Genomic DNA, 72,089 nt, shown 5'->3' with positions numbered 1-72,089 from the left:
GAAGCTGAATTTCAAAGATGCCTAGAAATTATGAAATCTACTCCCAGCAAGCAAACTAAACATGTTGGATGATCTCTGGCATTTGGAAGAAGAGCTCTGTGGAAGGAGAGACTATGAAGGAATAAACAGGGGGTGATTCACCCCCTTTTATGTGATATATCTTGTTTTGGGAATTCGTATCCCCTAATTCAGCCTCTGGCACTATTGGATAGACTTGTGATCCTGTAGGTATGGAACATTCCTCCGTCTTTACAGATGTGTTGCTACCCCCTTCTCTCTGCCTGACCAGAGGAAAACAATTCAGATATCACCTTCCCTGGGGGAAGATTTCACTGTCTGCCCCAGCTGGCCTGATACCCTCTGTTCTGCTTCCTTTGTGCCTCATTATCTCCTCTGTCACACTGAAACTCTACTCAGCTTCCCTCCCAAGGGAGAGTGAATTTTAGCCATCAGGAAACATGTCTTTGATTTTTGTAACCATACAGCCTTCCACACATAGATGCTCTTCAAATATTTCCTGATAAACAGAATTCCCAGACAGGGGAACTCTTTTGTTATTCATCACATTACATATACCACCATTTTGTATGTGCATTACTATTCTGGTATGATGGAGAAAAACCTGTCAGAAAATGTGCAAGTCATTTTAAAGACGATTACTAATGGGTGGATGAATGGTGACTTGAAATACTCTATCTTCTCAGAAGCTAAAATAAGAGAAAATTGTGTGTGACTAAGAAAGACCCATCCCTACTCCCTTGTTTGTTAATATAACATGAAGTGGATAATAGTGTAATAATAATATGGTTAAAAAAGTTGCTGCCAAGAGAGGACTGTCACTGAGCAGGGCTTTGAAAGAGGAGTAGAAACTCATTTAGCAGAACGGACTTGCCGTGCTACAAACCTCCTCAGCAGATTAAATGTATGAGTCACATCACCCTTAGCGAGCTCAGTGTCCATTATCCCACTGAGTTCTCTGATCCCTGTAGCACACTGTGTCAATTACATGCTCCAGGATTTATGTCAAACTTGCAGGAGCCAGAAATTGTTCTGTGAGATTGTGAAATAGGAGAGTAAACTCCTGAGTATAAATAGCAGGGGATGATACTTGCTTTCTATAGTATATGTATGTAGGAGTCGGACAAAATAAGTTTTCTATAGTTTTGATATTATATTTTTATGAGTCTACTTTGTGCTAGAAAGACTCAAGAGCAATAATTTAAATCACTTAAGTTTATGTGTATAGTCCACCGGAAAGCAATGCAGTGAAGAAACTGCACAGGTGCAACCAAATTAGGTCCCTGACATGGTACCTTCACTAGTAGTTGACCTTGGAAGAGACTTATCACCACTCTGAACTTAGTTCACTCTTCTGTAGCAGAAGTTTAAATGATGTCTTCCTAGCTCTAAATCCAGCAATATGATACATTTTCTTAATAGTGTTTATAACATGATTATAGAGCTTTTGCATTTTATCCTCTGAGAATTATCTTATTAGGTGTTATCAAAGTATAGGTGATTAATAAACAGTACTGACTTTTAACTCCAAGTTTTAGGAGTAACATCTCTACCCCAGATGTATTTACATGTAATCTGCTATTAAATAATAAGAAACAAAGGAAAGAGACTGGACATCTGATAAGGTATAGGAATACTCAGTTGTGCTACATTCTTTGTGACCTTAAAGACAAGGGTAGGGCCTGCCAGATGGCACATGCGGTTGAGCGCAGCACTATGGAGCTGTCCACAGCCTCTGCAGTGCAGGTTCGATCCCAGCTGGCGGGGGAGATACCCACATGGCATGGTGGACCTCTGCTGTCTCACCCGCTGCTGCCCTCAGCAGTGTGTTTCAGTCAGTCAGTCTGTTCTGTGCCCCACTCTGTCTCTGGTGAATCCTCTCACCCTCCCGTGAATCTGGCCTGTACCCCGGTTCTTGTATAAATAAATATATTTTTAATAAATAAGACAAGGGTAGTTTAATTCACTGAATAAACTCTTACCCTGAGCAAAATCTTAGGTAGGGAATTTTCAGGAAGTGCCATCTTCAGGGGAGGAGAACCACTTTATTTTTCCTAATTATTTTCATAAGTACTATAAACAAAATACTATTGATATACAATTGGTTTTCATTTTCATAGGTCTCTGTATTCCTGGCAATCAGTTAAAGTGAGTCGTATAAAATAAAGGACATTGCATTTTTGTTATGTCTTTTGACATATATGCTTGAATGTATTTGTGATCCTACATTGGAGACTGTTGAATGACCTCCCTTTTTAAGAAGCCTAGAGTTTTATTTGTCAATAGCAAAAGAAATGAGCAGTGAAAAGCAGGAGTAGCATATGCCAGGGTTTTATAGATAAGGAAAGGTACACAGAAAAGGACTTGTTTTTTATTATCAAACCAATTAATGGGGTGGAGGAAGGATTAAGATTTCTGCCTATCTAATCTGATCTTCAGCCCTAAAACATAAAAGCCCACTCAGACCTCACCTCATTGCTCTGTGTTCCCAGGCCGACTGAGAAGCTCTCAGCACTGCACGTCCTGGGCTGTAGTGGAAGGAATTTTAATTTAGTGCAAAGAGTGAATGGCTGGAAATAGGTTTTTACAAATTTTTATTGTTCTATGAGTAAACAGAGATAGGCAGTCTTCAAAACTCCTTTTTGCAAGCTCCTTTTTCAATTACAGTGTGGCTATAATTCCAGAACTCTCTGAACTGCACCTACATATTATTCTCTGCAGATCTTTAACTTTAACAGCTATTCATTAGTTCAAGAGACTTTTGCTTTTATATGAATCACAGTTTAGTGGGTATAGAAAAAGGTATTCATTCTACACAGCTGCTACTTTATTGGAACACTTCTATTCTTTTAAATTACACCCTGACCTTTTGAAAATGGGACAGAAATTTCAAAAGTTTTATTGGATATTCTCTGAAAAGTTGTTACCTTGTTTTTCCTTCTTGATTTATAATGTGTCTCTTATACTATGTAGATACTCACACTTTAAAAGTAGATTAGCTATAAATAAACATTGTACAAATGATGCCTTCAAGGAAAAGGACAATAAAACCCTCTATGACGGCATCATGCTGGGTAAGGGGAGCCTCCTAAAGGGACCCAGAGGCCTTCACTCCAGAGGAGAGTGGGAGGGGGGTTGTAGGCTACAGTGAGACCCCCCTACATAGAATGTCCCTTGGTGATGATTCAAATATAGGAGGAATTCATGCTCATCAGATTCTAAGAAGCCTCAAGGTGTAACGGGAAGAATATCATCAGCAAATGTCAAAGTGTAAGGTATGAAGTGATGCCCAGAGAAAAGGTGTTGCCTGGAGTTCTTGGGGAGGGGCTTTCAGTGTCATGGGAAGCTCGATGGTTTCACTTATAGGAGGAATATTGGGGAACCAAATAAGACACTGAGTGTAAAAATAATAATAATACAAAACACAACAAAACAAAAACAGACAATTATAAATCAGAGACATCCTGCAGGGGAGGAGGAGGGAGAGGGATCAGAAGGAGGGAGGGAGGAGCACAGGGGACTGTAGTGATGGTGCATGGGTGCCTTGGTAAAGGACATTCTATGGGGATTATACCTGGGGTAGGGGTGAAAAGCAAACATTGTTTAAAAATGAACAATAATTTATAGTTGCTTGTTGATTTTGATTTTTACTTTATTATAATTAGTCTTTGTGCTGGTCTCTTATTTAGTTTTCTAAATTCCTGCTATGAGTGAGACCATCCGGTATTTTTCTTTTTCTTTCTGGCTGATTTCGCTGAGGATGATCCCTTCCAGCTCCATCCATGTTGCTGCAAATTGCATGAGTTATGAGTTTATAGGAGGGGGCGGGTAGGAGGAGGGGAGGAGGGATTAGGGTCAAAATAAGGGGGGGGAGGTGGGAATTGTATGGGAATATAACCAAGATGAAAATGCATACATTGTGCAAAAATGAAAAAATGATGTAAAAATATATAAAATTAAAAAAAATGGAAACAACAACAAAAATGAATAATGAGGGCCTCCCTGGTAGCACAAGGGGTTAAGATGGCAACCTATGAGGTTATCTGCAACACTGTAGCATGAGTTTGATCCTCGGCCATGGAGCTACCCACATGGTGCAGCAGACCTCTCCTGACTCGCCCTCTGCTCCCCTCAGCAGTGTAGTTCAGTCAATTTGCCTGTTCTGTTTCCCACTCTGTCTCTGGTGAATCCTCTTATCCCCCACACCTCTGGCCTGTACCCCAGTTCTTGAATACATAAATAATTTTTTTTAAAAAAAGAACTAAGATATATATATATAAAATGAATCAGGATGGAGTGAGTAACCAGCAGTGTGGTCTACCCTCCACAGCATGCTGTTATAACCAGGGACCAGTGGTGAGCAGTGATGCTCATCTAAAAGACATCCTTACATACCCTTTCATTAGACTGTCGAACTTAGACTTGCACCTAAAATTTTTTAGATGAGCCAGAAGCTGCCTGCAGTGCTCAGCTACAAGATTAGAAAAGTAGGCGTGAAGAGTAGAAAGGGCAAATACGGAGGGAGTGCATGAGAAAGTCATTGGTATGTACACAGAACAAAATATTTTTAAGTGCTGTTTGTATCAAAAAGAGAAGAAAAAGTTAATCTTGGAGACTATTTAATGTATAAGTTTACATTTGCTTTGCAAGTCAGATGGCCATGGGACCTGATAGTTTCTGAGTGATCTTTTCTGAGTTCAGAGCAGTTCTAACAGGTTTAATGCTTCCCTCACTGCGCTCTGCATGTTTATTTCAGTTTCATTTGTGCTTAGGTAAGTGATTTTATGCATTTCAGTATTTTAAATAGTAGGATATTTAACCAACTTTGTGTAAAGATAAAGAGTGACCATGAATATCTTTTCTACCACCCAGAGGTTTGCAGCTTATTTTGTGAAAGAGTGTTAAGACAGTTGTGAATCAAAAGATGAATTGCACTTTATTTTTTGCAAAAAGACAAGCACTCCTAATTGTTGACCTTTTCTGTGATGAAAAGAGGTTGTCAGAGTGTAGGACCTGGTAGTAATAAATGCACTTAATTTGTCCTTTTGTGGTAAATGTAACTTAACAATGGGAAAAATAACTGCTTTTTGAAAGAAACTCATGCCATGGACAGAGATTTTTTTTTAGAAAATGGATCTTGGGAAATGTTTATATGATTACGTGACTTTTTTGAGGAAAACAGTTTAAATGAATCACTAACAGAGACTTTCCTATTTTCATACTTTAAAAAGCTTTGGCGTCCATTTTCTAGTCACTTCAAACATTTTAGATAAGAGTTTCAGGGCATTTTGAATGATTTTGTTAAAAATTTAAAAAGGCAGCACCTTCTGATTAGTAAATAAAAACATTTGAGAGGAGAGAAATTTCTGAGCTGAATTTCAACAAGCATTTTTGTATGCTTGATGGAAGGGACTGAGCAGCAAAGGTACCAGGCACTGCCAGTGTCTCCCTCCACCTGAGCTGCAATACCCTTTACAACCCTGTTGGGAAATTGGCAGAATTTGAATGCAGACTGGGAAGTTGCTAAATCATGAATTGTTTAACCAAAGTTTTCAAAAATAACGAGATGTATTTAATCACCTTATCCTCCCTAAGTTAGAAGTAATTGCTTCTAGTAGGAGCGCAATTTTGTACCGTCAACAAATAACCCTTTATGAGATTTTCAGTTCATGTTTTCCAAATTTCTATTGGAATACATTTTGTAATATACATGAGATATTTACATGTAAGTACATATATTTACATGGGAAAACATATACATATAATATATATAAGACTAGTACCACATGTATATGAGCATATATTTTACAGGTAAATTGTATGTGCATACATGATTTATAAGTCCGTCATATATATACTTTGAGAGTATATGTTTAAAACCTTTTTCTTTCTAAGTTTGGAGACCACAAAGTACAGAGAAAATATAATATATGCTGGAGTCAGGAAACTGAAGTCAGTCCAGGTTCTCAATTAGGACATAGTACCTAATAATACAAATCAGATTAATAGGACTGCAGAGCTGGAGGGTGAAGAGCGATGCTATGTCACAGAGTTTCTGTGAGGACCTGTGTGTACGTATGTAGGTTAATTGACTGACATATAGCAGAGTAGACCCTCAATAACTCCTGGTTATTGAAAAAGAACATTAGAAACCACCAGTACAAGACTCTCAAAATTGCTCTGTCAGGGGCCACCAAGTCGAGTGAAAACATGATTGTTTGAGTAGGAAAAATTTACAAACTTATTTCAAACTTGTTAGTGTTAATCACTTTATTATTTACTTAAAAGAAATCTTTGGGGGCCCTCATTCTACATTAACAAGGTACTTTACGTCTTCAAATATCTTCCCAACCACCTCAAAATATGATGGTCTATACTTGAGGGAAAAAACCACTTAGGTTTGGGTGCTGGGTTTTACTCCCTGGACCCACAGGTCTCTTGTTCTCTGTATTTTTCTTTTCTCCATCTGTAAAATGGATCATTGTTAGATTGTATTACTTCAACAATACTATGTAACAAACAACATCCACAACATCTCCCTTGAAGATCTGTGGAATGACTAGGGTTAAGTGGATTTCAGCTGGGCTTAGCTGGGAGGTATGTGCTGGGTCCAGATCTTTTCCATGTATCTCATATGGGGGCCATGTCTGAGGGCGAGGTATTTGGGCACGATTTCCTCTTGATGGACCACAGGGCTATAAGAGAGCAGGGAAGTAACACCCCTCAGCTTAGAAATAGCTCAGTGTCATCTGTGCTCATATTCCATGGATCAAAGCAGTCCCAGAGCCAAGGCCAGCAAAGAGGAAGGAAGTTCACATCTCCCAAAATGGGAGTTGTTACAGAATCACGTGGAAAAGATCACAGATATGTACATGTTACAGGGAGGAATTGAAGAGCTGAAAATCAACTCTACCACTGAATTCTACACATATGAGGGAAGATAAAATAATCTGCCTGTGAATGGGGTAGATAGATCATAAGCACTATTAAAACACTTTAATAGCTGTTGTGTACAAAATGTAATAATATTCTAATGAAGAACTGTTCCTTGAAATTCTCTTTAATCCTTTTATTATTGATTTGTATCATTCATTGTATATTCTTGAAGCTGACCCTTATTAGTTATTTATATCTCAAGTGTTTTCTCACAGCATGTACTGTCTTTTTTAACTTTATGTTGTTTTTTGTCATTCACAAGTTTTTAATTTTAATGTATTCAGATTTACCATATGTTCCTTTATAGTTGATGTTTTTAGTTTTATTTTTTAAAAGATGCATTTATGCGTATAAGAACTAGGGTACAAGCCAGAGGTGGGGGGAGTGAGAGGATTCGCCGGAGACAGAGTGGGGAGCAGAACAGGCAGACTGACTGAAATACACTGCTGAGGGGAGCAGCGGGCGAGACAGGAGAGGTCTGCTGCACCATGTGGGTAGCTCCCTGGCCAGCTGGGGATTAAACTCATGCTGCAGAGGCTGCGGAGAGCTTCACAGTGCTATGCTTATCCCCTTGCACCACCAGGGAGGCCCTAGTTGATGTTTCAAATTTATAAAGGTATTATAAAGTATTATAAAGGTTTAAAGATTTTATTCCTTTTTTTTCTAGAAGTGTAATTTTTCTTCTTGTGTTTAGATCTTTAATCTACTAGGTGTTAACTTATATCAATTTTCCATGTAGATAATCACTTATACATGCATCATTTATTAAATAATCATCACTTTTTCTGTGCAGTTTGTATTTCTCTTTACACATAGGTCTGTTTCTGGAATCTCTTTTCTTCCTGATTATCTCATTTTCTCTGACATTACAGCCTTAGTTACCATGACTTTATCCTGCTAACTTCTAGATTGGTTACAATTCTGTTTTTTTATAAATTGTCTCATCCATTTCTCTTAAATATTAATTTTAAAGTAAACTTGTAAAGTTATTGAAACACACTGTTGGAATCTTTTTTGGCCCTGAATCTATTTAATGGATTAATATGTGACAAATTGACATTTTTATGATTTGGATTTTTGTCATAATAATATATGATTTTCTACTGATTCATGTTTTCTTTTATGTTTTATAATGAGTTTTTATAGTTTTTTCTTCAGACAAGTCTTGTTATGCTTATTCTGAGCTACCTTTCCTTGTCTATTATGAATGAATCCTTAAAATTTTTCTTCCTACTTGATTATTGTTGAATTGCAATAATGCTTCTATTAGTCTCTATGTTAGCAAATGTCAGCTATCTTACTGAACCCTTCTATAAATTCCAAAAGCTTGTTTGTAGTCTGTATTGCTTTCTAGGAAAGAAATTAAATATCTACACATTTGATCCTTCCTTTCCAAATTTTGATTTTCTTATGTCATTATTTTTGTCTTATTGCATTTTTATAGGCTTCTTGTTGGTCTGAATAAAAGCAACAATAGAGAGCATGACAGTCTTATCTGTAACTGTAAATAAAATTTCTCTAAATCTAGTATTAAGTATGTTTTATCTTTCTGAAAGATATCCCTGGTAAAGGATGTGTTAAAATATGTTTTTTCCTTTTTAAGTCATGAACTAGAGTTGAATAAGATCAGAAGCTTTAACTGCATGATCAGAAATGTTCACACAGTTCCTTTCAATGTGTATATAATAAGAAATGTCAATATGTTCATTAGTATAAGTTCATTTTTTTATTGCAGTAAAAAAAACAGCATAAAATTTGACATCTTAGCCATTTTTAAGTGTACACTGCAGTAGTGTTCAATATATTCACACTCATTTTAAGAGGTGATTTTAGCTTTATTTCCAGTTGTTTCTAACTTTCTCAGTTTCTGCCTGGCAGTTACAGTTCTCAGATTTATTGTTTCTTCCACAGGGCTAGCTACTGTCCCCACTCATAACCATATTTCATAACGCTACTTCAGGACACCGATAGTAGAGATATTTCAGATACCATCATGAAGAGAGCAAAGGGGCCAGTGTTTTGGTTTAGTGTCTCGCCTGAGGGGTATGTCTTTATCCTTCTGTTCCCTACTGCCTTATAGCACCATTGCAGCAGATAGCAGGGATAGATATTTCAAAGCCAAGTCTCCCCCTTTCATGAGAGGAGAGCTCTGCCTAAGCTCTTGCTTGCAGGTAGCTAGTCTGGTTCAGGTCCTCTCTTCAAGTCAAGTGGGGTGTTTGGTGCCCACTTTATTCTAACACAGCAGGATTTCCTGTTTAGGTCTTTAGATTTGAAACCCCTTATCTGTATGCTTCTGTTCATTTTTCTAATTTGTAGAGTAAATTTTGTTGGTCAGTCATTTATGCCATTTTTATTTGCAATGTTTTTGTCTTCTCTGTCAACCATGTTTGAAGGAAAACAATATGTCCAAGTGTGATCTTGCTATGCCATTGGTACCTGAAGTCACTTTTTGTTTTTAGTTCTTGCTTGACTTTTGCTCATTGCTTCTTGAACCAAGTACATCCTCCTTGGTTTAGCATCCAGAGCACTTCACAATATAAGTTCAGTATAACTTTTTAAACTTTATCTAGTGCCAGCATGTATTAAACCTACCATATTGAACTACTCTGTTCCTGGAAACTCTTTGTATCATCCTGAGCCGTGTACATACATTCTTCCTCCCAGGCGGTCCTTGGCGTTGGAATATATTATTGTTGAAAATATTCATTACCCTATCTCTACCAGGTCCATCTCTACAAAGCTTTCCTTGATATTTCACTCACTGATATCAGGGTTGGCCATGTGACTTGTTTTTTGTTAAAGAAATGTGAATATGATAGAGCAGAAGCTCTCAGAGCTACAGTGGGATCCCCCTTTGGTATTTTCCCTGCCATGAGAGTAATGTGACTCTGACAGTAGCTACTCTTCCACCTGATTTGGAATAAAGAAGATGCAGAGCAGAGCTGTAGAACTCTCAGCTGACATGTAATGTGAATGAGAAGTAAACCTTTGGGATTAGGAGCCACCAAGTTTGGGGGGATGTTGTTAACTGCAACACAATTTGACATTAGCTGACTAATAAACTCTCCCACTGGTGAAGTAGAACAGAAAAGGGCAGGACTTTAAAATCAGACAGATCTGCATCCAAATCTTGTTTGCTTCTATAACATCCTTAGAAAAGAAAATCACTTAGCTTCTATGAATCTTCTTCCACATTTGTAAAATTAGGATTAATTTATCAATCTTGCATGGTTATTATGGGGCTTAGTGATAGTATAGGTACAGCACCTGTTGTAGAGAAGATCTTCAATTATGGTGGCTCTAAGTATTATTACTGTTAATGCTACATTTTTGTTGAAATCTCACCTAATCCCTCAAAGATTTGATATTGTGTCATGAAGATTTGTTTCTCCACGTATCTAAAACAAAACAAATTAAAACTTCCAAAAACTTCTCAGAAAAGTACTTCCTGAAAGAGCATTCTGGATTTCCAGGTCCCATGAGGGAGCTCCACAGGGTATTGCTCATCACTGCCCTCTAGAGGTATTGAATGAGACCTGCCACAGAGGCCAGAGAACTCAGATTTCTACATGCAGCAGTTATGGCACCATGAAAACTGGAAGCTATTATAAATACAACGGTAATAAAAGCTACTATTTTTTGAGTACTTGTCATGTACAAGGTGCTATACATAACTCACTGAATCTTCATAACAACTTTATGAATTAGATTCTACTGCATACTAATTTACAATTCAGAAAAGGGAGGTGCAGAACAGTTAAGTCACTTTCATTGGAAGATGCAACTATTATAAGAGAGGGAGAATCTTCACTCAAATATAGGACTGACTGATTCTATGAAACCCCTTCTTAACCACACACCTTATTGACCCCCTATAGCCATGCTCCTATGCTTGTGAAATCTGCTAGAAAGGCCTGCCAACCAAAAATGAAAAACAAATAGTTGTTTGCTCCCACTGTGTTCTTTCCCTCTGTGAGTAAGTAATTCTCCTAAAATATAATGGGGACTTTATGTTACAGAACAAAGGAAATCATGTTCCTTTATCCTAATGGAAAAAAATAATAAAACATGATTTTTCCATGTCACAGTTTAAAAATCACGTTTATAAGACACCATCTTCTCTCATGGCCAATATGACCGCTCCTGTGATTATTCTGAAAGGCAAACAGTCATACTTAAGTAGCAGTTTCAAGAAGTCAGCATGAGCTTGGGATCAGGGTGCCCCTTGGTCATTCTGTTACCATGATTTCAGCATTTATGAAAGAAACTAATGACTGAAATTGTTGTCAACATTTGCAGTTGAAAGACAGCAGTTTGGATATAGGATTTTCCTCTTTTCTTGCTAATGAGCTCTTTTCTCAAGGTGCAGATGCCCAGAATATAAAGAGAGATTGGTAATTTTTTTCCTGCATTTTACGTCCACTAATGCTTGTACTAAAATTCCAGTAACACCTCTGTGATGGGGAAAGGTTATATGAAACCATAAAAATATTGTCAGAGGAAGTGGTTTCGCCAGGGACACCTTAACAGCTCAAGAATCTTTAATTGCACACCCTATGAACTGTTTTCAAGTGGTGTTCATATGTGAGGTTCTTCTACCTCAGCAGTTGCAGTGATCAGAGAAAAATATTCTGTTTGTTTCAGGACCTCTATGGTATTCTCAGGAGAGGCAGCTAAACAGTTAATGTCAAATGATTCTGGAAGAATTTTTTTCAATGCTACCACTGCTGCTACCGTTTTCTTTAGGTACCTGTGTAAAAAGTAGGTCCTTTTTGCACATGGAACCTGATGGACACAGTTACTCAATTATAAACACAAATCTACAGTTGGACAAGACTCTTGATACACATCAACAGGAAAAGAAGTAGGTGTAGCCAGAGCAGAATTCAGTATTCATTCAGCCCTTAGAGAAAAGGTTTCTCTGTCTAGATGGAGGCCATTGAGGTGAACAACTAGTCATCATAGCATTTCCACATGGTGGATTCCTTGCAACCAGCAGAATGTGCGAAGTGTTTAACAAGTCTCTACACTCCATTCTAGCACTGTTCAGAATCTACATTACCCTTTTAGCTTGACAATTTGCTAGAAGGTGATAAGGTCTATTGGTGACAATTTGATAAAGTTCCAACCCAGAAAATTTTCAAACTCTATCAAAATAAATATAGGCTTATTTTCAGGAATGATAGTATCTGACAATCCAGGTGTTACGAAAAATGGTGGAAAGCAGCAATTTTTACAATAGAGCTCTGTGGGGTAAACTAACGAACTTTCCAAGCTCATTTTGAAGAGACTGCCAAGCTCAGTGTCCAAGCTAAATTAATATGAATGTCTAACTAGAACTCCCCGATTGCTGTCATAATGGTTGCGTTTCCTTATCAATGCATGTGTGGTGGATGCATCCTGTAGCTGACACAGCTCTTGGGAGACATTCCTGTACCACCTTGTAATTTATGAACAAGTGCACTATTAATCCCTCAATGTAGTTTTTAACTCACTTAAATCTGCTAGTGCAGTTTATGTCAGACTGGCCTTAAAAAAATAAAAAAGGCCTTGTTATTAGAAAAATGATATTTTCTGTGAGAACTGTAATTTAATGAACAGCCACTGGTGCTAAATGCTGGACTAAACACTATATTCCTGGCAACATAGGTATTATTATTGTTCTCATTATTATCAATTTTCCACATAAGGAAACTGATACTAAGGAAAATTAAATTACCTTTTCAAGAGTGGAGAACTTGAAGTGGCACTCTCAGCATGCTTTGCAAAGCCCATAGGCTTTCCTCTATATACATAGATTGCCATGTTCATTAGAGAGATTTTTGAAGTTAAAAAAAAAAAAACAGAGAAGGAAAATTACTCCTAGTTCTAGCATGGATCAGCAACATTTTGATCTATTTCCTTACATTGTTTTTTTTAACCCATGAATATGGCCTTGCTGTGGACACAGGCACCTCAGTGCTACATGTTCCTTAATAGGTCATCTGGCCTAGCAACTGGATTGCTGTGGTCCAACAATGTTCTCCTGAACCCTATGAAGCATTATTCATTTAACAACAACAACAAAATATTCCAATAGGCAGTTAAGGGAAAAACCCCAAACCGTAGATTGTTGAAATTATGTGCAGGTTAATTCCTAACTCTTAATCTCATCCTTTCTTTCCTTCTGAATTCTTTGGGCCTACTTTCTGAATTGTACCAAATAGAAAAAATTCTAGAGTTAATCCTTTGGTAACCTAGCATATAAAATTGCTTGATAATATAAAATGCTTTTCTGGGAGAAATTTAAATAAGCAAAATTAGGTTTAATCTATGTGTGTTTTAAAATCTGTATAATTTGTGTCATTTTAGAGACTGTGCGGAATTCTATCTTCTAGAACAGTGATTCCTACATGTGGAACTGTGAGTCCCTGGCAGCTAACAGCAAATTTTCAGTTATTTGTAGCAAAATGAGAAAAGGACATAGTTTTTCATGAAACTAAATACGTTGAAATTAAGGAATTGTCCTTTATTCCCAGATTTAAGTCAGCTGTTCTATTAGATGATGGGTTTTTATTTTAATGTCTTTACTTGACCAAAATATACAGTGGCCAAAACTCATGACAGTATTCCAAACTTCAACTTTTGCTTTTCAATGAAATCCTGGCATCCAGGAACCTCTCACTAAGACTCTCAGGTGCTTTCTGCAGACATAAGGCCTGGTGGTGGGGAGAATGACAAGGACAAGAAAGCAGAACTGTGACAACCCAACAATAGCTAACAGTGCGGGAGGGCTTGCTACTGTCAGGCTCGCCTCTGAGCACTTTACACAGATCAGTTTATTTAATACCAACAAAAATCTCCCAAGGCGAGCCCTGATACACATTGGCATTTTCCAGAGGAGGAAATAGAAGCAGAGTTCTAGAACGTTGATGTTCCTGTGTTCTAGTAACAACTTTATGGTCTGCTTTAGTTTTGAACCAAATTCCACAGCTGATGGCTGGAATTCAATTTGTAAGACTCAGCGTGATGAGAATGCATTTTGCTTCCATCCACCACTTGATTCTCCTCTCAGATGCCTTCAATGACTAGTCATTGTTATTATTTACTAAGTGTGCTTTTAATTCAGATTTTAGTCCATTTGATTTAGGCCACAGGGGATGTCCACATTCTTTGGAAATAACTCCTTCTGTCATCTCTGTGCTAACCAAGCAACATGGTTCATGCACAGATTTGTCTGGCGAGTCGGGGATTTGTATGCATTGTGCTGAAGTTGAGAAGTGGGCTCTTTCATTTCCTTCTCTATTCTGGTTACTTATTGCAAGTAGATTTCCCTGTGTGGAGATTAATTCCAGTATTTGTTCAGGCAGTGACACTCTACTATTGTCTTCAGAAATCTGCAAAGTGTATTTTATCCTCTTTTCCTCTGTTTGTGAGTATGGAACTTGGCCTCCTCTGACACCAATTAAAAGAAATCCTCCTAAATGTACATTTAAAAAAACTTAAAATATCTTTAGAACATTAAGCCTCAGTGAACTTTATCTATGAATTTGTATGGCATGGATTTTTTGACAGATAGTTACATTGTACTTCAGATGAGTGAGAATTAGGGTCATCATCAGAGACATTAGTACTTCTTAGTCTCTTTCAGGTGTGGTAAAAGCCACCTCTCCAAATACTAGCTGACCATAATTCTGACAATTGTGTTGTGGTATGCCACCTTACAATAGCAAGTATTGTTATTGTTTTCTTCAAATAAATCCCTGGCTCAAGTTACACCCCTAGGATCTTTGTCCTGTGTTGAGCTTGGAACACAAATAAAATGCAAATCTGTGGTTCAAAAGAGTTTGGTTCCACTGGTTAACCTTAAGGCAGTGATGGCATTCAATGCAAAACAGTTGTTGGTCTATATATTTTCAAGTAATTGTGAATGATGATTCATTTGCTGTTAAATCCTTAGTGTTCAACAATCTTTTCAGGGAGACAACTCAATAAAGGTAAACATTATGACATGTTATGTTATGAATTTTTTGAGTTGTGTTTATTTAAAATACTCTGTTCCATTCCCCAAAGTACTCTGAGCTTCAGAAATGACTTGTTCTGATTTAGGGTTGTTAAAATTAAGAAACCACAGTCAGTAAGTGTATACAGTTTCCATACCAAAAAAAAAAAAAAAAAGGGGGGGGGAGATTTCAAGTTAAAGATTCTGTGCTTACTTGTACTCTTTGACTGATTATATAAAGTGTAATTCCCTATATTGATTGAGGATTTGTGGGTGTCAATAATTATGCTAAGCCCTTTGACCATCCTTTATCTCATGTGATCCTGATGGCATCCCTAAGAGTCTGCTATTATTTACCCTTTTTTATCAGATAAGAAAATGCAGCCTGGCAATGTTGAGTCCCTCACGAAGGCCACACAGTTAAAGTAGTGGCTGAATGTTGATATGAATTTCAGATTGCTTCACAGAAATGCATTTCACTTCACAGAAATGCATTTCTAGAAGACCTTGTCTTCAATTCCAATATTAAAGAGGTCTTTTTCTTTCCCTCCCTTATGAATCAGGTATCTCCTGTCCTAGAAACTACTATCTTACCAACATGGCCAGGGCCACGGCCTGCAACCCCACCAATGTCCCTAGAATCTCCATCCTGCTGCTTTATGTCGCCATGTTTGTCCCATTTCTTTCCATCTAGGGACACATCCCACTGCGGGTTTCCCACATGTAGATAATAAAACAGTTAAGTAGTTGATTTGTGTTGAAAGAATGGTGCAGCCCTGGAGAAGTACTTCACCATTCAAAGAAGAGAAAAGAAATCTTGAAACTGGAGACACATGCTCCACTGGTAGATAATAGGAGGAGACATTTCTGTGTGAACGTTCTCTGAAAAAGACCCTAACCACAAACCTTGGTAGACTTTATTCCAATATGCAACTCCTCCACTATGCTACAGTTCTTAGGAATGAATCATTCTGACAAGGTGGTGGGTTTCATCTTTTGAAGATATGTCTCAGGTCCTTTCAGGAAGAGCGACTGTGCATAAAATCTATACACCATGTTTGTATTGTTACCATTCTTAGTTGCAGACTTTTTTCTTTTAATCCAGATGTTAAGATCTGAGTTCCTGGATACTGGATATTCATTTGGCCTTCTGAGGCAGGTTTCCCAAAGTATCTTGCTGTAAGAATGGATTGATGCATTTATGGGTTAGCCAAATTATGTTTGAGGATGCTTGTATCCTGAAAGACACTCAAATACCCTTAGAGAAGAGAGATTGCCACTATACTGAAATTAACTGAGAATCAAAATCATTCTGCAAGGAAAGGAGAGAGAGACTGCATGATGGAGCTCAAAGGAATCTCAACCTTTCCAACCTCTATGTTTTCCAAATAAAGAGAATGAACCCAGATATTATACGTGACTTACCTTTTATTAGGAAATGCATTATGAACATCAGAGAGGAGTCTAGATTCAAATGTTCTAACGCCTAGGCAAATAACAATATTTTCCAACATTCCTACTTCCAATATAGAACTGAACCTTACAGAGAAGATTCATTCATTCATCCATTCTTTTATATTTTATTATTAATGATTGACCCAAGTCAGAAAATATGATACTATATATATATATATATATATATATATATCATGCCACATGACAACTCTGTCTCTTAAACATCTATCAAATTGATTCCAGCCTATCATCTCTGCCATTATCTTATTTTAGACCTTAAGTACCTTCCTCCAATCAGACTAGCAACAACCTACTCTAGATGTAGCATTGCTTCAGTTACACAATACAATGCTTTTGGAGGCTTCTGTTTGTTGGCAAGTGCCAAGTACGGGGGACCATAACAAGCAGGACTTGTGTTCAGCAAGGTGCTTACAGTCCAATGGGGAGAGAGGTATCTTCAATACAGTGATAAGCAACTCCTTGGAAACAAGCATAGGGTGCCAGGGGTACACACAGAAGGCAGAGTTGACCACAACTTGGATATTCAGAGGGGGCTTCCTGGAGAAGGAGATGGATAACTGGGATGTGAATGATAAGGAGTCCTTTGCAAGACAAGGGGCAGGGTAGTGCATACTGGGTGTTCGGGAAGGAAGACACAGCCTGTACAAAGTTCAGGAAGTCAGAGAGAAAATGAAACATAGGAGAAAATTAGGGTAGGGATGGGAAGAGATAAGAGAGAGACTGGGGGAAAAGGTGGAGGTTAATCAGATAAAGGTATTCCAGGTCATCTACTAAGGAGTGAAAAAGCTCCCCAAATTTCTTAGTAGGAAAGAGGTTGTGGGTAAGTCATGAAGAAGATCTGACATTAGTTCCTTTATTTGGAAAAGATAGGGGTTGGATGAGTTAAGGTTCCTTTGAGATCCATTATCTTTCAAGACAAATGCTGATGTCAAAACCAGAGTTCAAGGAGAATATGTGGGGAAAGTGGGAGCCTGGGGTCACTGAGAGCATTGCTTATTACTGCCCAGTGATTTTCTGAATCTGTGGAATGAAGAGAAAAGCAGTGATTTTGACTCTGGGGAACATAACCTCATTGTTTGTGGATTCATTCCACTGTCTGATCCTAGCATTACCTGATAAAGAATACAACTGAGCCCACTTGACTTAATGTTTTTGTTTTGTTTTTATTAAAGAAAAACCCAAAGTCAACATTTTGGTTAGCACCACTTTTTTTTTTTAGCCCCACTAAAAATGCTTCTATAATAAATAGATGCTGATATATTTATACCATTGGCCCTGTTTGCAAAGGCTGTTGTAGCAAAGACTCACACAACAAAAATGTATTGTCTCACAGTTCTGGAAGCTGGAAGTCTAAAATCAAGGGGCTGGCAGTTTCCCTCTAAGTCTGTAAGGGAGAAAATATTCATGCCTTTCACTTTTCTTCTGGTGGTTTATTGGCAATCTTTGTGATTCCTTGGCTTATAGAAGTATTACCTTGACCACTGTCTTCATATCTTTTAAATTGTATCATTTTGTTATTGAGGTTACCTTGGTTTATAACACTGTCTACGATTTAGTGGTACAGGTTCATGCCTTCTCAGATGTATATTACTGGACCATACCACATCATCACCAAAATAGACATAATTTTCAATCATAGTCTATGGGGCCCCCTCTGCCTCTGGTAGTTTCAATTCTGTAGTCAGATTGCAAGAGTTTGTTTTGGTTCTGTTTTGTCTGTTTCTTTGCTTTGTTTTTCTATATTCTGCATATAAGGGATACTATCCCATATTTATCTTTCTCCTTCTGACTTATTTTGCTTGGTATATAATACCCTTCAATTTCATCCATATAACTGTAAATAACAATATTTCATCTTTTTATATAGCTGAGTAGTATTCCACTGTGTATATATACACACCACATTTTCCTAATCTACTCCTCTGTCATAGGGTACTTAGGTTGTTTCCATAACTTGGTTATTGTAAATAGCGCTGTGATGTCTTCATCTTGACCAGGTGGTCTCCTTTTTCTTATAACTTTGTTTCAATCCCCCCCTTTTATAAGGACATTAGTCATGTTGGAATAGAGTCTACCTAATGACCTCATTTTAACTTGATTGCCTCTGTATGAGATCCCATTCTGAGAAGAATAAGCCTTCAATATTTCTTTATTTTAGGGGACACAATTCAACTCACTGTAGCCTCCCAATTTCTGCTTTGGAGTGCCCCCCTATGTTCAGTATATATCATGGCATCAGAACAAACTGGAAGTTGAATATATGAAAGTAAATTAATATGGAACTGAATCAGGAGGAAAAGCAACTGGTGGTGGCATAGGCTAGCACTTGTAAACTTTTCCCCTGGCAGTTTAGATTAAAAAAAATAAATTAAAACAAAACCTTTCTGAAATCCCAGTATGTCTCTGCGTGAAGCTGGGTGTGGGCTAGAAGGGGAGAAAAAGAGACTAGAGCTTCTTTACCTGTTCAGTGTCCCTTGGCACCAAGTTGGTCCTTAGAACACCTCTGTGGAAAGAATACTTGTTGAAGGGAAGTTTGAAGACCTTCTTAAGACAAGTTCCTCAAGCTTGAAGTCAGGAAAACCCTTATGTGGCTGACTGCCAGAGTGCCAGTTACCAATAAATATTCCAGGAGGGCTGGGTTAGCTAAACTTAGTGAAACATGAGCAACTGGTCAGAAAACAAAGAACAGCTAGAAAGAAAAGGGAGAATATGTTTAAGATGACCTAAGGTTTTTCTCTTAGCTTATCTTTTATTTCCGGGTCCACGCAGATGAACCTGCTTTAAATGGAATTTCCTTGCACCAAAAATTCATACAAGACCTAGTTCAGTTTCTATGACCTTTTCATAAAATGGGTGATGAATTCAGGCTAGAAAACTCTTGAAAATAAGCAACTGAATTAAATTTGATTTCTGAATGCACAGAATAAAGGTCTATGAGGGGGTAGTAAGATAAGAGAGGAACACGTTTTTCCAAAGCATTTCACAATTCTTTAGACAGTGAGAGCCAATTAAAATTTCCTTGGGACCTACCAGTAGCTTGAAGAATGCTGGATACTTTTACAGGCCTCCATAAATTATGACAATACTTTTTTTCTCAGGTTTCCACATGGAAATTGGAAAACCTTAGTGCAACAATTTCTTCACTCTGCTTGGTGATATCATTTTGCTGATGAAAAGGAACATGAAATAGTACAAGTCACAGTATTGTGGATATTAGCAGCATAGGAATGCTGTGATTTTGAATAGTATCATTCAATGTATAGTGTAGCCTTAACATTAAAAATGCTGTTTATTTTTTAAATGGGAAATTTGAGGAGAAATCTGAGCCTTTGAAAGCTTGAAATAGGATTTTTCTTCATGTTCATTATTTGCCCTTTCTGGAACAGTATTTGGTCCTTTTGGCTTATGCAATTTTATTATGACAGGTGGTACAAAATAAAAAAAGTAGCCCACAGGAGTTTGCTCATTTGAATTCCTATGTAAATATGATTCAGACAGAGAGACTAATATCAGGGAAACTGGTTACAAAACTCTCAGTCATGACATCCATATTAAAATCTGTACCTTTCCTCTCCTTCTTTTTACTTCTGGAATATAAGCTGGGGTGCTGGTCCAGAGATGGGAAAGAGCAATGTGGAGTTTCTATCCTTCCCAAAGAGCATGGAGGGAGGTTCCCACAATGAGGAATTTCCCTCTGTTACAATCAGTGAAAAGACACATAGGCAAATACTCTGATAGACACACTGAATTAATTCCCATAGTACTATGAATTCTTGATGTCCCTCTCTGTCTGAGTATAGGTTTTGACACTGGAAGATAGAAGAGTGGTAGGAAAGACACTGGATTGGGAGTAGCAGCCATGAAGGTAAAAGCAGGAAGGTTTGAAGAACACTTTGAGATGGAATCCCATTGACCTCATCCCTACATATGAAGGCCCAGACACCATAAAGAAATATGAAGTATGGGATTTCATCTCTAAGCAGAACTTGGCTGAAGTCTTGATGTTTTAGAATTATTAGACGAAGCCACAAGAAGAAGCTCACTGTCATGGCGCAACCAAATAATAACCAAAGGCCCTGGGGATCTCTTCTAAAGAAGATACAGATGGGCCTCCCTAGTGGTGCAAGGGGTTAAGTGTCAGCACTTTGAAGTTATCCACAGCCACTGCAGCACAAGTTCAATTCCCTGGCAAGGAAGGTGACCCACATGGTGCACCAGACCTCTCCTATCTCCTCCACTGCTCCCCTCAGCAGTGTATTTCAGTAGATCTGCCTGTTCTGCTCCCCACTCTGTCTCTGGTGAATCCTCTCACACACACATCCAACCTCTGGCCTGTACCCCAGTTCTTGTATGCATAATTTAAAAAAAATCTTAAAAAAAAAAAAGATACAGATACCTTGACATTACACTAGGTGTCACTTGCCAGTAGTGGGTTCAGTAATTGTTAGCAAAGTTGGGAAAATCGAATTTAGATTTAGAGGTGGACACTGTAAAGATTTCACCTGAAGCAAAAATTATTTCTTGTTGAATAATTATAATTTCCTGATACTAAGAAAAGGCAGAAAGACAACATTTCTGGCAGAAAATGAGTATCTTCAGAGTGTATTTGCTCCCCTATTGAAATTCAGACCAACATTTCCTTTGAGTTATGATGATAATTTTGGATATCTCAGAAAGGGAGTAGTGACCCTTCCAAAATGGGTCTAAGTGACGTGAATCCTATTAGTGGACACTCCTAGGGGCCCAGTAAGTCAGTGATGGAGCTCAGAGCTACCTGACACATAAAGGAATGGGGCCACAGCCCCTTGCAGGACTAACTAGGGGTCAGGGGGCATGCTTTAGTATATTACTCTACCTTAGTAATTTGTGAAATTTACTGTGAATGAAGATACTTTCTCCATGTGTTAGTTAGGATTCTCCGGAAAAAGAGAGCCAAATGATAGGATATACCTAAATATGTAGAATGAGATTCTCAGCTGATGATGGAGACTGACCTACTGTCTACAAGCTGGAGGCCCAGGAGAGCTTGTGGTGCAGTTTAGTCCAAGCCCAAAGACCTGAGAATCATTGAGATCAATGGTGTAAGTTCCAGTTCAAATCTGAAGGCTCAAGAACTGGGAGCTCTAATGTTTGAAGGTGAGAAAAAGTGGGCCTCAAGCTCAAGTGTTCTAAGTCTTTTTTGTTCTGTTTAGGCCTTTGGTGGATTGAATGAGGCCCATCTGCATGGGTGAGGGCAGTCTTTTTACTGAGTCCACTGATTCAAACGCTAATCTCTTCTGGAAACACACGAACAGACACACTCAGAAGTAATCTTTTACCTGCTATCTGGGCATCCCTTAGCCCAGTCAAGTTGACACATAAAATTAACCATCACTGAAGCTGAGGAAATCCTGAGATGGAGAAGCCCCAAGAAATTGAATGAGTGAGTGTAGGAGGAAAATGAGACAGAGAAGGGAGAAGAGAGGGAAAGGAGAATCTCTTTCTACATACACACCCCCTTGCCAGCATCAACCTTTCCTTGCTTCCACCAGCAATAGTGAAGCAGGGGAAGTTCTCAGTTCAGCTAAATCATTGGATTTGTTTCCATAGGACTGGAATGGAATCAAGCATCTGTTCATTTAAATATTATTCTGGGTAATTTTCAGGCACAACAAACATTGAGAACCACTAATTCAGAGGGTAAGATAAAAAAAAAAATCGAAGTAAGAAAGAAAAAACTCCCAAGGTCCTACTGATGCCAATTTTGGTCTCTCTGGATAGGGAATCCATACTCTCCTATCAGCCAAGGCCAACTTTGAATCAGGATTTTTATCATTCTCGGCCTCTGTTAATCCTCAATATCAAACATCAACTACTGTTTTTTGAATCCTGGCCCTCATCTCATATGAAATATAATTATTTCCTTGTTTTTGACTCTTCCCCCAGAAATTCACATGCAAGTTTTTTTTTTTCTCAAGTCTCATTGAAAACAATTATTTCAATATTTGAGTCCCCTAACAATTCAAATAAAGTCTTCCATAGTTGATAATAGTGTATTGCATAATTGCAATTTGCTAAGAGGATAGAACTTTAGCATTCTGACCAAAAAAAAAAAGGGGGGGGAGTGATAAATATATGAGTTAATGATATTTTAATGAATTCATTAGGGGGACTCATTTCATACAGTATAGGTATATGAAATGATTAGTTTATATAATTGAAATATATTATGATTTTATTTGTAAATTATACCTCAATAAAACTAAAAAAAAATCTAAAGTCACACATTAAAAAAAATGAGTTTTCCAATTACTTGGTCTTGTAAACCTGACTTTGGTTTTTTTTAATCACATCAAAAATGGTCGTAGAGTAGACTTTTAAATTACTTCACTAGGGGAAAACTGTTGACTCATTATTCATTTACAAAATATAAAGAATAAAGGAATGATAGTTTATAAAGTAGACTATAATATAAGTAAGCACATACATAACAGAAAATATGGAATGTGGGTGGCATATTAAGGATCTTCAGAGAAATGTCTATATAAACAGAAAGAGATTTATTTTAAGGAGCTGACTCATTGATTGTGTAGACTCATCAAGTCAAAATCTTGCTATATCTGTCCCCCATCCTGATGGGAGCAGGAAGGCAGCAAGCTGAAGAATCAGGAAAGAGTGGTAGTTCAAGTCCAAGAGCAATTTTCTGCAGATCCAGAAAAAACTGATATTGCATACAAAGTCAAAAGCCCATCTGCTAGAGAGTTACCTCTTCCTGAGTGGGGGTCCATCTTTGTTCTATTAAGGCCTTCAACTGATTGGATGAGGCCCAACACATTAAGGAGGGCAATCTGCTTCACTCATAACTGGCCAATACTAGCCTAAATCGCATCCCCAAACACATACATCTGGAATGCTTGAACATGGCTCAAGCCAAGACAACACATCAACTCAATTGTCCCAGAAGAAGTTTGGAAAGATGTTTTTATTCATTCGTTTATTTATTTTGCTTAGTCTGTGTGTTTCCAACATCCACATGAGGTTGGTCTTACCCTACATGTGGAATGTGAGTAAATGGCTCAGTACTTGATTGCAAAGAGATGTGTTGGCACACTGAGGCTGCCTGTGATAACTGGAAATGTGGTTGGTGTTAAGATCTTAGTAAAGTGAAAAAGGCCAGGCCTCCCAAGACTAGTCATGCCTTTCCTTCCTTGGGGCCAGTGTTCCAGATCACTGGAAATGTGAGCTAGCCTATCACTGCTTTGGAAAAATCTAAGCCACTCTTTCTAATGCACACTAAGAGAAACGACTCTGGGTCTACAAAGTGGAAGGTATATGGAACCTTACCTGTGTTGCTTTCAGGACATGCACTTGATAATTTATTCTGGGCATTCCATTAAGACTGCATCCACTGTCTTATCCTAAGTATTGAAGCTATTATATGTGACAAATCACTAAACGGGTTAGTGCACCCCTCCTTCTGCTTTAGAGCTTGAGGAAATCCCCCCAACATCCCCCTGGTCTTGATTGGCATTTCTAGAAGGGACGCATTTATGTCCAGCCTCTATTTCTCATGGTCAGTAGAACCAGTGACATTCTATGTACACATAGTGGGAGTAGACCTGGCTTAGAAGTACAGCTTGAAGAATCAGTGTGTCATTTCCAGAACTGGGAATGAAAGATCATTCCTCATAATTGAACATCCAAAGGGAGTTTAAGTAGGTGGAATAAATTACAATTTTGCCACATAGCATTGACCCAGAATAGATCTGACATTGGCCATATAATATTTTTGTAAATATATGATTAAATTAGATTTAATATGTCTCTTGTGACCCATTTACCTTTTCAGCAGACACATGTGGGACATGTATGTGTCTCTCTGTGTCTGTATGTGTGTGTATACGTGGGTGTGTATATATATTTTTCCTGATATGCTTTGCCTCTCCCTTTTCACTTCTTATACATGTGAGCTTTTATGGGTGGAGAGAAAAATTGGAGTCAGCATTTTCCCCTAGGTCTTGGTAATATTAATGAAAACTGGTATCTATTGGGGGGCTTACTGTGGACTGCCCTAAGAACTTCATATACATTCTCTCATGTCACCTTCATAAACAGAGCTATGCAGTGGCGTTATGGCTATCATTCTTCAGAGAATATCTCAATCTTCTTAGTTTGACCCTGAGCCCACCAGCTTCTTTTACTTAATGATGAAAAAGATTCCATTTCTTTCCCTGATACATGTATCCCTCACTCTTTATCCCTCACATCTTTTTAGCACTTTTCGTATTTCAGATAGACATGAGTTATATCAGTAAGACTGGTATTCCATATTTTTTCATAAAATTTGGGGGGACAGACTTCACTGAAACATTTAGGTCATAGAAATTTTGAAGTCCAACTCAATTTAAAAATATCCATCCACCATCATCAAATTAAAATTTGTTTGTAAATAATGTATTTTAGTTTTGCCTGATTGATTTATTGTTAATTTTTGGGTAAATCCAAAAAGTCCTGGCTTTTCGTGAAAATGATAACTTTCAATGGCATCTTCTAGGGTAGATTTTTTGAAGCTTTAAAAATATATTGCTCATCCTTCATTGTCAAGATTTAAAGCCACTGGCTATTATGGGAAAACCAAAAAGAACTAAGTATGTATCAAGAACTCAGAAATTCCCACCACTTTCTAGGGTGAATCCATTTATAAAGGACAGTGTGGAAACCTTGACCTAACAACAGGCAAATGAAATAAGAAAATATCCTAGAAACATCCTCACCCATATAACCTGTTTCAATGAACTCAGACAGGATTGAAATATTTGTCAGTAATTATCTGGGGACATGGGGATGAGCTGGCTCTGGCAAGACATGCAGCATACTTCCCAGACATGATCTCATTCTGTCATGGCTGGTGTTGGGCGTCATTTCCATTTATCAAGGGAATGAACAAGGGAGATGAAGGCTCAGTTACCTGTTCTAGCACACAGGCATCTAGTCTCTATTAACAAAACTGGCCCCAGATTTGGGATGATTCTCCCAGTAACTCAAGTATAGGAGTGGTTCTGTTTATATCATTTTGGGGAAAAGTCGATTTTTGTTTTTCCTGTTAACTTTCTGTTAGTGGTGGGCCTGTGAACATGGGCTCCCTAAATATCAAGGGGGGTTAAAAGAGCATAAGGGCCCCCAGGAGCGATTACATTGTGAGATTAAAAAATCCATAATACTATTTATTTTAAATACTTCTACATCTACAGCTACTGAGAGCTACCATTTATTGAGTGTTTTTTATGCTGCCATTGATTAAGGCATCTATTAATTTACAGTAAGAAAACAGGTTAATGTAGTCTCCTAAAGAACAAAGTAGGGGCCTCCCTGGTGGCGCAGGCGGTGGAGCGCAATGCTGTGAAGTTGTCCGCAGCCTCTGCAGTGCAGGTTCCATCCCTGCTGGCCGCAGAACAACCCACTTGGCGAGCAGACCTCTCCTGTCTCTCCCACTGCTCCCCTCAGCAGTATATTTTGGTCATTCTGCCTGTTCTGTTCCCCACTCTGTTTCTGGTGAATCCTCTCACCCTCCCGCACATCTGGCCTGAACCCCAGTAATTTTATAAATAAATCTTAAAAAAAAAGAACAAAGTGATATATATTGGAACTCTGGTATCTTCTATACCTTAAGCATAGTAGTTATTTTATACTAAAGACCTTCTCCTCATTTCCACATGTTGAATCCTACTTTTGTTCAAGATCCATCCCTGAAGTCATTAACTGAAGTGAAAACTCTCCAAGTGACCTCATCTCCCCTGAATCCTTACAGTGTTTTATAATTCTCACTATTCTACATAATCACTATTCATGATTGTTCTGCTTTCTTTTCTAGAATGTAAACTTCTAAGTGACAGTTCTTATGTATATCTTATGTATATTTTGTTTGTTTATTTTTTTAAAGATTTATTTATGCATACAAAAACTGGGGTACAGGCCAGAGGCGTGGGGAGGTGGGGGGGGCATGAGAGGATTCACCAGAGACAGAGTGGGGAACAGAACAGGCAGACTGACTGAAACACACTGCTGAGGGGAGCAGCGAGCAAGACAGGAGAGGTCTGCTGTGCCATGTGGGTAGCTACCTGGCCGGCAGGGGATCAAACTCATACTGCAAAGGCTGCGGACAACTTCATAGGTTGCGTCTTAGCCCCTAGCGCCACCAGGGAGCCCCTATTTTGTTTATTTTTTATTCCTTCATTGATATCCCTTTTCTGATATGTTACAACTGATACCGTATCAGCTATAGGATATTTCTCATTTGTTTATCTGCTGCTGTGGTGCACAGTAGGCAATGATTATAGTTTTGGTCTCAGCACTGGATCAGTAAAAGGACTCTTTTTTTTTTTTTTTTGGTGGGACCCTCCCTGGCTGCCGGGGATCAAACCGGCGCTGCGGAGGCTGCGGGCAGCCTCGCAGCCCAGCGCTTAACCCCTATGCCATCAGGGGAGACCCAGTAAATGGACTCTTTTAGGAATTCAGTAGTTATTTTATTATTTTTTTTAATTTTATTTTTTTTTTGTAGAGGCATGTTTTATTTATTTGTTTGTTTATACATACACTGGCTACAGTCACAAGTGCAGGAGGGTGAGAGAATTCACCAGAGCCAGAGCGGGGAGCAGAGCAGGCAGAAGGACCGAAGTACACTGCTGAGGGGAGCAGCGGGCGGCAGGAGAGGTCTGCGCGCCATGTGGGACCCTCCTCCGGTGGCCGGGGAGCAGCGGGGGATCGAACTGGCGCCGCAGAGGCCGCGGGCAGCTTTGCAACCCAGCGCTCAACCGCTGCGCCACCGGGGAGGCCCTCAGTAGTTATTTTAAACTGTGATCTTTGAAAATCACCATGATCTTTGGCTGAAAACAGACCTCCTGAATCAAGTCTTCTTTTTCTAAAGAGTAATAACAAAGATTCTATCTAGTTGGTTGCATCATAGGAAAAACAACAACTTAGCCACTTTCAAAGGAAAGCTAAAATAGTTGAAGGTACTTAACTCACAGATATGGTAACACAACAAACCATCATTCACTCATTCAACAATCATTACTAGAGTCTTAGGTTCATGAGGAGAGTGAATCTTGCAGCTAGAACACACTGTTCTAGAGCATCTAACATGGTGATGAAAAGGTCACTTTGAAGTTAAAATGGTTACTGTTAAACTGAAACAGTTATTGTTTACAAATTCAAGGACTTAACTATCTGTGAAGTGCTGGCCTGATTAAATGTGTCCTACAGACATTTTGCAAAGTCCAGATGCAAAGAAATTGCCTTCTCTTCTTACATACCAGTTCTTATCCTTGCAGAGGATCTGCTTCAGCTCAGGTAGTGTGGCCACCGCTGCACTGAGCAATGTGTTAGTTACCTTACTCAGCTCCTGTTGAACGGGAGTCTTTGGCCTTTGTCATATGCGTGTCTCTTCACCATTACTCTGTGTGCAGAGTGTTTTTAAAAATCATCATCAACACAGGTCACTAAAAATATCTGAAAAAGTCAAATACTATTAAATATCATCATATTAATTTTTCAAAGCAGCTGTTTTTCTCTGGGAAACTGAGAGCCCTGTGGTTGTTTTTTTTTTTTTTTTTTTTAAACAACAGAAACGGTAATCCACAGAAAGGAAGGAAGCAGGATGAAGAGTAAGAAAAAAACCTGGAGGAGACACATAGAGCAGAGAGAAATGAAAAAAAACTGCGCTTGCCTTTTGGTCCTGGACTGGGTGAAACAGATGTGGGTGAGAGACCCGTGGGGAGGTGTCAATGGCAGCTTTTATCTTGGTTTTTATTTGCTCCTTTTCTTCCAGACTTGTCTGGCTGTTTCTGATCCTTTTCTTCTCTTTTCTTCTCTTTCTCTCTTTCTCTCTCTCTCTCTCTCTCTCTCTCTCTCTCTCTCTCTCTCTCTCTCTCTCTCTTTCTTTCTCTCTCTCTCTCTCTCTCTTTTGACTTTAATATGCCTTTATGTTTTTTAAAATTTTTTTAATAAATTAATTTTTCTATGGGTCCCCTCTGGAAGGTGCTTTAGATTTGGGGCAGGCTTTCAAGCCTTGCTTTGGGCCAACCCTGTTTGGGTGACATTTACCCACGAGGGGATGGGTTGCTTTGGGTGCTTGTTTTAGAAACTATATTCTTTGTCTTTTCTGTATTCACATTAATTGTATTAAAGTTCCTTTGCATTAAAGGTCTATATATTTTGTAGACTTTTTTTTTTTTTGGAAAGAATTTGGTTTCTTTTTTTTTTTAAGATTGATTTATTTATTTATACAAGCACTGGGTACAGTCAGAAACGCAGGAGGGCGAGAGAATTCACCAGAGCCAGAGCGGGGAGCAGAGCAGGCAGAAGGACCGAAGTACACTGCTGAGGGGAGCAGCGGGCGGCAGAAGAGGTCTGTGCACCATGTGGGACCCTCCTCCGGTGGCCAGGGAGCAGCCGGGGATCGAACCGGCGCCGCAGAGGCTGTGGGCAGCCTCGCAACCCAGCTCTCAACCGCTGTGCCACCGGGGAGGCCCTGTAGACTTTTTTTTTAAAAGATTTATTTTATTTATACAGAAGTGGGTATAGGCCAGAGGGGTGGGAGGGTCAGAGAATTCACAAGAGACAGAGTGGGGAGCAGAACAGGCAGGTGGACCAAAAACACTGCTGAGGAGAGCAGCGGGCGAGACGGGAGAGGTCTGCCGCACTAGATGAGTTTCTCCCTGGCCAGCTGGGGATCAAACCCATGCTGCAGAGGCTGTGGACATCTTCACAGAGCTGCGCTCAACCCGCTGTGCCACTGGGGAAGCCCAGAGATCTGTATGTTTTGTCTTGATGAGGCAGATGGAAACCTATTTCAGAGCAGGCAGGTTTGGGGGTCCTGGTATTCCCCTCTCTCTGCTCTGTAACACAACGCCTGGTTAATATGAACTTGGCTACTCTGAAACCCATTTTGTTCTCAGTCTCTTGCATTTAAATTATGAGGATTTACTGTTTAGCTTAGAGAGCTGTGGAAATAAAAAAATAATACTAGTGAGCTACTCCTCTGGACACCTCCGAGGCCACCTTGGGTAGTGTATGAAGACAACTGATAACCTGGCATGGGCTAGAAGAAATGAATGACTACAATATGATACCACTAATTAAATGTGAGGATGCTTTAGGAATCTCCAAGAGAACGATTTTCTTTGTTTGACTATTTCTACATCTCTCAGGAGCAAAGAGAGATTTCTATCCACAAAGAATAGAAGCTTGCCATCATTTGCAATTTCCAAAGGTCTCAGTGGACTTAAAATACCTGCAGAATGTTTGATTTCGGTCATGTTTGTTTTTGTCAAGGATAATCAAAAAGCGTTAGTCGGACAAAGGATGAGATTATATTTTGTTCTAGATTTCCTTCTCAGCTGTATTCCACCTAGAGTTAGTAACAAGAGGGAAATGTGTTCTTTTGTGTACTGTGTGTGAGAGTGTAAATTGGTTTGGAGGTCTATGAACAATATGCTTCAAAATTTAAAACATGCACACCCTTGACCCAGGAATCTAGGAATGCAGAAATTTAACCTGAGAAAACAATAGATAAGTATGCAAATATGTGTATCCTAAAAGTTCACAAATTTAGAAAGCTTAAATATAATTTTAATACAAATAGATGTGAAATGCTGATTCAGGAATTTTGGTGACAGAGACCTGCACAGTCCTTTTCTTCATGCACCAGTAGAACAGATTTATGGCCATGTCATTGACTGAGTAGAATACCTGGAAAATTATTTGTCTTTTGAGCCAGTGTCCAAGTCACTTAGTAAGAAGCTAGAGAAAGACATTAGAGAATAGACAGGGCCAGTCCTGTCTACGGCAGATGCCAGGATGAGTGGGAAGAACCATGGGCAGCCCTGAAATATTGTAAAAGACCACACAGTACATCAGACAGAGAGAGGTGGAATTTCAAAAAGAGTGAAAGACTAAAAGTAAATGTGGTTTTGTTACTGGGCAGGGTGAAGGGCACCCTGGATCCCCTAAACCTGCCCACTCTAAATAGGGTCTGCTAGTGCCACATCAAGACAATGCATTCTAGTGAATAAGACCTTTAATGGAAAGGAACTTTAGTACAATTAACATGCAATAAGGAGAAGAGAGAGAACAAAGTTTTTAAATCAAGCATGCAAACTTATCCATCCCCTCATGGGTAAATGCCCAGCCAAACCAGGGTTGGCCCAAAGTAGGGTCACTGAGGCCTGAAAACCAGCCACAGGTCTAAGGCATCTTCTGGTGGAGACACATAGGCGAAGGTCAGAAGGGGCCCAACACATCTGGGAAGAACGGAGAAAAATAAAAATCAATATAAGGGCTGCCATTGTCAATTTCCCCAGGGTCTCTCACCCACATCTATTTCAAGTGTCTCCTTGCATGTCCCCCAAGTCCCTGGTACAAGTCCAAGGCTGAGAAGCAAGCACAACTTCTTCATTTGTCTCTCTGCTCCACATGCCTCCTCCAGGTCTCCTTCTTGTTCCCCATCCTCTTCTTTCTTCCCCCACTTCTCAGGCTCCTCTCCAGCTTCTCCTCCTCCTTCCTCAGCTCCACTCTCCCTTGGATGGGACAGGCGACCTGGAATCGCCTCTTTCCCTGGGACCCTGTTAGAATTTCACGTTTGCTCATGCTAAGCCTTTAACTTAGATGCCATTTTGTCCTAATTTCTTATTTTTATTTCTTTTTCTCTTAAAATCCTTGCCTTTTGAATTTAGCTTGGAATTTACAATGATAAAAAACTTTGCCTTCAATTATTTTGAAAACATTCAGTGTATTCTAGTGAAGATTTTATGATTGCCTACCGTTTCACTTGCTTGCTGAGGTTTAGCAAAGATATTTGCTGAATATCTGCAAAGCAAGATATTTGTTTGCAGCTTACTGCCTGTGTGTCCCCTGTGTGTCCCCTGCCCTCCTCAGTGCTTGCCAAGGTGAGATGAAGAAGATGGTCCTAAGGTCCAAAGCATCTGTTCTACTTCCAGTTTATATTTGAGCCTGGTGGTGCTTGGGAAAGAAGCCCTGTTAGAGTAATAGATTTTGAGTGTAAAACAATGGAAAAATTTATAAAGTATTTTCCCTTCGAAAACTATAATCATGTCTGACAATTCTACAAACAATATAGTGTGAGCGTTATGTTGTGTGTGTGTTTTATAACTTAAGAAAGCTGTGAGAGAGAGTGGATTCCTGTTCTCGGTCACCTCGATGGCATGTAGGAACATTCTGGGAACTAAACAAGGAGGACATCTAGATTAATAGGCCAGACTAGATCACCTGTATTCAGTATCTGAAAGGACAGAGAAATCCCGCTTCCAGAAGATGGGTCCATTGAGACACCTTTAGGGATTTCCATATTGCTCATCACTTTTTGGGGATAGAGGAGGTCACCTTCTTTTCAACTTCTTTCTTCCAACAGAGAACTCCATCCAGTCTCTTTGCTAACTCAATTTTTCTCCCTAGGGAATCATCTAAATCACCTTCTCTTTACTTTGTCTCTGCCCTATTGTCTTGAGGCTTATCTGCAGCCTGCACTGATATAAGTAGTTTTAAAGGACTGCACAGTGGATTGCATAGGCTAGCAAAGGACCAAATATCTATGACTTTCAATGACAAAACTAAGAGGGGTGTCAGAGACCATTTAGTTTACTCCTTTATGTTATTAAATGAAAAGAGTGAGACAGTAAAGGGAATACAGCTTTCCTAAGGCCACAGAGAAGCAGAACTTGGATTATCTGTTTCTCTCTCCACACTTGTTTTTACAAGAAAGTACTGATTGAATCTGTAAAGGAGCCCCATTTAGAACGATTAAACTGTGCCAGCTCCCATGTGACGAGCCAGTCAGGGAACCGGGCACTCTCTGTTGAGCACTCTCCACATACATTACATCCTGGAAATTGGAGCCATGATTATGAATTCTTGGGCACCGCATGGATTTTTCAGTTGAATGAGGAATTAACATCAAGTAAACATTTACCAATCTACTGAGTTCTAAGAAGAGAAAGCACACAAAATTGATGAAAATATGAAATCCCTAAAGGTGTCTCAGTGGACCCATCTTCTGGAAGTGGGATTTCTCTGTCCTTTCAGATACTAAATGCAGGTCATCTGAGTTGGCCTATTAATCTAAATATTCCACAGTTCTGTTTGTTTGTTTGCTTGCTTGCTTGTTTTAACTCAAATCTTCAAACCAAGTTTGGAAGAAGACTATGTTGATTTTCCATGAGGATGAAACCCTTTGCAGGTAGTATGATAGGTGAGTGTATATGATTTATCTGATACTTGGCCTTCTGAGATAGTATAGTTACATCTGTTTGATAGAAGGAAAAATTGAGGTTAAGAATTTTTAGATGGGCCTCCCTGGTGGCGCATGGGATTAAGCACAGCACTGTGAAGCTGTCTTGCAGCCTCTGCAGCATGAGTTTGATCCCTGGTCAGCCAGGGAGCTACCCACATGGCACAGCAGACCTGTCCTGTCTCGCCTGCTGCTCCCCTCAGCAGTGTATTTCAGTGGATCTGTGTTCTTCTCCCCACTCTGTCTCTAGTGAATCCTTGCACCTCTGACCTGTACTCCAGCTCTTGAAAAAATAAAAAGAATTTTTAGATGATTTGTTTCAGGTCATGCCAGCATGGAGGTGCAAAAAGAGTCATGTTCAAGAATGGGTAATAGAGGCAGTTCTTGGTGGGTGGAAGCAAAATTCAAAGCAAGGTGTGGCAGAATCATGTCCTTCCTGGACTTGAGGCCACCTTCTCTGCAGAGGTGATGGGTAGGGCCAATCTTGGGCAATATGGTGGAGTGCATAGTCTGTCTTCAGAGGTTCTAACCTCCTTGCGCAAAGGGTCAAGTGCTTTATGTCCATGTTCTCTTTTGGAATAGAGTCCCCATGTTCTTCCCCTGACAAGTGCACTTCTCACACCTTTCACTTTCACTCAGCTGTTACTCCCTCCTGGGAGAATGTCCCTAACCAGAGACATGATAACTAAAGTCAGAAATTGGGGTACATGGAATGAGGAGGCATCAACACGTTCCCAGAATCAGGCTTGGTTTTAGGTAACTTTGTTTTTGAGTTATTTTTTCCTCAAATGTACTAAGGTATAATTGACAATTAAAATTGTACATAATTAAGATGTACATCTTGATGATTTATAACACATATACATTATGAAATATTCACCACAAACAAGCTAATGAATAAACCCATGACTTCATATAGTTAGCTTTGTGTGTGTGTGGTGAGAACACTTAAGACTCTTAGCTTCAAGTGCACAATACTGTTCACTATAGTTAATAGTTGTACATTAGATTCTCAGATCTAATTACACATTAAAGAACTGAAGCTTTGGATGATAGCTTTTCTTCACAATTTTTGATAGTGGTAAAATATATATAACATAAAATTTGTCATCTTAACCATTAAGTGACAGGGTCAGTGGTTTAAATACGTTCATAATGTTGAACAATCATCAATACCAACCATCTCCAGAGCTCTTCACCTTGTAAAAATGAAACTCTATACCCACTAAACGTTAACTCTGAGGGCAATTTAGAACATAAAATAATGAACTCCTAATGAACATGTAATGGTTTATTTGCATCAATGTGAAGTAGGTTTGCCTCTTTAAAAGAAGCTAACACAAAATACAAAGAAACAAAACTCTTACTTTCTCTCATCTTGTCCATAATTGATTCAAGCTTTCTGCTCTTTTGTTTTACCTTCATGATTATTCTTGACGGGTGACATTTATTCCTTCTTGGTGACATTTATTGAGTACCTACCACATGCTGTCCTCAATGCTTTTAATATCAGAATTATTCCAAGAAGAAAATAGTAGAGAGGATGTTAGTGGAATTTTTGTTTCCCAACAATACATGGTGCAGTGCTGTAGAAATGATAAAATAAATAAATGAGGAGGGTCTGGACCCCCTGTTGGGTAATTCTTATTCCACAAAGATAAGAGGCTGGAACCTTGCATTATTTTAATAGCTGTCTCCATAGGGCTAAGTCCCTCTGTGGTTTAAGGTAAGATGGATATAGACAGTATTTGGTGATAATGAGGCAGGTACATCTTTCTTTTTTTTTTTTTGCTATTTACTTTACTGATCTAAAATTCACAAACAATTCACCATTTTAAACTATAGCATTTTTACACTTTTCACATTTTTCAGTGTACACTTCAATGACTTTTGTGTATTCAAAACATTGTACAATCGTCACCACTGTCTAATTCAGAAAATTTCCATCACTCCAGAAAGAAACCCTTTATCCATTAGCAGTCACTTCCAATCCCTCTTTCCTCTCATCCAAGCATCAGTGGCTGAATAGTCCTGAGAATGGTATAAAATTAAACGAGTGGTCACCCAAGAAGGTGTGGGGCTGACATGCTAATAAGAGGTGATGACGCACATGGCCACACTCAGCAGGAGAGCTGCAGGCTTATGTGCACATTCAGAGATGCCCACGCTGCCTCACAGACCTGGGGTTTCTGGCCATGCACAGAACCTTGTCCAGCTGCAGAGGAACGAGGTGTCCTTTGTCATTCACAACCTTCCTATCCTGGCTAAGGTGACTGCTGTGAGCAAGGCCTGTGCAAACATGTTTGGCTTCATGCCTGGGACCTCAGTAGGCCTTCCAATCTGTTTATAGAGTGAACAAGCAGCTGCATTCTGTGTAGAAATAATGGCCCTAAAACACAACGAAGGAAGCATGGGTTGCTGAAGTCACAGAGAATGGGACCTTACTGTCAGAGTCACTGACACACTGGGGGCAGCATCTAAGTTGCACAAGTGGCCTCTTAAAATGTGAACCCCACACTTGGTGCCGTCTCTTAATCTAGACCGAAATAGCTTTTTAGTTTTATTTTTTAATAAGTCTATTTTCTTTATCACTTCCATTAAAGTCTATAGACAACAACAAAAATCTCATGGTGTCTACACATCTGGTGACCTTAGACTGATATGTGAGTGGATGCAATTAATAAAATCCATCATCACCATGCCCGTGTGTCCCCTTCCCTCACCCTCCTCCTGTTACAGTAACTAAAATACACCTAATCTTGAGTCAGCATCTGAGTTGAGAAATATGTTGTTATCCAATACTGTTGATTCATTTTGAATCTTTAGACACTTTCCTCTTGCTGCATAGGCTCTTTCCAAGGTGCTTTCATAGAGCTCAGACATTACCAATGGTAGTTTCAAATAACAGTTTTTGTCTTTACATTTTATGTATATTTATCATTATCAGTCTGATCTTTTCTAAGTATCTTGAATGAGATGCTGGAAAGGCAGAATTGGTAAGTGATACAGTGGTATCCCAGCAATAAAAGGGTTGCATGATTTCTTTGAATCTTTGATTTGTAAAACCTGGTCTCCTCATTCAAGAGCCTCTCTTTGACCCAGATCATTTCCCTACAATGCATTCAATTAAACCAGGCAAGTGCTTAATTCTGCATGGAAAGCACTTTGAAGACATTTTATTTTTCTGTAGCCTTCCTAATATTTACAGTAATATTATTAGCTGTTTCCTTTATTGATGGCAAAAAAGGATACTTTTTGCAATGTGATTAGATGTTCTATAGTGCAACAAGGAACTGCCTTCCGAAAGAGGGTTCATGTATAACACTCATTTACAATTCAATATATAATTACACAAATAATTTAAAAATATAATCAATAATAAAGGCTGCCCTTCGGATGGTAGTGTTTAATACCTTTTATAATTTGTTTAGTAATTTCAAGCCTTTTGTTTTCTAAAAATCAACAGCTACTTAGCCTAATTCTTATTTTGTCCTTTGTGCCAGTACATTTCTGTGCACGCTTTTTGTGATCTATTAAAAATCTGCGTTGCCAACAGCTCAAATTTAACTTGTTATTCAAATAAATATTGAAATGTTTTTATTACTCTTGTATAATCAGAGGCCCCATTAGTATCATTTTAGAAGCATTGGGAGTGTTTTGGCTACAGTACAGTTTATTGAAGAAAACTAGATTTTATTTTTATGAAACATTTGAGTCTTTCATGGGACCTATATTTTCTTGATTTAAATTTTGTAGTTCTAGAACAAATAGGCAATCTAAAAAGGTGTTTATCTATGTTACTTAAATACAGAGTCTTCCTTATATCTTAATCTGCGACGGGATAAGGAGTGATTTCTTCATTAAGCACAAGCTCACTGACTGCTCACAAGTCCACATAAGAGAAAGCCTGTCACCTGAGTGCCTCCTGCTCACAGGCACAAGAGCTTGTCATCTTCTTGTCGAAGGAAACAACCATTCAGACTTTATCATTTATATAAGTCTCTCTGGATCTCAATTTTCTATCCTGTAAAGTATCCATTACCATTCACACCTTCCTTATTTATTATAAAAAATCTTTATAATAAGATATTATAATATTCAGGATAGTGAAAGAATTTTTGAAAATTGTAACATATAATAGGCTCTTTGTTCTGCCATTCATTCATTCCTGCTTTCATCTGTTAAGTAGTTGTGTCCCTAAAATCCACATGTTGGAATCTTGATCTCCAAGGTGATTAGGTCATGAGTCCTCATGATTGGGTTTAGGACTCTTGTAAAAAAGACCCAGAGTTCCCTCATCTGCTCTACCATAGGGCATAGCAAAAAGATGGCCAACTAGGAAGCAGACCCTCACTAGACACCGAATCTGTTTTTGCTTGAATTGTTAGGGGGAAAATGATGTCCTAAAGCTAATTCCATACAGGCTTTGTGGACTCCACCCCCACACCAGGCCAAAGCCAAAGACACTGGGAACTCCAAATCCCATCCCCACCAAAGGGAAGGTGGCTGGGACCTGAGGGTGGGGTTAAGCAGCCAGGTTTGGTATAAAGCCAGACACGTGGGCTTTGGAGGGGATCCCCCATTTTGGATCTCCGCCAGCTCGCAGCTGTACGGCCAGCTCTGAGTGTGCCTTTGGGTTTCCAGGTTGGCGGATCGGGTAGGACGCATTAAAGACTTTATTTCCCTATTTTCTCCCTGAGTTGTACATTTCCTTAATTCCCTTTCCCTTGTAAATAAACCTTTTATTAACCTTTTGTGTGTGCCTGTAGTGGAGTATTTTTTTTTTTGGTTTTTAAAGATTTATTTATTTATACAAGCACTGGGTACAGTCAGAAGCGCAGGAGGGTGAGAGAATTCACCAGAGCCAGAGCAGGGAGCAGAGCAGGCAGAAGGACCGAAGTACACTGCTGAGGGGAGCAGTGGGCGGCAGGAGATGTCTGCGCGCCATGGGGCCCTCCTCCGGTGGCCGGGGAGCAGCTGGGGATTGAACCGGCACCGCAGAGGCTGGGGGCAGCTTTGCAACCCAGCACTCAACCGCTGTGCCACTGGGGAGGCCCTGTAGTGGAGTGTTAATAAGTTCCTTTCTAGTGCGGGTGAGGACCCACAGCCAGGCAACCCATTTTATATCGGGGTTGCTCCGTAAAAGATTCTTGCCATCAACCTCTAAACATACCTTTCCTACCTCTTGACCACACTGTCCCCCCAGTTACTGCTCTATTTCTCTGTTCTTTGTCACAGCAAAACTCCTCAGAAGAGTGTTCTTCGATAATCTTTCTAATTCCTGCCTTCCTGCTTTTCCCTAAAAGCATTCCAATGAGACTTTTGCACCCCCTTCCAGGTCATTCCCTGGAAACTAACCCTTTAAGGTTACCAAAAATCTCCAAACTAATAAGGGCTTCAGAGGGTGAGCTGTAACTCTGAGCCTGTCATCTCCTAGAATGTATTTGGGACATATTGGAATAGTCAAGGTTGTTTAAAGTTTAAAGGCCATGTGGGGGTTGGCTGTAGTTGCCTGAGTGGGGAGTGATTTCCAGGTGGTGTTTTAAAAATAAGGCTCTGTTAAAGAAAGCAACCAATTATGTTGGTTAAATTTATATTCAAAGAAATATTACTCCCTTAGTATTGTTATGTTAAATCCAGTTTCCCAGCTTTAGTAGTCCCTATTCTTATGCTCTTTGAGGCATGAAGGTTTAGAAGTAGAAGGTTTAGAAGTAGAAGGTACAGACACAGATTCGAGATAAAGGGCCAGTGTGCTGGTATCCAAAGATCTGGCTTTTCTCACCAGAGCCAAGGATCCTCACTTCTTTGAGTTTCTTTTAACATTTATCAAATGAGGATGCTAATAGCTGCCTTGAGAGATTAATGAGAAATTAGAATAATGATAAGGATTCTCAGACACAGGAAGGACCCACTAAGTGCCTAGATTGCTGAACAGAGGGGCTTGAATATAGTAGATGCCCAATAAAATTGCTCCCCGTCTCCTTGTGCAACAAAAAAGTGGAGAGCCACATTTCAGCTCAGTCATCACCGGGCGGCGGAACATGTCCACTATCCATACTGTTACTGGCAATAAACATTTCTCTTGTGCTTGAAACTGCCCAATAAACAAAAGCAAACCAACTAATAACAGCATTCCTTTCTGAAAGAATTCATTTTATCTTCCTACATCCCAGATCTCTTCTTAGAAGCCTAATCTCTCGTGTTTTGACATTGCTAACTGTAACGCATGAAGTATTTCCATAATAACTAGCAACTTTACAGGCATCTAGTTTATGGGGTAGAACGTTAATTTGTATTGTTTATAAGGAGCACTTAGGTTAAAGAGAGACAAATTATATTGACTTGTGGCCAGTCTTATGCCCACCCTCATGGGTATTGGGGACTGAATCTAAACTTAAACATCACCTTCCAGGCTTGGAAAAGGGTTTGAGCTTCTCTTGATTGGCTTCCAGGAAAGAGACTGAAATTGCTTCCAGTTTTATTTTTTTAGTTCCAGCTAAGGAGTTTAGTCTCTAAAATAAAGCAGTAGTACTCTTGTTAGGGAGCGGCAACCATAAGCTAACGTCAAAGCTGGACTCAGAGTCAGATCACCTGGGTCCTCAGCAATTTGACCCTGTCAAGGAGCATAGGAAATCATCTCCATCCCGCTGGGTTCTTCTCGGCTAGATGAGTAATAAAAATGGCATCAGACAGGTTAGCAAAGGAAAAACAATTTAATAGCTTATGTATGGAGAATTTACATGGTTATAAATTCTACAGAATAATTGAGTGGACTGGGGCTATTTATCCTGCGTTTAGGGACCTGAGGTGTCAGAGAGAGGAGACTTCACACTTCAGACAGGGAATTAGCTCATCCTTATGTTATAGGACAGGGAGAGGGGCAGCCCAAACCCCGCCTCCCTCTTTCCTGGGGACCACCCTGTTACACTTACTCTGAGAATAACGAGAGAGACTCGTAAACAGGGAGAACATGTTCACTGATAAACCTACAACAGAATGAGACCCTCCAAACCACATTCTTCTAGGTTGTAAAGGGAACAGTGATTGTCTCTCCAGTCAGAAAAAGGCAGAAGCCTAGGATGTGGGGTCTTCTTTGATTAGCGGGGGCAGAAGGGCTTAGGCAGACATTCTCCTCAGCTCAAGTAATTTCATTGCTCATGACACAAAACATCTGCATTTTTTAAATAATAGTAAGAGACCTGGGGAGGCTCACTGGGCTTTTAGTGACCTCTAGCTCTCATACCAAGGTGACAAGAGGCCTACTCTGGTCCTATAGAGAAAAGCCTATTTTACCCTTCTGTGGCAACTGACCCCTTAATCCTTAGTTTGAGTTTTTAAGTTTTTAACAGTGTGATATACATAGAAAGGGGAGGTTCCAGGTTCCCTGCCCCACCTAAGGAAGGGTGGAGCTAAGCAGCCAGGGGAAGCTAGAAAAGACTGAGAGGAAGAGGACTGGAAGGAAGACCCGAATTAATTATAGATGTAGAAATTTCTAGAAAGTGTGTGCGTGAGCATGTGTGTGTATGTATGTGTGATTGTTCAGGGCAAAGGCAAGGAAGTAGAGTGATCACTGACTGGCAGATGTGGGATTCTGCCTGGTGACATTTCTTTAATCATGGGGATTTGCCTCACCTCTCTGGATATAGCAGTTTTAGCCGCCTAGGGCAGCCCAGCTTGTAACACTTCTCAGGGCCTGGACAAGGGCATGTAGGGTAAGGTAAAAGTATCAGGCTTTTCTGCCCTCCCGCCATTAGGATAGATGAGGGAATCCTGTGGTCCTGAATGCATGCCTGATGGCGGGCACCTGAAGTGGGTACACCTGGGCTGAGAGACTGAGTTTATAGGGGCGGCGTCACGGGAACGCCAGCAGAAGCCAAGAAGAACAGAAGCCAAGAGAAGAAGAGAAGCAGAGAGAAGGCCGGAGAGCCCAGAGTGAAGACTTGCTGGGGGCTGGGAGGCCTGCCAGCCTCCCGGCCCCCCAAGCGCCCCTGCCTGCTGTGTACCTGGTAAATCCCAACAGAAGCCTGAAAAGCCACTGAGGACTCCAGGACTCCTCCTTTACCCGGTCTGCTGGATCAGAAAACCTGCTCAGTGCCCTGTTCCTGTCCTTACAGGCGACAAGATGCAAGAATTAAAATCGGTAAGTCACTGAACCTCATATTCATAGTTTTCTTATGTATAAAATGGTAAGACTTGTTTGTTGTCATTTTTGGAGTCTGTGGGTTTGGAGTGCAGGGTCCTTGGGGTTGCTCTGGGAAAGTTTCACCAGAGCTCCCGTTTCAGCGGCACGCGGCGAGTTCCCCGGGCGAGTTTCTCCACGAGACAGAGACGTTTAGTTATATTTAAAGAACAGGTTTCTTAGGGAAAGGGACAGAAGAGGAAAAGACACTTATATTGACACAAGCGTGCAGGAAGAGCTGCCCCAAAGGGAACAAGTTTGCTGAGAGAGGCCTGCATGGTTGCAGGCGGGCGGCCTTGAGGAGAGCTGCCCCGACTGAGGGAGGTCAGTGAAGAGAAGCCCCGGCATGGTACAGGTCACGGACAGGCAGGAGGCTGCTGCCCTGCAGAGGAGAGAGTTGGTGAAAAGAGGGACCTGCATAGTCACAGTTGGGCAGAGGGAGTGCTGCCCCAAGCCAGTGCAGAGACTGCACTGATAGAGTCGTTGTCTGTTTGAGAGGGGCCCACTCCTTGTGAGCCTTTGGGTTAGTTGCCGATTTTGGGTAACTATGTAGAGTCTAAAAGGGACTTGAGATTCCACAGTGGGCTCAATCTCCATATCTTTACCTTTGGGGTCTCTTGGGCTCAATATCTGTATCTTTACCCTTGGGCCTGTGCTCTAGACTCTCCCCACAGCAGTCTGATCCTGCTTGGGTCTCATGTTTCCTGATAAGGCACTGGTGCCTAAGGGTCCAGACATCTATAGCTGGGTTAATGGTCACATTATTTCCCTCTCCCCCCACCTCCTCATGATCTTTGGGCACCTCCTTTCCAGTCTTTCTATTCTTGTCCTCCATCAAAACTGACTATTTCTTGTCTAAATTTCATTCAATGTCAGGATCCCATGATTTTCAACAGAGAAATTGTTACACAATGTGTTGTGTCTACAATCCCATGCCTTATAAATTCACACCAAGAGGTTATACATGTGTGTTAGGATGTTTTCAGAAGAAATTAAAGAAGTGTTCTAAAAATGCACTAAACAATGATGGTACTGTTTTTTTTTTTTTTTAAATAATAAAATTTTTATATTCCCTATACAATTGCAAGGCCCCCCCATTCTGACCCCAATCTCTCCCCTCCCACCCCCGCCCCCTTAAAAGTGTCTCTGGTTCGTAGTTTTTTGTTGATTTTGATTTTCACTTTCTTATAGTTATTCGTTTTCCTGTTCCCTTATTTAAGTTTTCTAGATTCCTGCTATGAGTGAGACCATCCGGTATTTTTCTTTTTCTTTTTGGCTTATTTGCTGAGCATGATCCCTTCCAGTGCCATCCATATTGCTGCAAATTGCATGTGTTTATTTTTTTGAATGCTGAGTAATATTCCATGGTGTATATGTACCACATCTTCTTGATCCAGTCATCTATTTTTGGGCATTTGGGTTGTTTCCAAAGCTTAGCTATTGTAAACAGTGCTGCTATAAACATAGGGGTGCAGATGTTCTTTGGAATTGATGTTTCTGTGTCCTTTGAGTAAATACCTAGGAGTGGAATTGCTGGATCATGTGGAAGCTCTATGTTTAGTAGGTCCAGAAATCTCCACACAGCTCTCCACAGTGGTTGGACCAGTTTGCACTCCCACCAACAGTGCAGAAGAGTTCCTTTTTCTCCACACCCTCGCCAACATTTGTTGTTGCTAGTTTTTTTAATATGTGCCATTCTCACTGGTGTGAGATGGTATCTCATGGTAGTTTTGATTTGCATTTCCCTGATGACAAGTGATGTTGAACATTTTTTCATATGCCTGTTGGCCATTTGCATTTCCTCTTCAGAGAAGTTTCTTTTTAGCTCTTCTGCCCATTTTTTGACTGGATTATTTTCTTTGTTGTTGTTGAGTCTCATCAGCTCTTTGCAGATTTTTGTGATCAGTCCTTTATCATTAGTGTTGGGAGCAAAAATGTTCTCCCAGTTGGTGGGGTTTCTCTTTGTTTTTGTTATTGTCTCTTTTGCTGTGCAGAAGCTCTTTAATTTGATGTAGTCCCAGCTGTTTATCTTTGCCTTCACTATCACTGCTTTGGGTGATGTGTCTGTAAAGATGTCTTTGATGTGCAAATCACGTAGAGTTTCGCCTATATTTCCTTCTATATATTTTATGGTTTCAGGTCTTATGTCTAGTCCTTTAATCCATTTTGAGTTGATTTTTGTGTATGGTGTGAGGTAGTGGTCAAGCTTCATTCTTTTGCATGTAGCGACCCAGTTTCCCAGCACCATTTATTGAACAAACTTTCTTTGCTCCAATGCATAGTCTTTGCTCCTTTGTCAAAGATTAGTTGACCATAAATCTATGGGTTTATTTCTGGATTTTCTATTCGATTCCATTGGTCTGTATGTCTGTTCTTGTTCCAATACTATGCAGTTTTGATGATTATGGCTTTGTAGTAGAGTTTGAAGTCTGGGAGTGTGATGCCTCCATTCCCTTCTTTTTTTTTCAGGAGAGCTTTGGCTATTCGGGGTTTTTTGTGATTCCATATGAATTTCATCAATAATTGTTCTATTTCTTTGAAGAATGACATTGAAATTTTGATTGGAATAGCATTGAATCTGTATATTGCTTTTGGGAGGATGGCCATTTTAATAATGTTTATTCTTCCAATCCATGAGCAGGGGATGTCTTTCCATTTCTTTGTGTCTTCTTCTATTTCTTTTAACAGTGTTTTATAGTTTTCTTTGTATAGGTCCTTTACCTCTTTTGTTAGATTTATTCCCAAATATTTGATTTTTTTTGTTTCAATAAAAAAAGGGATGGTTTTTTTGATTTCTTCTTCTTCAGATTTATTGTTTGTGTATAGGAAGGCTACTGACTTTTGCGTGTTGATTTTGTATCCTGCCACTTTACTGAACTGATTGATGAGTTGAATTAGTTTTTCTGTGGACTTTTTGGGGTTCTGTATGTATATTATCATATCATCTGCAAATAGTGATAGTTTGACTTCTTCTTTTCCTATTTGGATTCCTTGGATGTCTTTCTCTTGTCTTATTGCTCTGGCTAGGACTTCCAGTATTATATTGAAAAGCAGTGGTGAGAGTGGACATCCTTGTCTTGTTCCAGATCTTAATGGAATTGCTTTCAGCTTTTCACCATTGAGAATGATACTGGCTGTTGGCTTGTCATAGATGGCCTTTATGATGTTGATGTATGTTCCTTGTATCCCAAGAATTTCAAGGGCTTTTATCATGAATGGTTGTTGCACTTTGTCGAAAGCTTTCTCAGCATCTTTTGATATTATCATATGGTTTTATATTTCTTTTTGTTGATGTGTTGGATAACGTTGATTGATTTTCGGATGTTAAACCATCCTTGTGTCCCTGGAATGAATCCTACTTGGTCGTGGTGAATTATCTTATGGATGCATTGTTGGATTCTGATAGCTAAAATTTTATTGAGGATTTTTGCATCAGTGTTCATTAGGGAGATTGGCCTGTAGTTTTCCTTTTTTGTGTTGTCCTTGTTCGGTTTTGGTATTAGTGTAATGTTGGCTTCATAGAACGTGTTTGGTATTGTCCCTTCCTTCTCAATTTTTTGGAAGAGTTTGTGAAGGATAGGCTCTAATTCGTCTCTGAATGTTTGGTAGAATTCATTTGTAAATCCATCAGGTCCTGGGCTTTTGTTTTTGGGGAGGTTTTTGATTACCATTTCAATTTCGCTACTTGTAATTGGTCTGTTTAGGTGTTCTATTTCTTCTTTATCTAGCTTTGGGTGATTGTACAGTTGTAGGAATTTGTCCATCTCCTCTAGATTGTTAAACTTGTTTCCATATAACTCTTCATAGTAGTTACTGATTATTCTTTTGATTTCTGCTGTGTCCATTGTGATTTCTCCTCTTTCATTGATGATCCTGTTTATTTGTGCTTTCTCCCTTTTTTCCTTTGTGAGCCTGGCTAGGGGTTTGTCTATTTTATTGATTTTTTTCAAAGAACCAGCTCTTGGTTTCATTGATCTTTTGGATTGTTTTTTAGTTTCAATTTCATTTATTTCTGCTTTGGTTTTTATTATTTCTTTTCTTCTACTGGTTTTGGGGTTTTTTTGTTGTTCTTTTTCTAGATCTTTGAGCTTCGAGATTAGGTTGTTTCTTTGAGTTCTTTCTTGTTTCTTGATGTGAGCTTCTATTGCTATATATTTTCCTCTTATTACTGCTTTTGCTGCATCCCATACATTTAGGAAATTGGTGTCCTCCTTGTCGTTCAATTCAAAGAATTTTTTAATTTCTTCTTTGATCTCCTCATTAGTCCAGTGGTCTTCCAGTAGTGTGGTTTTTAATCTCCATGAGGTAGGAAAGTTCCTTGCCTTCTTTTAATGGTTTATTTCTAGTTTGATGCCTTCATGGTCAGAAAAGATGGTTGATATGATTTCAATCTTGGTGTATCTGTTGATGTTTGTCTTGTGCCCCAGTATGTGATTGATCCTGGAGAATGATCCATGTGCGCTTGAGAAAAATGTGTACTCCGTTTTTTTGGGGTTTAGTGTTCTATAGATGTCTGTTAAGCCCAATTGCTCTAGGTCCTTATTTAGAGCTTTGGTTTCTTTACTTAATTTTTGTCTTGTTGATCTATCCATTGTTGATAGTGGTGTGTTGAAGTCTCCCACTACGTATGTGTTTTCTCTGATGTCTGTTTTCAGAGAGGATAACAGTTGTCTGATATATTTTGGTGCTCCTTCGTTTGGTGAGTATATGTTAATGAGTGTTATTTCTTCTTGAAGTATTGTCCCCTTGATCATAATGTAGTGACCATTGGGGTCTCTTTTTATCTTTTTGAGTTTGAAATCTGTTTTATCTGATATAAGTATAGCTGTTCCTGCTTTCTTTTTTGGTCCATTTGCTTGTAGGATTGTTTTCCATCCTTTAACTTTGAGCCTATTTTTATCTTTTGTAGCTAAATGTGTTTCCTGGAGACAGCAAAAGGTTGGGTTTTGTTTCTTAATCCAGGCTGCAACTCTGTGTCTTTTTATTGAAGAGTTTAGTCCATTTACATTTAGAGTTAATATTGATATGTTAGCATCTGTATATGCCATTGTTTTTTGGCCTTCTTTCATTGTTATTCGTCCCTCTGAGGTTCTGGCTTTAGGACTCCTTGTAGTATTTTTTGGAGTGGGGGTTTAGTTGTAATGAAATTCCGGAGTTTCTGTTTGTCTGGGAAGGTCCATATTCTTTCTTCAAAGAGGAAGGAGAGCTTTGCGGGATAGAGAATTCTCGGTTGGCATCTGTTTTCTTGGAGTCTGTTGACTATGTCCCTCCACTCTCTCCTTGCCCGTAGTGTTTCTTCGGAGAAGTCTGATGTCAGCCTGATTGGCTTTCCTTTGAATGTTATCTGTTTCTTCCCTCTTGCCAGCTTCATTATTTTTTCCTTGTCCTGGATTCTTGGGAGCTTTACTATTATGTGTCTTGCTGTATTTTTCCTTTCGTCGTGGAAGTTTGGTGTTCTTCTTGCTTCTTGTATATCAATTTTCAGCTCCTTCTTCACATTTGGGAAGTTCTCTTCAATTATCTCTTTGAATATTTTCTCTGTTCCTACATCTCTCTCCTCTCCTTCTGGTATTCCTATAACTCTTATATTTCCTTTCCTCATGGAGTCAGATAGTTCCCGAAGTCTTTCTTCGTTCTTTTTCCTTTGTACTTCTCTTTCCTTTTCTGTTTTGGTTCTTTTTATTTCTGTGTCTTCAAGATTACTTTTTCGTTCTTCCATTTCATCTATTCTGCTTTTATTGCTTTTCCCAGAATTCTTTAGTTCTTCCATTAATTCTTTGATCTCCTGCATTTCTTTTACTTCCCTCTTTAGGGACTCAATTTCATTCTTCTGACCATTGTTTTCCCTCTCTAGGGACTCAATTGCATTCTTCTCATGTTGATTATTTTTCCCTTATCATTGTTTTCCTTTATGACTTCTGTCAGTTTTTTAATCACGGCAATTTTAAATTCTCTTTCTGGAAGGCTCAGAAGTTCTTCCAAGTTACTGTCGTTGCAATCTGGGGGCTGCTTTTCTTTTTGTGGTGTGCTTTTTCCCTGGGGAGTTGCTAGGTTGCGTGTGGTTCTTCTCCTCCCTACTGTCTGTTTTCTAATTTGCCGTATGCGTTGGGACACTGTGTAGTTGGGACTGGCCGGCATCTTGGGTGAGCTTCTCTGCTCTCCTCTAGTTCCTCCAGGAGTCATCTGTCAGTTTCAAGCAGTCTTTACTGGAGAAAGGTCCCTGTTCTAAAATGCTGATGTGGGGACACACTCCCCTGGTCTGCCCCAGCGGTGGGTTCCTGCTCCCCCTCTGGGGTTGGACTGCAGGCCAGATGGGGTCTGGCGTGGGCAAACTTCCCCTGCTCACCTCTGGCTCCTGAGGAAGCCTTCTGCAGGTAGTCTTTACTGAAGAAATGTCCCTGTTCTAAGATGGTGATGTGGGACACACTCCCTGCACGTCTGGTCTCAGGCACACTGTTCTGCGCACCTGGTCTGCCCCGGCTGTGGGTGCTCGCTCCCCCTGTGGGCTCAGACTACTGGTCGGAAGGGGCCCGGCGTGGGCTAACTCCCCAGCTGGCCACTGGCTCCTCTAGGCGCCTCTGCTGGCTTCAAGTCGCAAGGTGGCGCCAGAGATCTCTCCTGGAGCCCTTGGGGAGCTGATTTTCCACCCCGTGGGACAGGGAATAGAGCGGGAATGGAAGGGTAAACCTCAACGGCTTTGGGGTGCTGTGTCTGCCTTGTGCCCCACCGTCGTGGGGAACCCACGCCCCTAATTTCGTGTCCCGGGTGTCAGTTCCAAAGCCCTCAGTTCCAGGACTCAGGCTGTAGCCCAGTTCAGTGGCGCGGGAATGGCGCCTTTTGAATCCCGCTCCCGTGCCTGGGCACCTGGTTCCTGCTCACTCAGTGAGGGCCTCCGCGCGTCTCCCCGCAAGCCTAGGTCGCAGGCGCAGGGACCTGGGCAGCTGCGATCTGGATCCGCGTTTGCTTTTCAGCTGCACTGCTTTTCCGCCCGCGATCCCGATTCCGATCCGCACTTGGTTTTCCAGCGCGCCGCTTTTCCGCGCAGTCCTGATCTTGGTCCGCGCCTGCTTTTCCAGCGCGCCGCTTTCCTCGCAGGCTTACCGGGCGGCCGGGGCTGTGTGCTGGTGCTGGCCTCCTCCTGGGGGGCGGGGTCTCTCTTTAATGGCGCCCGTCCGCGGCGGATCCTGCAGGGTTCTCCACAGCTCCCGTTCACGGGGTGTGGTGGCTGAAATAGTTCCTTTCCACTCGCATTCCCGCTTGCTGCGTCGTTTGTTCTTGTGGGTCATTTTAGTTTGTTGTTTTCCTCCTCTCTGCCGATCGGAGAGTGCCGCCTCTGTGGGCGGGGGAGGGGAGCAGGGTTCTGCGCTTCCCTCCCTTCTAGTCCCCTTTTATGGCCACTTTCTTCTTCGGGCAGTTTGCTGGCGTCACCCGTTTATCTTCCGTGTCCCGGTTCTCACTGGGACCTGCCGCTTTTCCTCCCTATTCACTTTTTTTAATGGGAGATCTTACTCGCAGCGTCTCCTCGCCGCCATGTTGCTGATGATACTGTTTTTTAAGATGATCTGAAGTGCAGGCCTATTGTGCTCAGGTTGCCCTGGTGGCTCACTGGTGTCTTCAAGGATGCAGGCTCATGTCATCTATCAGGGTTGTTAAACAGATGAGGAATTGGCTACACCAGGTTATGGAGGCATAGAAATTGCATGGTCTGTCTGTAGGGGAGCTGATGATCTAAGACCCAACCTGGAAAGAGATGTTTCTGCTCAAACAGAAGTAGGGAAAAAAAAGAACAAATTCCTCTCCCTTCCTTTTTATTCTTTTCAGGCCCTCCAGGGATGGGATGAGGCCCACCCACCTGGGGGGGGGGTGATATTTACTGACTCCTTCAATTCAAATGGTAATCCCACCTGGAAACCTCTTCACAGACACACCCAGAAATAAAGTTTAATGTCCAGACTCCTGGCCAATCAACTTGACTAGCTAAAATCGAATGTCAGCAAGGTGGCTTTTCTTTTGGGGGTTCTTGAAGAGAATCCATTCCTTGCCTTTTTTTTTTTTTTTTTTTTTAAGCTTCTAAAACTGTTACAGGGCAACCCTGATATAAAACGGGTTGCCTGACTGTGGGTCCTCACCTGCGCGCTTATTAGTACTCAACTGCAGGCACACATAAAAGGTTAATAAAAAGGTTTATTTACAAAAGAAAGGGAAAATGGAGAAATGAATAACTCATGAAAAAGAGGGAGATAAACTCATGAATGCTTCTAACCCATTCCGCAGACCTGGAATCCCAATAGCACACTGAGAACTGGCAAAGAGCCAAGAGCTGTGCTGCCAAGAGAGAGCCCCAAGGCCCACGTGTCTGGTTTTATACCAAACCTGGCAGCTTAACTCCACCCACAGGTCCCAGCAAATCTCCCTTTGGTGATGATGGAATCTGTCATTCCCAATGTCCTGATGGCTTTGGTCTGGAGTGGGGGTGGAATCCACAAAGCCTGTATGGAATTATCTCAGGACATCCTTTCCCCCTAACAAAACCACTTGCATCCATCAGCGCATGGCCACATCATTCCAACCTGTGATTCAGTCTTCACAAACTATCTCTGACTCTGACCCTCCTGCTTCTCTTTTGTTGGACTTTTTTGATTGTTTTGGTCCATGTGGGATAAACCAGGATAATCTTCCCTCATTTATAGCAAAATCCTTAACTCCATCACATCCACAGTGGCCCTTTTCTTTTGTAAAAGACAAATATGTAAGTAACAATTCACAGGTTCTGGGATTGGACATGGATATATTTGGGGACCTTTTTTTCTGCTTTCTATGAGTGGGGGCCTCAAAATGGAGCCCCTCCCCTCTGTTCACTTGGCCCCACAACTGCCCCATATCACCACTCCCTCCTGAGGACACCCTAAACCATAGTTCTAGGCAACAAGGCTGCAGCTAGGTAGTCAACAAGATCATGAAACACCAATGTTCTTTTTTATATAGACCACCCATTACAATGGATTCTTTTAGGGTCCCTTGTTTTTTACTTTAGGGAGGAGGATGTCTTCTTTGGAAACAGAACTGGCCACAAAGGGTCATTTCTTGTTCCCAGTCATCCTCTTGTATTGATTGAGTTCTCAACTATATACCTTAGTGTCCAGGAAAACATAAAAGGGCACACTTTCCATTATGTGCCGGCCTGCTGGGGTTGTCATCATCATAACATCATCGTCATCTTCATCACTTGATTGAACTCAACTCCCTGTCCTTTTTGGACTTCTAGACTTGCTGGAGGGAAGCTCACCAGAGGGTACTATTTTATTTTATGAATCTGAAGGACAGAAGCACAGGAGAGAGTACAAAGTGACCTATTCATAAACTAGGGACCTATTTTCACCTTTTTTCACAACACTAATTATTTTAACATCTTCATCATTCTTTTGGAGTCCTCAGCACTTCAGTGAATGATAATGTACTTGAGTTTCCATAAGCACATTTGGACATTACACCTTTGAGGCTCAGACAATATTTTTATATGCTGATAGCTATAATCAAAGCATGGGGATTACTTAAGCTAACAAGTGATGATCCATCACAATAGAAATGCAAACAGAGCTTTAATTCATCATTTTGCTAATGGTTCTTCCCTGGTACATTCATCAGCCTCCATTCTATCTTTTGCCTTAATAAATAGGCTGTATTGTTTTATGACCTCTCTTCTGAGTGTTAATATAAGCAGGGAGTTATTATGGTCCCTATTATACAGAGACATGATGGAATGAAGGACTTGCTGGAGATTACATTTTCCTATCATTGTATAGGTCTCCTAGCTAGATTAATGCTAGTTCCCTCTCCCATTCCCAGTCCAAATCCCTCTCTTTGGCACTCTCAATTTCCTTTTATGTTCAGAATGAATCCTATGTTCATTTGTATATGCACTGAATTGGTAAGCCAGCATTCTCTTCCAAATGGGTGCCCTTGATGTTAACATAGGGGAAATTAGACAAAATGGCAAGGTAGGATTCCTAACTTACACTGCTTTGGAGCCAAGATGGAAACTAAAAACTGTTAGCTTATTATGCACAGGAATCTACACAGTCATATATACATAGATATTTAGCCACAGGTAACTTTTATCCAGAAGCCCAGTGAGATTTTGGCTACTATCCGATTTAATATTTTGAGTTTTCTTTCTCTGTGATCTAATATTGCTCTACACATGAACCACTTTGCCAGGGATGCCACAACAAAATACCTGAGAGTGGGTGACTTGAACAACAGCCATTCATTCATTGTCTTACAATTCTGGAGGTTGCAAGCCCAAGATCAAGATGTCGACAAGGTTGGTTTCTTTGGAAGCCTCTCTTGACAGCATGTAAATGACTTTTCACAGGGTTATCCCTTTACGTGTCTTTCTTCTAATCTCTTTTTATAAGGACCCTAGTCATCATGGATTAGAGTTCACCCATTTTTCCTTATTTTTAACTCACCTATTTTAAGACCCTTTCTCCAAATACAATCACCTTGTGAGGTACTGGGGGTTACGACTTTGACATATGTATTTGGTGGGGAGGGAAAGGGAGACAACACAATTTTACCTGTAACAGTGCAGTTGCTGCTTATTTATTCAGATGAACACAAAATTTGGGGAAATTTTGAAAGGAAAGGTGAATTACATAAACGTCAAAGCATAATCAGATGATTAAAAATTTCAATCTGCCTGTGAAGTGAATCCCTATGGCTTCCATGGTCTGAGAAATAGGCAGCTTTCATGAAAATAAGCAATGAAGATTTTTAGAATTCCTACTCAGCTAACACAGGATTATTAGAGTTACACAGTCAGGATTTGGGAATTAGGAGATTTGGGCTCTTACATATTTTTTTTATGAAGCAGTCCTTATTAACTTTCTTTTTTTTGTTTTTTAAAGATTTAATTATTTTCATAAGAATTGGGGTACAGGCCAGAGGCGCACAGGCCAGAGGCGCGGGAGGTTGAGAAAATTCACCAGAGACAGAGTGGGGAACAGAACAGGCAGACTGACCAAAAGCACTGCTGAGGGGAGCAGCAGGTCCAACGGGAGAGGTCTGCCATGCCATGTGGGTCTCTCTCCCTGGCTGGCCGGGAATCGAACCCACACTGCAGAGGCTGCAGACAGCTTCACAGCACTGCGCTCAACCCTCAAACCGCTGTGCCACTGGGGAGGCCCCTCTTATATTTCTTTAATGGCTCTTCAGAATGGTAGCTGCTGACCCACAGAAAATGAGAAGAGACTTGAGTTCCATGAGCTCTCATGTGTGATGGCAACTCTAGTCCTGGGAACAATCTAAGACATCTCCTAGGTCCCCCATACTGTGGATGCTATGAAAGAGAATAGAGATAAACAGCAAAAGAAAGGCAAAGAGAGAAGTTAAAACAATGAAAAGGGGCAACGGATCTCTTAAGTTATAGAGCACAATCAACATTTCATTGGATTAGCCTGTGTTTTTCTCTGAGTTATCTGGTTCCATCAACTGGGGGATTTTACTTCCCTCACCTCCATAGGAAAATAAATAAAGCATTTTTTTAGGAGTACAGGTGGAATTCTCTCTTCAGAAACTGATATTAACAATGTCTCATCCTGATTGCTGCTGAAACAGTCCTCGAGTGACTCCTCCTCACTGAGCCAGTGTCGGTGGGTCGTTTGTATCCCGGCACTATGCCGGGGACAGTAGGTGTTCTCACCTACCTATGTAGCTGACTTCACTCAATTGTGTTTCAGTTTAGCCAATAATGGTGAGTGGGAGAAGAGGCTGCTCCCCATGGCGGTGGGAGTAAATTGCAGGGAAAGTCATAGGGGGATGGGGATTCTGACCTTCCTCTCCCCATTGGTGTCGCCTTACCACCAAAAAATGTCTCTATTTGGATTAAATAGGATAATTAGGGGCAGAGCTAGTAACAAAACCCCAGTCTGACCACAATCTCTTTGTCCCTCTGAGATTAACAAATTTGACATCCTACAAAAGAAGTTGAATTATAAGTGCGCTCACAGAATCCTAGATTTCTGGTTCTGGCTACTGGAGAGAAAACAGAGCTGGACACTTTCCCAGCTCGGCATTCTCCAACTGAATCCAACTGGCTGCTGCAACTCAGCCACAGAAAAGAGAGAACAAGAAGAGGTTAGAGTTCATATTAAATTACTGGAGTTTTGCCTTGAGATTGTTGACCTTCATTTCATTTTAAATATTCAGATTTTTCCAGGCATGGGCCTATTAGGAGTGACCTTAAATGGTAGGAGGAGAGAAAAGTACTTCAGAGAGTGGGAAAAACAACGCATCTATTTATGGGTCAATTTACCCGCCCCTCCCCCAGACAGACACAGTGATGCAGTGACCAGTTTTTTCAGGGAAAGATGTTTTCTGTCTTTTTAAGGGAATGACAAATACTATTTACTAAAGAAAAAAAGAGCTGTGTCCTTACCACAAAATAACAACATTGTAGATCACCCTAACTGAAGGCTTCACGTCTTATAAACACAGCACACTGCATTACTCAGCGCTGAGTTATTATGTTTCATTGCAGAGAGCGGAGGACTCTGAATATATTAATGATTCATGCTTGCCTTGGCAGAACATAATGTATACTAATCACACGGAACCAGGGTACAAGAGCACTTTAAATGCATTTGTCCAGTTAATAGTTTGACTTAATCTGATATTTCATTGGGTCACCGACCTTTTCATTGTAGGTAATGTACAGAGGAAAATGTATGGTCGACACCCTGGTGAATCAACAGAGGGCTTTCTGGTTACCAAGCAACGTGCTACTTAGGCTTTACCTCTGCATAATTCTGCCAATACTTCTGCTTTTTTTCAGCTGATGAACTTAAGTGTGACTCTGTAAGCTCGTGAGTGAGTGTGTGTATGTGTGTGTGTACATGCGTGCACATGCATACTTGTGTGTGTGTGTATGTGTGTATGTTTTGGGGAGGGGAAACACCACAGCCACAAAGTAGCTCATTTATGCTGCTTTTTATAGGCATTAAGCAGTAAGCTCCCATAATAAACAACCATGCCAGAGTTAATACTCAATAAACAGTATGGTTTATAAGCAATTAGGGACCCAAATCTCAAAATAAGACAGTTCAGCAGAATGAGAGCATCTACCCTAACAATGCTTAGTAAGATATGTGGCTTGTTAAAAGTGTCATAATTCTCCTTTAAAAAGCAATTAACAGTTTGGTGTATTTTGGTCTGCCAAGCACAGTTTCTTAATCAAATGTGAACACAATCAAAGAGCCACTTCTCAGCTTTACGCAATGGATAGTCATTTACCCAGAAAGCACAGTTGAAAATAAAAGGATGAATTGATGTTCTCTCTTGTTTGTTTATCAACCTGAGAGTGTGTTGAAGACATCAAGATGAGTCAGATAAATGCATTTTGTCAGGTTTTCAAAGAAAGCCAGCCGGCTACTCTATTTTGCCAATGTCTTTGTATTTCTTAGTAACTTTGTAGGTTGAAAAAAATCTATTTTCTAGCTGCTTCTTAAATTACGGTAGGTGATGCGGGAAACAACAGACATTTGCTGCATCTTGTCTTTTGTGACAAACACAAGTATGCAGTTCTTATTGGCAGCTGCTGGGATTGTTTGAGGGATTGTACAATAGGATTCCAAAACTCAGTTACTGATTTCCTTTACACACTCTCTCACAGGTAATGAACCGTATTTTTAAATACACTTTTAAAAGATGCAAGCTTTCAGCATCATGCAGAGGTGCTGGAAACTGGGCAAAAGCAAAAGCAGATGTGTTTCCCTCCTTCCAGGGACTCACCATCCAAGACAGATTTATAATCAAGTACACATTTCCTTTTAAGGCACCATGAGATGAGTGCACCATAGATCAATACTATTGGACGTCTAAATCACTTACTTGGACCCTCTTTTTTAAAAAGTGAATAGTTTTTATTAAGGATGGAGGGACATGTGCAAAGAGAAGAGGGAAAATTTAGTGGGCATTCAGTCAGTGGAAAACGTCAAACACAAAATTTAAAACTTGATTGTCTTTTACCTGTTCTCACCAGTCTTAGACATTTTAGAATGTTGTTCTTGGAGGCAGTCTGCTGAAAATCTTGCATTTTATGACTTGGCCTTTTTCTATCCAGCTGAAGGTGTCAGTATAAAATGTATTCATTCTTATCGGCTTTAGAGTCTTCAATTTCATCTGGTAGAAGACCAAATTGAATGGCTAATCTCTAGTGTTTTCTCCCCAGCAATCCATGATTTAGCAAAAAACAGTGAACTCTGGAAAATTTCCATAATGTTTGGGAGGGAGCAATCAATATAACAAAACATAACAAGGTATTTTTTTTTTGACAAATGTAAATATGTAGCTTGAAAACCTAACTTGAAATGAATCTGATTTTGGAAAAACTTCCAAGCAAAACATTTAGGACATTAGATTAATGCTCATAGTCAGGATTGGAATACTATCAACTATTGGCTGGGAACATTGTGTACTATCTCCTAGTGGGGTCCTTAGAAAACCACTACACCAGCATCACACTAGGCTCCATCTGGAAAAGAGCAAATAGTCCCTAAGCCCACATATGTGTGTGTATTTTATTCATTCCATGAGCATTTTAAAAGTCTGTGGCATGTTTCATGTTCCAGCTGTTGTTCTCTAGACTGCTTGTAATTACCCTTTGCCTTACTTTGCCCAATTCTTCTGTACCCACTAACTCTGAGCATGGGAGGCAAGGACCAGCTGAAGAGAAGGCGAGATCGTAGGAGCATCCTAAGAGAAGATGCATGTAGAATCTTAGGAATTTATTCAGGAATGCAGCAATTCCCTCACTCAGAACATAGAGGATGAGCTAAAGTTTGAAGAAATAGCTGGTACTCTCTGAAACTCAACACTTTTTTTTTAAATAAATTTTATTTTTATATTCCCCATACAATTGCAATCCCCTTATTTTGACCCCACTCCCTCCCTGCCCCCCACCCCCATAGAGTGTCTCTGGTTCATAGTTTTTTGTTGATTTTGATTTTCACTTTCTTATAGTTATTCATTTTCCTGGTCCCTTATTTAAGTTTTCTAGATTCCTGCTATGAGTGAGACCATCCGGTATTTTTCTTTTTCTTTCTGGCTTATTTCGCTGAGCATGATCCCTTCCAGCGCCATCCATGTTGCTGCAAATTGCATGAGTTTATCTTTTTTGAATGCTGAGTAATATTCCATGGTGTATATCTACCACATCTTCTTGATCCAGTCATCTATTTTTGGGCATTTGGGTTGTTTTGAAACTCAACTCTTAGAATAGAGTAAATAACATGCATTCTTCTTAAAACATTGCCATGTTGATATGTCCTCATCTACAAATTCCAGAGTTAAAAACACATTCCTTTGGCAGAGTAATGTCATGAGGGGTTTCACTAAGTCATGATTGGTCATTAGAGGTCATTAGCTGTAATTAAGCAGATCAAGTCCTTCCCAGTATACTAAGCTGGCAGATTTTGAATGATTCCTGATGAGGGGCATGGAGAGAAATAGAGGGAGCAGAGATGGCTCTGTGATCAAGGAAGGAATCAGGTTAAGTGTAGAAGAATCAAGAGCTTGAAGAGGTGATGGTACAATGAATGCCTAATGCAAACCATACTTGCTGAGGTTTCTCTGGGTTTCTATGCCAGTCAGCCAGCTCCTGCTTTCCAGAAAACATTATGTGGAACTATTCAGTCCCTGTATTCTTGCCTTCCTAATTTTTTCTTTTCTTATAGCTGGTTTAGTTATAGCAGGCACTGAATTCTCATTTGGGTGGACAGCAAGATTTATTGGAGTGAGAAGCACAGTAAATATTGACTGTGGCAATGAGGAGGTCAATATTTACCTCAAGGGATAATAAATCCTGATATTCACTGAAACATGAAGTCGATATTTGGAAGGGGTGTCAGATGCATCCTAAATGTGTTCCCCAGAAGTAGCTGGAAATATTTCTCTAATGAATATGTCTCTTTAGCTTTACTGCTTTCCATTTATGTTAATAGTTTAAGGAGTAGAGGATCACAGAACTTGGGAAATAGCATTGTTATTTTATTTTTGAAAAGACAAAGATGCTCACCATTGCCTGTCAGAAACACATCTGTCTTGTTATTTTGATTTTTGATTTTTTTATTTCATTGATTCGGACTTTCTCATCTATATGACAAATAGGGAACATGTGGGAGAACAGAAGGGAACAGCTCACACAGGACTCCTCATGGCTCTTGCTGCTGAAGCCCGTTTTATTCTCACCAGTTGTGACGGACATTTATTCATTGATTTTTTTTTCCATCTACTTCCTTTAAATGCAGCTTTCCTTTCCCTGATTAATTATTAAACCATTGAATAAAAAGCAATGTCAGAGAGAGTTTGTTAAAAGAAACTTCCCCCACTAGTCCTCTGTTAGTATACATTGACTACTGTCATTCTATTGAGAGAATGGTGCTCTGACTCCTGGTGGACTCAGCAACAAGGCACCAGCAGTGACTGACTGGTGACCCAGCTCTGCCCAGGGCTGTTTAAGGACAGGGGACATGGTCACAGTACCAGTAAAAGCTGCTTTAAAAACATATCACAACAAAACAAACAAACAAAAACATTGCCCATGGTATATTTTCAGATGCTCTGGGAAGCGATGTCTCTTCCCTAACATGATTGCCTTTACCCTCTCTGGCGTCTTTTGGCAGAGGAAAAGCCCCATATTTCACAGTTACTGGTAATGCTTTAGAAAGTGAATGCCACGTGACAAGTTCACATCCAGTCCAATGACTTACCTGCTCACTTCTTTCCTGAAAACAGGTTTTGATGGAGGAGAGACGAGGAGCATACATTTGACACACCTGCAGGGAAAAAAAATACATGGACATAAAGGGGCAGGGATGACATTGTTGGAACTGCCAACACAAGTTTACTAAGAATCATGGCAAACAGGTTTTGGATAGTTATTGTACATCAGACACTGTCTCAGCACTTCACTGAATTATGACACCTATTTCAAAGATTGGGGCGTGATGGCAGAGGAGATGAGTAACTTGCTGGAGTAAGAAGGCTAAGACAGGGAATTAGGATTCAAGGTCAGATCATCAGCCTGAGGTGATAGATTTCCATACAACTGGCACTGCTAGCTTCTACCTAGAGAAAGTGGGAGTATTCCAATCCTATGGACCCACTGTGTCCTCTGCTGACCCACTGCTGATCCACTGTGTGCACCTCTGTTCTGAGGATTGTATTTAATCCTCCAAATGGGATCCATTTCAGGAAAACTGGTGGGACTCCAGGTCTGTCACACCATGGGTTCCCCACTTACATCTGTTTTCACTTACTTTTCCTCCTTTGTCCCTTCCTGGGCTCATCTTCATTCTCTCAGTTGGCCATTTGGTGAAAGGGATCTGCACTGACTGCTTTGTAGGCTTTTGTTCACTTCAGATTTAATCCAACCTGTGTACTTCCTTCTAAGCTTGGGGTACTTTGCCTGTGTCCTGGGGTAGGCAAATCTATAAGGAGAAATCTAGAACTGTTCTGGCTCCTGGTGTCCTTCAGGAAAACACTGCCCACAAAGGGGAATTCCTTTCCATGTTGGACTTGGGAGGCTCTTGGAGGAGTATGTAAATCTGGTGTTGCTCTTCAACAGGCAAGGACCAAGAACATGGAGATAGCATACCCAAACATACCCAAACCTCTTCAATTGCAGCCTGTGCGTCAGAATTTCTTCTTGTAGAAGGAGCTTCATGAGATCTCCTCTACATCCCCATTGTGATAAAGGGGTATTGAGCTCCTGAATGAGTCCACTCCCTGTACTTGAGCAAGAGTGGCCCCATCCTTTGAAGTGGTTCATAGTACCAAAGTAATTTAGGTAATTCCAGAGGCTCCTACCAGTTAAGTGTGTACCAAAGGCAAAACTATTAGCTTGTACTTTCCATAGCAGAGTAAGATGTAAGTGCCCTGGGAGTGCCACTGAGGTTCTTCCTTCCTATTTTCAGGGCTGTGAAAAAGAGAGGTCATCTCAGAGAGGAACTCCACTAGGACTCTTGTAGCACACAGCTCGAGGAAATGGCAATGATGTCCCAACCACTGTGTGAACACTGGGACATATTTAAAAGCACTTGTGGGACAGTCAGGGTTGGATCTTGGTGTTTCCTGCCCTCAGGACTCTTGGGACATTGATTTGCTGACTTGCTGGGCACAAAGATTTTTGCTCAGCATATGCCACTGCAGAACATTCCTACAGAGTTCAGGCCTGCTTTGAAAACATTAAAAATCTTAGAAATTGATTTGCAACTCAAATGTTCATTGAGGGGTGAATATTGATAGATTAAATGAAATGTGGTAAGTGTGTGCAGTGGAATATCTTTAGTCTTAAAAAATAAGGCAATTCTGACACATGCTACAGCATGGAAGAACCTTGAGGACGTTCACTAAGTGAGACAAGCCAGTCATAAAAGGACAGATATTGTGTGATTCCACTGATGGAGGAATTAATATCAAATTCACAGGACGGGAAGTAGAATGATGTTTACCAGGGGCTGGGAAGAAGATGAAGTAATGTGTTGTCTAATGGCCATAGAGTTTCAGCTCTGCAAAAGGAGAAGTTCTGGAGATCTGTTTCACAGCCGTGTGCATATAGTTAGTAGGACTGTATACTTCTAACAGTTTAGAGAGTAGATTTTATGTTGTGTTTCACCACAATAAAAAATTAAGTTTCATATTCACTTCTCATTAACAAAAGAAAACGCTACCAAAATACTGAACACAGGAAGCAAAGCATAAGTAAAATAGAGAAAGTTCATTTGTGGGGTGGTTTCTATATTACACAGGTCATGTTGGGGTTTCTATATTACTAGGTGAGGAGCATCTCTCTCACCTTTAGATTCTTCTCAGAGAAGGGGATGAGATGAATTTCCTTTATACGCATAAGGCAAGTAATGCACTCTGGGGGCACTTGATCTGTTTAAGTCCTCAAGAGGTACTACCTCACTTTGTCCAGCCCCAGGGTGCTAGCATTATATGAACATTTCCATATGGATGCGGAAACTGAGGTTCAGGATGGAGGTTAAGTAATCTGCATCAACTGTAGACTACAGGCCCACATCCCATACTCAAGTTCTTCATCACAATTATTTACTGCACTATTAACTGCCTCTTGAAAGGTTACTTTTGATTAATCACACCCCTTGTGCTTGCCCATTTGTTCAACAGCTTCAGGACCATCTATCCAGCTATCAGTGAACATTCATTTCTCAACCTCATTAACACAGATATAATAAGAAACTTCAAGAATGCCTTGAGGACATAGATACACCAGGCTCTGACATTTCCCTGGTTGACTGATTCCTAACAAATTTGTATTAATTAGTAATATTCTAAATCATCTGTTGGAATGCTCTTCTAGAAGTTCTCTAAAGCACACCAAGCTCACCAGTATAGTTTTTCTAAAATTCACCGTTGCTGCTTTTTAAAAAGCTGGGATAACATTTGCCTGCCATCTGTATTCTGTCCATCTCTCATTTTCTTCTGATTATGGCAAGACTACTGAGATGAAATCTGTAAGCTTACTTGTTAACTGCACTTCACCAGAGTGGGTACTCGGAGATCTGAATTTGGTGAATGAGTACAGCAGATAGAAGTCTTCTGTATAGTCCCTCCCTTTCTTTTTTAACAAGGCTTGCTCTTTTTCTGATGTGAAAGCCAAGAGATTAGAAATTAGGTAGTTCTCTTTCTCCTTGCCAGTTGTTGACATTACATTGGTTTTCTTCCTCTTTTTTTTTTTTGTAAAGATTTATTTATTTATGCATATAAGGGCTGGGGGACAGGCCAGAGATATGGAGGGTGTGTGTGAGAGGATTCACGAGACAGAGTGGGGAACAGAACAGGCAGATTGACTGAAGTACACTGCTGAGGGGAGCAGTGGGCAAGACAGGAGAGGTCTGCCTCACCATGTGGGTTGCTCCCTGGCCAGCCAGGGATTGAACTCATGCTGCAGAGGCTGCGGATTGCCCCATAGTGGGGTGCTTAATCCCTTGCTCCACTAGGGAGGCCCGACACATTGGTTTTCTTAAGCAATGGGCATGTTTATTTCTGGTCAGTTTTATTCTACCATATTAATTTTTTTAATGTGTCTTTCCCCCCATTGTTCTTAGCTTTTTTCACAAACCTGAGTTCTTTCTGACACACATGCTCTTGGACACTGCTCTTAGAGGGTGGTGCTACCCTGGTGTATTCTTACTGTTGTGGTTATATATGAACTTTTTTTATATTCCTAGCAAGGTAGGTTCTTTAACTCTAGGACTGGTAAATATACGATGGGAATGAATTTCCCTCTACCAGTTCTGATAATTCAGGTCTCCCTATACTGCTGATAAATGTCTTTGTGCTCACATTTGAGAATGGATTGGACAGCATTTCTGTTCTCCAGCTGCCTACTCGGTCAGTCCCAGCAAACAAACTTAATCTGATCTTGTGAGCTGTGACTGTGGCCTTGTCACAACTCTGATCGGTGGCACTCTTGCTGGGAGTTAAGAGAGATCTGATGGTAACATGATAATGCAGTAATTAGTCTCCATGTGAATTGGTGAAGAATTTGAAAATATCAGACTATAGACCCTAGAGGATTTTAGAAAGCAACTACAGTGCCATTTTGCAGAAAAATTGATGTCATAATGGGTAATAGATTCTAATCAACTGATAGTCATTTGGCCCGTGGTAAAACTCCCAGAACAGTAACACTTTTATAAGCAGTGAAGTCAATATGCTGTCAAATTTTGTTGATAAATACCCAAATCCACAGAGGAAAAACAAATAAGCAAATAAACCAACAAACAATGTTCCAGTGGAGCAACAAAAGTGGAAACAGAAATCATAGGAAAATGTGGCTTGACACAACAGGGTGCGGACTGCATAGAAACTCTTGCCCAATGTTCTGGGAATGAATCCACCTTTCCCAGACATTTATTCAGGATTTTCACTGCCAGGTAATATGTGCTATGGGATTATTTTTAATCCTGATAGTAAATTCACACAATTGACTTAAAACTGAACCTATAATGGTATAATGAAACTATCACAAATTCACTTGTGTTTTAAATTAAGACTTTATATTATAATAGATACAATGTGGCATAATTTCAGAAGATAAAACATTCTTACACTATTTCATCTTTATGCAGGTAATATATACACATCATGAAGAAATCAAGATCTGTAGTTTAGAAAGGCTCATATTGAAAAATGGCTGATGTTAGCGTGGATTCCCCTAGAAGAAAACCCTGTCACAGGCTTACAGTGTAAATGGTTCCTTTGGGAGGTGATTTTAGGAAGTACTGGTGGGTGGTAGGAAAGTGGGAAAGGAATAAAAAAGAAGTTGGTTCAGGGGGCAATAATGAACAGGCAGCGCTGGGGCTGAACCCCTCTGGGCAGCTGTGGGTATGATATAGAAACATGGCCTCAGTGTTGAACCACTCGAGGATGAAGGCATTGGGACATGCCTCTTCCAGTTGCCACCCATTGCTTGTCTGAGCGTTGTTGGGAGTGGGGCAGCACCCCCCACCCCCCGCACTCTGAACTTCCTAGTGGTAAACTGAGCCCAGTTATCAGGAACCCTCAGGTGTTGAGCTGCAGAGACTTCAGAAGAAAGTCAGCAGCAGGTGCAGTTAAGATGAGAGTCAAAGGGATGCAGGTGGGCATTGTAGGTATCTGAGGTACAGTTTTATTCTACCCTCATCTTTCTCACCATCATCTTCCCTGTAGAAGTGACTTTCAAGGTTTCAGTTTTTCTGCTATTTACCTCTATATTTCCAAAGTACAGACCAATGCTGCCATTCATTAATTTGTAATTTTCGATAACATCTGTTGATTTTTATTATATACTTGAGAATTTAGTCTCTTATATCACCACCAGCCCCTCTTGTCTGCATCTTCCCCTAGTTTCTCAAATGTTGACTATGTCAATCAATTAAATCATACTGTGTAAGGATTTTCACTGATCAAGTGGGATAAATTGATTACATTTCCTATCTAACACTACTTTTTTGTTTTTCTTGGAATTATTGCCTCATTTTTGCATATGCTTAATTTTTTTTAATATACTTATCACTAACACTTTCCAGATGCTCTAACACATCTGGCACACACCTACTAGTAATCTTGCCAAATGCTCAAACACAGCTCCAAATTATCTGTCAGTTCCGTTCTGCCATCTACCCCTCCACCTGTCCTGCCTCCCGCAAGCGTGGCATTCTCAAGTTGCCCATCCTTCTGTTCCAGTTTGCTAAACCTGGCACAGAGCTGAATCTCTGGGTCTTTCCTATGCTACCATCCTGCAGCCCTATTTCTTCCATCTCATGCTTTTCTCTTTCTTGGGTTAGTTCCTGTTTAAGGTGGAATATGTCCTTTTGAAGAAAGCATGCCGTCAGCTTCTGATTCTGCCTGGTTGCAGGTATCTGGCAGCAATATGAGTGGTCCAGGCTAGAGTTCTAAAGTTCAAGGTGGAGTTCTTATTTAATCTTTCTGTTTACAAGCTTTTGTCTAATACAGCAGTTGGTTCTGCCTAGTCGCTCCATGTCTAGAGGACCTTAAATTCAGTTGGTTGAGACAGTACTCATCATATCTCCTACTGGGAGAGGGGTGGGTTACTGCAATACTGAGGGTGTGTTCAATGTATCATGTGCAGAATTAAAACAGGACTGGTCCAACCACTATGGAGAGCTGTGTGGAGATTTCTGGACCTACTAAACATAGAGCTTCCATATGATCCAGCAATTCCACTCCTAGGTATTTACCCAAAGGACACAGAAACATCAATTCCAAAGAGCACCTGCACTCCTATGTTTATAGCAGCACTGTTTACAATAGCTAAGCTTTGGAAACAACCAAATGCCCAAAAATAGATGACTGGATCAAGAAGATGTGGTACATATATACATGGAATATTACTCAGCATTCAAAAAAGATAAACACATGCAATTTGCAGCAACATGGATGGCACTGGAAGGGATCATGCTCAGCGAAATAAGCCAAAAAGAAAAAGAAAAATACCGGATGGTCTCACTCATAGCAGGAATCTAGAAAACTTAAATAAGGGACCAGGAAAATGAATAACTATAAGAAAGTGAAAATCAAAATCAACAAAAACTATGAACCAGAGACACTTTTTGGGGGTGGGGGGCGGAAGGGAGGATTGGGGTCAGAATGGGGCGTTTGCAATTGTATGGGGGAATATAAAAATAAAATTTAATATTTAAAAAAAAAAAAAAAAAAAAAAAAAAACAGGACCTACTGTCCTCAGCTATTGCCCAATATTCCTTCTTAGAAATATCCTTCTCAACAGTTCTGTAGGAAAAATGTGTCACTCCTCAGAAGTGTCTCCCTTATGCAGGCATGTAATTCTCGTACTACTGTCATCTGCTCTGTCATCCAAAAATATATCAATATTCTCATTCCCCAGAACACCTATTTACAGTCTTCTTTTCCTATAAATTGATACCATTATCATCGCTTTCCTCCCATTTTAGTGGGGGTAGGTTGCATAAAGAGCAAAACATATAATCAATCTCATATGTTCAAATGTACTCTTCTTTCTGCTACTAGAAAATGTCTAAATAAGAGATCATAGTTCTGGTTTTGGTTAGCTGCAACCATGATGGTAGATGGTGCATTGAAATATGTTGAGTTAATGAGTTAAAAAGAAAGAAATATTTCACTTCTTTTAAGGCCCATTTAATAGGACAACAATGGAGCAGTTGGAATGTGATCAGAGCCATGCACAATATACTCCACAACTTGCCTAGAGTTGTCAAGAATCCCTGTGCACAAGCAGTGTTGTTTCTCCCTCTGGATGATGGGGAGACTGCTTAAGGACACCAGGCAGCAAGTTTAGGGCTAGTGCAGCATGCCTGTCTGATCTATGTTATGACTGCTCTTGTCGGGTAACTGTGACTTCCCCTACATCATCTCAGCCCACTGGATGGGCCTTGACTTGGTTTGTTTTAATCTTATATCTTGCAATCTTTGAGACTCACAACTGATCCAACTTTACTTTGCCTTTTTTTTTCAAACCAAGTTTTAATGGTTTATTTTAGTAGATAATACAATTGTTGCTTTATACTTTCAAAACTGCTCCTTTCTCCTGCTTTTCTAGGCTGAATTCCCATAGTTCTTTGCAGTGGCTTGAGAAGGATTTGAATGAACTGGTAGTAGCAGTGTTCTGACTTGGTACCTGATTATTGGCATTCTTTCACAGCATTCTGTCTACTGCACTCAGACTACTATTCTCCAGCCAACAGACATGACCCTGAATGAGTGTGCCATTGCCAAACTGGGATAGACCTTATGTGCAGTAAAACGTACAGATGGTAAGTACACAACTCAATGAGTTTTGACAAATGCCTATCCCCATCCGTGTGAACTTATTTCACCCATGAATATTTCTTTAGATCCTGCCACTCCTTTCCACCCTCACAAGGGAAACCACTATTCTCAATTTTCTCTACAGATTATTTTTGTCAGTTCTAGAGCTTCACATAAACAAACGGACTCAGCGTTCTTTTTTGCACCTGTCTTCTTTCTCTCAGCACAATGTATGCAAATCGGCCACGATGTTATGTATATTAGTAATAGTAATAATTATTATTTTCTTTTTACTAAGTATCTATAGTTATGTTTTGAAAACTTGTTCACCTGTTAATGGAATTCTGTTCTTAAGAAGAAAGCTGCTATAAATACCTGGGTACACAGATGTGTTATGGATATAAGTTCCTATTTATATTATGTTAAAACATAGAAATGGAAATTGTGGGTTAAAGGGTATACTTTTGACCATACCTTTTTTTCTAAAGTGGTTGTACAAATGTACATTCCCACCAGTAATATATGAAAGCCCTGGGGTTCATACCTTTACGACATTGATCATTTGTGGGTCTTTTAAACTTCAGATGTTCAAGTGGCAGAGCAGTGTTATCCCACTTCACGTTGATTTCCGTTTTCCTAATAATATTGGCCATTTATATACCTTTTTAAAGATTACGTGGTCATAATTTTGCCATTTCAAATTGGATTCATTTTTATTATTAATTTCTAAAAGTTCTTTATATATTCTGAATATAAGCCCTTGCCAGATTTATGTATTCGAAGCATTTTTTCCATTCATGACTTGCCTATTTATTTTCTTAGTGACACATTTTATTTAACAGAAGTTTTAAGTTATGATGCATAATATCTATTTTTAAATTCCTCATTTGCTAATTCTAATATTGGTATATATCTGAGTTTGTTTCTATTGACTCTTTGGTCTCCTGGTTATGGGTTGCATTTATCTGCTTTTTGCATGTCTCAGTAACTTTTGAAAGTTATTAGATGCTATCCATTGTGGGTTCTCTATTGTACAGTATGGATTTTTTGTCTTCCTTTAAAACCTGTTGAGTTTTCTTCTGACTATTGATTCTGTCAATGACTGTTTGAGGGCTGTGTTAGTTTGGGTCTAGGATAGACTTTAGGATTAAAAACAAGTCTACACTGAGATGGGATTTTATTCGCAAACTGTCCAGTGTGGGTCTCCACTACAAAAGCCTGGAGCCTCTGGAAATTCCACTCAGTCACAGGGCTCCTCTCCAATAGCTGTTTTCTCATGTGTCTTACAAGATTTCTTCTGGAATATGTGCAGCTTAGCAAAGACTCAGGCACAGGGGGTACTGTACAGACTTCAGAAACTCCTTTATACACCGCCCTCTTCTCTGACACTTCCCCACAAATTTCATTTGCTTCAGAAGACCCAAACTCCCATCCTTATTTTCTTTGCCAGTGAGAAGTTTGTTCCCCTTTGAGCACTGTGATGACTGGAGTCCAGTGCCTAGCGCACTTGTAGAGTTATTTGTGGTGGGACAGCGTGTCCTACTCTTGCTCTCATAGGTAGATCTGAAAATCTCCTGCCTTTGCATTCATCAAGGATTGTGACTGCAATGATTTTGTGGGATACTCTCCCTTCTACTGGGAGACAACACAGCTACATATCCAGCATAGAGTGGCTAGAGAATTCTGACTCTTGGTGTCTGGAAACAGGATGGGTGTTGTTAAGTGTGACACAGTCTAAACTGCAAGATGAAAAAAAGTATGGTGCTTCCATCAGTTGTTCAAAGACAGGGATTGAATTCTGTGAAACTGTCCTAACGGGAAAATTAGATTCTTGTTACTCAAAAGAAATTTAAGTGTATATATTATGTTTTATTGAGCTAATCATGAGTAAAGTTAAAAAAAAAAAACTGAAAGAGGCAGATTCCTTTATTTTACCCTGGATATGCATCAAATCAGCAATCCGTAGATCTCTCTGTTCTACTTTTATTGATAATTTTGTCTGGTACTGCATGGAGTTAACTTTCATAGTACTTGATTTTGATTCTTTAATATTCTGTATGCAGATATTGAACACCAGCACAGGGCCATAGAATTCCTTGCCTGTAATTTCATGATTTGAAGATGTTGCTAGGTGACATGAAGTCTCATCTAAGACCACTGGTTAAATTTGTTGAGTTCCAGAAGTCAATCCTAATTGGTGAACTCTGTTTGTAAGACACACTTGAGCATGAGAGGTACACAATTCCTCTCCTCTTGCTACTTGTTTTTATTTCAGAAGTTAAAAGGGAAAGAAGATGTTATCACACATGAATTTATCTTCTCAATACCCTTATTGAGAATGAATCTGCCTTAAATCCAGACAATGAAGTCTTTTGGACCATTGGAAATGCTGATTGAGAAAGGTGAACTGGGTGACTTTCATTTTTGAATCTATGTTTATTGAATGTTTGAAGGAAAATGCAAGCTTAAATTATATCTAGTCCTCCCTTCTAACAATTTACAACAAAATCTGTTTGGTGAATCTTGCTAATGTATATAAACCTCTTTAGAGTGATTGCATAGGTTTACATTTTGGAAATAAAATCCTAGATCCCATACTAATGAGGCTATACAAGATACAGCTACTCCTTATTCTATTCTGCATTTTAATAAGATGTCAATTATTCTATACATCTTCCCATTTCTAATCTAGAGTCTGACAGTTCTTTGATTCATCATTTTTGATCTGTCAACATGTGCAACACGTGCTGTCATCATACCTTAGGGAAATATCCTGGCGCTCTTTGATCATTTCATCACCTTGTTCTTCATCTCACTACAGTTCACCATCACCTCTCAAGTGGGTCAATGTAATAATCTCAATGTCTAGGCACTGGGCTAAACTGTATCATTTTTTGGAAATACCCGATATCCTACACACACAAAAAACCCCAGCTTCTCCTGAGTTTCTCCACAATAACAACACCAAATTTTTAGTGACTCAGGCTAAACACTTTAAGGTTATTTGAGATTCTCCTTTTTCTATACATACAACCCATCAGCAAATCCTATCAGCTCTTCTTTATAAACACAGCCAAAGTCCATCAGCTTCTCCCCTCCTTTGCGGATATTGTCCAAGCTACTGTTCTCCCACTGGTCAATGATTGCTTCCTCACTGGATCTTCTCAATACATGCTTGTACTTTCCTGTATGTTCCAAGCAGCAGCCAGAGAAGCCTCCTAAAATGTCCTTGTGGAACTTAAAACCCTCCACTGACTTCCCATCTCACAGAGTAAAAGCCTGAGTCTGTACAATGGTCCTACAACCTTTCACCCTTTCATAAACTGCACCCCTTCTGCTCCACCTGCCACCCTGGGCTCTGGACACCAATTCCATTTTCCTCTTCTCCCAGCATCACTGCACATTCTCACCTCATGGCTCTTGCATTCGTCATTGCTGTTGTCTGGAATCTTTTACTTTGGCTTTATATGTCCATCAGGCTTGGCTGGTCTTTAGTTTAATTCTATTTTTTTAAATATTTATTTATTTATACAAGCACCGGATACAGTCAGAAGTGCGGGGGGTTGGGGGATGAGAGAATTCACCAGAACCAGAGCAGGGAGCAGAGCAGGCAGAAGGACCAAAGTACACTGCTGAGGGGAGCAGCGGGTGGCAGGAGAGGTCTGCGCGCCATGTGGGACCCTCCTCTGGTGGCTGGGGAGGAGCCGGGGATTGAACTGGCGCTGCAGAGGCTGCGGGCAACTTCGCAATCCAGCGCTCAACCACTGCACCACCAGGGAGGCCCCCCTTAGTTTAATTCTAATCTTTGCTCAGATGTGTACTCTGTCCTATACCTATCAAAAATTGTCTCCCACTCACTCCCTTACCTTACTTGATCTTTCTCCGTAATACTCATCATCCTGATTTATTTTGCATGCACACACACACATTCACACTCAGACACACAGAGTTTCCCTCCACTACAATTTAGGCTTATGCAAAGAAGCAGCTTAGGTGATTCACTACACAATCCCCACCATCTATAGCAGTGTTGCACCATGGCCAGCCATAGATTATGTGTCTGATAAATGAATTAATGAACTAATCTTTTGAGTGTGTTGCTTCTACCTTGCCATACCCCAGCAAAAATTCTGAGGCTCATCAATGCTTGATTCCTAATGTTTTGGTGCTGTTACCTACTTTCTGGGATTTTGTTATTTTTGCTCTTTACAACTTGTCCATCATGTTTCTAATTTGTGGTGCCCTCAAATCAATCACTCAGGCCAGGTTTCTCTCTAGTTGTCACACATACCTTGACTAGCACTGACCTCCTGAATAAAGGAGTAACCCAACCAAAGTTTCTTCCACTTCAAAGTTCCTTAAAGAAATTAAAAATGGAATTACCTTATGTCCCAACCATCCCACTCTGGGTATAGCCAAAAGAATTAAGGCAGAGTTGTTTGTATACTTATATTCATAGCAGAACTATTCATAATAGCAACGAAAAAAACTAAGTATCTATCCATACGTAAATGAATAAAGGAAATGTAGGTCAATAGATACAATGGCATATTATTGAGCCTTAAAAATGTAGGAAATCTGTCATATTCTACAATAAAGATGTACTTCAAGGTCACTATGCTAATTGAATCAGACAGTCACAAAAGACAAATGACTGCACTGATACGCGGTATCTAGAATAGTCATATTCATAGACAGAGAAAGACAGAATGGTGGTTCCAGGGGTTGGGAGAGGGGCAATGGGGCTGTTCAGTGGGTGCAGAATTTCAGGGCCTCCCCTGGTGGCGCAGGCAGTTGAGCGCCACACTGTGAAGCAGTCTGCAGCCTCTGCAGTGCCGGTTGGATCCTGGCCAGCCGGGGAGTGTCCCATATGGCAAAGCAGACCTCTCCTGTTTCACCCGCTGCTCCCCTCAGTGGTGTATTTTGTCAGTCTGCCTGTTCTGTTCCCCGCTCTGTCTCCGGTGAATCCTCTCACCCTCCCGTGCATCTGGCCTGTACCCCTGTTCTTGTATAAAAATAAATCTTTAAAAAAAAATAGGTATAGAGTTCTAGTATTGCAAGATGAAAAGTTCTGTTGCACAATAAGAGGTATATATGTAATACTACTGAACTGTATTTTTAAAAGTGATTAAGATGGAAAATTTTATGTTAGATATTTTTTCTTACCAACATTCTCCACTAATTTGAAGGGATATATTACTCCTGTGTTCTCTGCAGCCCTATTTATAATAGCTAAGTTACAGAAACAACCTAAGTGTCTAAGGAAGAGGGGTGGATCAATTTAAAAATTTTAAAATAAAATGTCTTCTCCTTTTCCAAATATTACTTGTCCCTCCACTTTTAGTTCCAGGGCAGCTATGTTCCTAGATCATTCCTATCCATGATGTTTTTTCTGTTCTCTGGATTTATATTCTGGACATCCAGTGAAGCACTTAATTTGGCATGAATTGTTTTATGTAAATAGATGACTTTCCCCAGGTAGATGTCACCTTCTATGAGGGCAGGCTTTATGCCAGGTGCTGTCTGTAATCTTAGCAATGAATGGACTAACAAGATCATGCTATTGTCACATAGTCTTTGAGGATCGAAACTAGTGTGGTCCATAGTGATTATTTTTTAGGAGCTTAGGAGAATACATTTCTGACTTCCATGACCCTATATACAGTGTTCTATCCTGTAGCAGCTTTGTCTAGTATTTTGTTGCGCCTTAATTTTAGTAGTAAGTTGCTATAGAAACAAACCTTTGTTTTCCTCTTCTACACATCTCTATGTTCCCTTTGCATTTGTTATTATTTTTTTATTCTTACAAATATTTGGACATTTCTACACAAGTTCCCATTTAGACATTATCACTTGGACTTTGACATACATGAAATTAAATACCATTTCCCTTAAGTCTCACTGTTCTTTCTCTTATCTTTTGACAATCTTATTTTGAACAGAAATAATGTCACTTTAGGAAAGAGATAGATACTTACATTTTGTTGATCGATACAGCTTTAATAATTCATTATCACCAAATATCCCAATGTTGTTGAATTGAAAAATCAGAACATTTAGTGATCTGTTTATACCTAACTCCTCAGTGGAATGAATCATTTATTACTTCATGCCTTCTATTTGGGAAAAAATAGAAGGACTGTCCAAAGTCACAGCATTGCTATATGTATATTTAATATTTTAAATGTGCATACATTAAACATCAATATTTATTCCTCAGAATGGTAAGCTAATGTGTGAGTTGATTGGTTGATAAAAGAAAATAATCTGTTTTTAGGGGAGGCAACAACCAAAAGTAGAAAACTCTGCAGATTGGAAGGTAGTGAATGGGGTTTTCCTATGCACGTTTAACCTCCTCTTCAAGGTTACTGTCTCCTTGTAAGTTTCAGTGGACATATTACATTATTTAAGGGATAGAATCCATAACCAGATAAGCTAGTATCAGTGAACACAAATAAACAAAATATTTCAATATCTAACTTTCATTTTTAATTAATAAACTAACTTTATGATTTGTTTTCATGCAGTATGACTTGGGTTAGCAGGAGGACTTTAATGTTTTTGCTTTTTGGTTTTGCCTTAAGGTTTAACTTTCCAGTTCTGATAATCATGTCTGGGCATTGTTGCCCTTGTGCCAAGACACATCCTAAACAAGTAAAGGTCATAGACTCCACAGCAAGGTGCCATGAAACAACCGTGGATGACTAAAGCAAGAAGTGAGACAAAAATTCTAAATAATTATTAATGATTAGAATGGTATGTCCACTAATTAGAAAGTTCTTTTAATCCTATTTGGAATAAAATATAATGGAAGCATTAGCTGGGGAGCTGTTCACAGTAGAAACTGTGGGTAGACTAGAAGATGAGGATCAGGAACCAGG

The 72,089-nt window shown here is 40.0% G+C and overlaps 1 long non-coding RNA gene across 1 annotated transcript; it reads right to left on the bottom strand.

The window, feature by feature from the left end:
• Positions 1-39,328: 39,328 nt before the first annotated feature.
• On the bottom strand, positions 39,329-53,487 carry LOC129145769 (uncharacterized). Its single transcript, XR_008551798.1, has 3 exons — positions 53,312-53,487; positions 50,004-50,185; positions 39,329-39,355 (listed from the first exon to the last, which is right to left on the bottom strand). It is a non-coding gene; the product is annotated as an uncharacterized LOC129145769 (long non-coding RNA).
• Positions 53,488-72,089: the final 18,602 nt, after the last annotated feature.

This window comes from Talpa occidentalis, unplaced genomic scaffold (assembly GCF_014898055.3).
Source record: "Talpa occidentalis isolate TD23 unplaced genomic scaffold, MPIMG_talOcc4v2.1 talOcc4.14, whole genome shotgun sequence".
Taxonomy (NCBI): domain Eukaryota; kingdom Metazoa; phylum Chordata; class Mammalia; order Eulipotyphla; family Talpidae; genus Talpa; species Talpa occidentalis.
Note: the sequence above shows the minus strand (reverse complement) of the source record. Positions and strands in the feature narration are given on the sequence as shown.